General features: G+C 46.0%; 4 protein-coding genes across 4 annotated transcripts in view; 3 read left to right on the top strand and 1 right to left on the bottom strand.

Moving 5' to 3' along the window:
- The window catches only part of LOC124679453 (putative cysteine-rich receptor-like protein kinase 20), a 6,718-nt gene extending 598 nt beyond the window's left edge, over nucleotides 1–6,120 (bottom strand). The window contains exons 1-9 of the mRNA XM_047215207.1: nucleotides 6,033–6,120; nucleotides 5,791–5,891; nucleotides 5,087–5,584; nucleotides 4,263–4,321; nucleotides 3,728–3,810; nucleotides 1,446–1,642; nucleotides 778–1,024; nucleotides 444–681; nucleotides 197–347 (exon numbers count right to left, since the gene is read on the bottom strand). Of these exons, the coding sequence (XP_047071163.1) occupies nucleotides 197–347; nucleotides 444–681; nucleotides 778–1,024; nucleotides 1,446–1,642; nucleotides 3,728–3,810; nucleotides 4,263–4,321; nucleotides 5,087–5,533 (1,422 nt within the window). The 5' untranslated portion in view covers nucleotides 5,534–5,584; nucleotides 5,791–5,891; nucleotides 6,033–6,120. The remainder of the gene's footprint in view (nucleotides 1–196; nucleotides 348–443; nucleotides 682–777; nucleotides 1,025–1,445; nucleotides 1,643–3,727; nucleotides 3,811–4,262; nucleotides 4,322–5,086; nucleotides 5,585–5,790; nucleotides 5,892–6,032) is intronic.
- A 2,969-nt stretch (nucleotides 6,121–9,089) lies between these two features.
- LOC124679390 (tuliposide A-converting enzyme 1, chloroplastic-like) lies at nucleotides 9,090–10,043 on the top strand. The gene has a single exon (XM_047215159.1). The coding sequence runs from the start codon at nucleotides 9,090–9,092 to the stop codon at nucleotides 10,041–10,043; it is 954 nt and encodes a 317-aa protein (XP_047071115.1).
- A 25,263-nt stretch (nucleotides 10,044–35,306) lies between these two features.
- Nucleotides 35,307–40,691, top strand: LOC124670363 (polyadenylate-binding protein RBP47-like). Its single transcript, XM_047206874.1, has 6 exons — nucleotides 35,307–35,705; nucleotides 36,575–37,025; nucleotides 37,691–37,746; nucleotides 37,819–37,949; nucleotides 38,035–38,131; nucleotides 40,217–40,691. The coding sequence occupies exons 1-6, from the start codon at nucleotides 35,322–35,324 to the stop codon at nucleotides 40,367–40,369; spliced, it is 1,272 nt and encodes a 423-aa protein (XP_047062830.1). The 5' UTR covers nucleotides 35,307–35,321; the 3' UTR covers nucleotides 40,370–40,691.
- A 3,903-nt stretch (nucleotides 40,692–44,594) lies between these two features.
- Nucleotides 44,595–46,104, top strand: LOC124677334 (mucin-1-like). Its single transcript, XM_047213331.1, has 2 exons — nucleotides 44,595–44,974; nucleotides 45,088–46,104. Exons 1-2 carry the CDS (start codon nucleotides 44,850–44,852, stop codon nucleotides 46,097–46,099), a joined length of 1,137 nt encoding a protein of 378 aa, XP_047069287.1. The 5' UTR covers nucleotides 44,595–44,849; the 3' UTR covers nucleotides 46,100–46,104.
- Nucleotides 46,105–71,544: the final 25,440 nt, after the last annotated feature.

Genomic DNA, 71,544 nt, shown 5'->3' with positions numbered 1-71,544 from the left:
GCACCGAAAACTATATGGCATTTTATTTTATTTTCTATCTTACTCTAGTTTTTCTTTATTTACCAATATTAGTGACATGGTTTCCAAAATTCCAAGACTAGAAGAGAGAGCACTGACCAGCAACAGGAATGCTTTTAGAGTTTTAAAAACAGAAGAAAAGATATATTTTTAGCAAAGGGTAAAAGACTGCACTCACATGTGTTGGTAGATTCATCATATCTCCATTGGGTGATAACGAAATGCGCCTCTTTCGACTTACGATCTCAAGGATCAGGATGCCGAAGCTATAAACATCAGACTTCACTGAGAATTTCCCATACCTGATATATTCAGGATCCATATAACCACTGCAAAATTAAAACGAAAATCACATTTTAGCACATAAATAAAGGAGCAAAGGAGCTTCATGTCATAAAAGGCTGGTTTATTTGGTTAGCTCTTACTTTGTGCCCTTAACAGTATCTGAGGTCTCTTCAGTCCCACTAGAAGGCAATATTCTAGCCATCCCAAAATCAGAAATCTTAGGGTTCATGTCATAATCTAACAATATATTATTTGCTTTCAAATCCATGTGGACAACACATTGATGAGATAGATCATGCAGGTAAACAAGACCCTGAGCTATCCCTTCAATTATACGGAGGCGCTTAGACCAATTAAGTGATTCTCTTGTCTTTGTATCTGAAAATGATCAACGGAATGAAGCTTTCATAAAAAATTACGAGATTTTGCTTTCAAGCTCCAAAGAATAATGGAAACTGAAGTCTCAGTGAATACAGCTGTAGAGAAAAGAAGCCAGGCTCTTGTTTGGCATGTATTCGTAGACAAGAATCATCTCTTCTTGCTGAATATGAAATCCAAGAAAGCCCTTTTCTCTTTGAATGCAAAACCCAAGTAGCCTAATTACATTTCTATGTTGAAGATTTGCAATTGTTTCAATCTCAGCAGTGAATTCTTCTAAACCTTGAGTTGATGATGCTGCAAATCTTTTGACCGCAATCTCAGTTCCACTAGGCAGTTTTCCCTGAAAAACAGGGTATCAACAGTAAGGAACCAACTTTTTTAGAATGGATCTCAAGACTCATATCTATAGCAATATATACTCGTATTATGGTGTAGTATATATATAATAATTATTCGTAGGTTCATATACTTACACTAAGATACTCCAAGGGGAGCTACGTGAACAAATTGCAAGTGAGCTGATAGTTTTTGGTATATTTTCAAAACACCTTCATATCAGTACATACTTCAACTACATTTAGGCTCGCGATCAGTGATAACATACTACGGAATTAAAGATGCATTCAATTAACTAGATTCCCTTGCATCATTTTGTTATGTATAATAGAATAATAGTGTCTATTATACTTGAACTCCCTAAAAAAAGAAATGATAGTAGAATAATAATGCTATTTCAGAAATAACATGTAAAAAAAATGTACCTTGTAAACATAACCAAAAGCACCACGTCCAACCACGTTATCCCATTTGAAATTTTCTGTAAACTTTACGACCTGAGAAAGATTAAACAGCAACAATCTTGAACATCTCTCAGCACGTAATAGGTTTACAAGTATGTCCTTGTCCACAGCTATTCGTTCAGCCTTCCTTTTTTGTGGTCCATTGGAGAAATGGTTCCCTGTCATTGATTATGAATTATAGTACAGATTAGGAAGTCCTTTAAAACAAAATACATGCGTATTACCATTTACCATTTTGTATTTCGCTGATAGCACAAAATAGTTACAGAATAATGGCCCAATACAAATAGAAGACATTGGGCATGTGGTCCAGGTGGAGAAATAGAATAAACCATGTCTACAGTTTTCAGGAAAGCATTCCAGTTCATGACCCCAAAGGTTGTAATCATCAGTTTTGGAACAGTTCCTGACAGTTTGTAGGGGAAATGCTATTTTTTCTAGAAAACTTGTAGGGGGGTACTGGTTCCTATCAAACCCATAAACATAGGAATCAGTTAAAACTTGTCAGTTTTCTGCAAAGGCGTGGCAAGAGATTGAGCTACCCAAGACTGATATAGACACATTAAATCAGGGTCATTCCCCTCTATTATTCTCTTGTATCATTTTTTATCTCCTTAACTAATGTTCCTTCTTGAAATGTGCGTTACGAACAGAAATGGCAAGAGTACCTTTCTATACACCCACTTTTTTATGACCTACAGGGAAACATAGAAGAACTAATGTACTAAAAGGTCAAAACACAAAATATGTTGGTATTTAAACGGGGATAACCTGATACCTAAGTTCAACATGAGCTATGATTTGTTTAGAGTGGAATAGACATGAGCAAGTATTCATTCTCTCGTGAAGTGTATAAGTGGTCTTTTTCATCAGTTCGGACTTTTGGTTGTGTTGGCTAGTGCATGAAGCTTGACATGGTATTAGCGCCCAGAGTCTCGAGTCAGATCGGCTTCTTTGTCGCCAATGTTGCCGATGAAGACGTGGATGTCGCCGATCGGAACGATCGTGCAGTGGATGGGGCTTCCCCTAGCCGGAACCCAGCACTCGTCGTTGGGGACAACGGGGACGTTGCTGGCGTAAAGGACACACCCGCCATGACACACCTGATGGTGACGGTGTCGCCGGTGCCGCGGATCCCGCCCGGATCCGTGCTCCAGGCGCCTCTTGCCCCAAGGTGGGCGCCAACTGCCGTTGTGTGATCGACGAGTACGCTATGTAAGGTAACCCACGGCGTGGAGGAGAGAGGTGGGCGAAAGGCAGAGAGGTACCAGGATGGTGAGACACGAGTTACCCAGCTTCAGATCTTGCAACGGTGGTGAGATCCTACATGTTGCTATAATTCACTATAAGGGCAACAAGTGTGTGATTACAATGAAAGGATTGGTTCTGTCTCAAGAGCTCCGAGCTCCCCAGATCCGGCTTATCAAGGCGCGAGGATCTAGGGTTTACAAAGAGTAGTCCAGGTCAGACTCTACTAGCACTATCCTAACTAGGTACATCTTCTCTACACGTAAGGATCTGGCTAACCTATATTGGTACGGACCCGGGCAACTAGGTCGGTGCAGATCCGGCTATCCTGGACTCTCCATCTTGGTCAATCAGTTGGGCCAGCTCTCCAGTTAGGCCATAGGCCCAACCACCATCTATGGGCCACCCGGGCTAGCCGGTATTGGACTATGTCGTTGGTAATACCCATGAAGTATATCCAAAACAGTACCCCCAGAGTTCTTCAAGATTCGCCTGTTCCTCCTCCTATCTCGGGTCACACCATTTCTTCGGGGCGGATCTAGACAAAATCTCTAAGGACTCCCAAAATCTAATAGTTTCCGCCTACTCACCTAGCCTCTTGGCGGAATCTCTTCTTTTTCTTCAAAGTGGTTTCCAACTATTAGATCCATGGAATATACTTCCAAGGTCACTTAGTGGAAATCTCGTATCTTCGAATGGAGGTTACCGCGAACTTTACCCAGAATCTGGGGCAAAATAACGAGCCGAGGAAAATGAGCTCAGGTCGGACTTTTGGTTGCATTGGCTAGTGCATGAAGCATGACACATTCAAAAAAATTCTAAATAAAAGCAGGTTCTTCAAATTTTTACCTACATAACCAAAACAAGATTATTTCAGTAGGTCTCACCCCTGCTCTTCCCATTTTAAAAATGCAAATTAACTGAACAAACTGTAAGAGTAGAATTATGTTGTGCAATATAGAGGCCTGAATGATCTAAGTAATGAATACAATTACCTGTTAACTTTTCTTTATTATTTGCCGAATTCTGATTTACTTCCTGGAGTCTTGATTCAACTGCCTCAGATGTAGCTTTAAACCTGAAAATGGTAACCCGGTGCACTAGCAAATAAGATGTAAGCTTCTAGATATAAACATTCAATTGTTTTGGGCGATTAATAAGTTGCAAGATTCCAACTAATATTTCCATTTGCTATTCTGCAGGAGAAAGACAGGTCCAACCAATGTTGTTGATAGTGAATATGGAAGGATGAGCAGCTTATTATGTATTCTGGAAAGGTCTTACATAAAAATTACCAGCTGGCCATACTGTCAAATCACCAAATATTTATTCTTAGTTGTGTTAGTAATCTCAAGGAGATACATGTCATGTAGTTAAGTACAACCTTGCTACCCCCAGCCAGATGTGTCACAATGAACCCGTTTAGTTTATCTAAACAATTGTTTTCTGATTTCAGTACAGAGTACATATGCATGGGCACATGAATGAGTATGAAATCAAAGAAGTGATCGCAGTTGATTTATACTGTACTTTGGTGAAGTTGCATGGCCTGAATCGTCTTTTAGTATCTGCGCCTCCTTGGCATACTCCTAGGAGAGAACAACGATAAATGATAAATAAGATCACATGAACCCTTAACTAGCGTGCCTCCGGCACTAGAGTTGAATTTTCCACCATGTTAAGAAAAATGCTATAGCACTGAGAATGAACCACCACATGAAACTTGTGTTTACTCTATACTGGATACTCCCTCCATTTATTTTTGAAGGGTGTATCTTGATTGGTTACAACAAGTTTTGACCAGCAATTTATGTATCATAAAAATGATGTCATTATATTTTTGTTAAAATTAATTATAATCACATAAGCATCATAATATCAGAATAATTGTTGATAAAAGTCATGTCTTAACTTAACCAATCAAAATATACCCTAAAGAAGAGGGAACAGTAAAGAGTAGAGACCTATTATCAGATCACTTTTGCGGTTGTGTCAATATGGTCATGGTAGAACTACCAATAGTATCAGACATCAGAATATTGTCTACTACATCAGTTCTCCATTAATTGGACTAGAACTGTAATTTTATATCCCCCCGCAAAAAAAAACTGTAATTTTATATCATAATGATTACATGACCATTATCAGTCTCGAACTAATGCCATAACATGTTTAGTTGGATCTATTGGCAGATAAAATATATAAGGAAGTGATCGATGAGATACATACTGTGAACTGAAAAGCATACATCGTATTATAGTTTATGAACCTCGTTCAAGAAAATATGAATAAAATTTCATTTTCAGAAATATCAAAATTCAATTAAACTAGGACTATATGTGCCTAGCAATTACCTCTGTATGTGAAGGTTGACGTCTGCTCAAATCCCGGACGAAAGTACGGGAAGTATCTACATGGCTCACGAGGGGGAATATCTGGAGGTAGAAGGCGATATCATTCTCCACCTCCTGTAACTGGCAAGCCTGATTACCTCCAGTAAAGCAATGATACATGAAGCTGCTGTCCTGGCAGGTTGTGATGAGCATAAATGCTCGCCAAAGTGTCTCCTCCAGCTGCTCCACTGGGTTCCTCGTATCTCGGTGTTGCATCAGTTGTGCCTCATGAAGCTCCTGCAGCAGGTCACCTATCATCTTCACACGCCTCGCGAGCTTCTGGCAGGTCTCTTTGTTCCTCTTGACCGTCTGCACTGCCTCCACAATCATCTTGATCAGCCCATATGCATCTATCCCTGCTAGCTGCGCAACGGTGGCCACTTGACCCACACCACTCAAAGTTGCCATCTCCTCACAGAGAACTGCGAAGAACAGCCCTTGCAAAGAAGGACCCAGTACCTAGCCAGCACATATATTATAACTTGGTCACAGACTGAGTTTGAAAATATTTTTTGGAAAAGCACTCCACTTTTGACTTGTAAGGGACTTCCTGCAGGTCCCGTCGATGAGAAAATTTCCAGCCTCAAGTATTGAACATCTGGCTTAGGATCATCCTAAGAAACTTCCAATGATGTGACGATTCAGAGAATGGGTAACCACCTAACCTAAGCACTAAAAGTGACGCAGTCACGAAATCTCCAGGAAGTTTCAACTGACCTTTCATCTTCACTGAATACATGGCAGAGGGAGTTTGCCAAGAAAGTTCCTGTGATGGGACACATCTTTCTCCACTGAGTGGACTACTCAATTGAAAGTAGAAATTTGAACTACAACAAGACAGACACGGCACAATTGTAATTATAGGCAGTTAGGCACTGCATTTCCACCCCGCCCAGATCGTACTCACCAGCAAAATTGTTGTTTTCCTCCTCCGTAGCCTACTCAGGCAGGCGGTGTAAACGCGCTGGACAGAGTCCCATGAGCCATGACCTTCTGAAATTGTGAAGGGCGGATTTCCTCCGGCAGCATTTCCTCAAACACCTGCGCTACAGAGAGTATTCCCGTTAATACAGCTCATAAAAAGGTTGCTTCATCGGAATATTATCTTGTCAAGGATCTCTTGGCACCATATGACGTATACATCACACATGAGAACATAAGCGAGCAGCCCGGAGATCGAGAACAGAGTTGCCATCGCCGGGTACCATCAGTGCGCTCTCGCTGGTGCGGCATTTCTATCAGAAAGGAGAGCGAGCCCATAGATATAAGTAGCGAATTTACCGTGCGGTCAGTAAGGGCACGTCTCCGTGCTCCGCGCCGCCGCGTGCCGGAGCTCCGGCGACCTCCTGCGGTGGAAACGCGCCTAGCACGGCCGGTGCCCATAAAGAAAACGCGATCTCCTCGTACCTGGGCCAAACCAGACCCCGTGTGCTCCCTTTGGGCTTTGGCAGACCACAAGCTTCCGTGCCCACGTCTCCTTGTGATCTGAACCAAAGTTTCAACGCGGAAAATGCGTCTGGGACCAGCACACCGGCCCGACGCAGGCTGTTGACATAAACCTGCTTCAAATTCGTCTTGGATGCGTCTTCACGAATGTTGCGCGGATGCGTTAAGTGTCCGCTCGTGTCTGGCGAACATTTTGTCAGGTTCGCCTGGTAGCGACCTTATTTCGATCTGTCTTCTCAGCCGCTGGCGACGAGGCATCGCTTCGGCAGTTTGCGCCACGTTAATGGCGATGACTCGCTTGCCAAACGGCCGCCGCCCACCTTTGACAACGAAGTTATGGCGATGCCACGCGTGCCGCACCCCTCGGCTGCCTCCTGCGTATATAAAAGAGGGCACGCTCGTCTTCCTCATCCTCTCATCCGCACAAATCCTAGCCGCAGCAACCCCCACTGTAGCGCCGTCTCGCTTTTCCTGCGACGCAACCATCCCCGCGAGGAACTCCATGGTGGGTCTAGGTGGCTGGCGAGGTGGTCGAGGCCGCGGGCGTGCCCGCCGCGGCCGGGGCCGTCGAGGTGGAGCAGCTACGTCCCCACGCTCGTCGTCGCATGCGCCATCGTCGTCTTCGCATGAGGTCCGGTGCTTCGAGTTTCTCCTCCGCATCGACCAGGACCCCCTCGGCATCAAGCGGCTGTCGGAAAAATTCACCGAGTTCGTCGACGGCGTCGAGTCAGCCGAGTTGCAGCTACGGGAGACTAGCTGCAACTTTTCGCGGTGGCATGTCAAGACAGGCAAGGCAAGATGTACCTGCACACCGGGTGGAACAAGTTCGTCCGCGACCTCGATCTCGAGCCCAGCTGCCTACTCACCTTCCTCTACAAGGGGGGGGTGGCGAGATGATTGTCAAGGTGTTCGACGACACATCCTGCCGCAGGCACTACCACGCGGACAAGTTCGGCGAGGACACCAACAGCTAGTGTTATCAGAGTATTTTTTCTTTGCAGCGAAAATGGCCACGGGCCAATTGAAGCCGCTAGTGGAGGTTTCTATATGTTCTCCTTTGGTAGGAACAACATGGCTATCATTGTCAGCTAGATTTTCCAGTTTAGGTGATTGAGACTGCCCGAGAGTGTTCTTTTTGTCAGCGAACATAAAAAACCTGGTTAGGTTTCCTCATTTTGCAATGATTTACCATGTTTCCAACTATGTATTAGTTTGTGTAATGTTTGCATCTATGCTAAATGAAAAAGAGAAAAAAGTAAAAAAAAAAATCGTCGGGCCACTGGAGACACTCCAAGCGCAATCGAACGCGCGGAAAAAATAACCATTTTCATGTCTGCGAAGTGACGCAAACGAACGCAAGCGGATACTTTAGCCTGTTTTGCGCCACCCGTTGGAGATGCCGTTAGCACTTAGCAGGCCACGGCCTCGTGGTTGTGCTGGACTCTCTCGGCTCGCTATTTCTTAATCTCAAAATGAAAAAATATTGTAAGTTCTCATCTTTTTTCCTAAAAATAAATCTTATGGTTGTGTGTCATATGTGAGCTTTTGATTTTGATTGTTTATTTTTGCTCAAAGCCCCTAAGGCCACCGGATATATGGCGGATCGGCTACATCGCTGATAAGGAAGACAAAATCCTTGCTTCTCCTTCCTTGGTCACAAGTGGCTGGCGTCTATATGTGTGTAACCGGTTGGTGGGGATTCTGGTGATTGTCCGTCGGTGACTCCCTTTGCTCTTCCTTTGTTCGAGACAAAGACTTCAAGTCTTTAAGTTTTATCTTTATTTATTGTAGTCTTGTTTTGGTTGTTGTTTTGCTTTGCTTTGTATTTGTATTGTAAGATGGTAACCCAGGCGTGTTCGGGTTATGCAATAATCCTAGTCAGTTGAGAGCTTTGTTGATTTAAAGTTGGGCTCTTTGAGCCCACTGCGTAAAAACTTTACTTGTATAACTGAAATTTCAGTTGAAACATCACTTGAAATTCATAAATGAACACTTGAATCGCGATGCAAACCTAACGGTTATGGAGTTGAATGGCCCTTAACTTAATTTTTCCATTGGACTGTAGAATTATCAAAACCAAAGGAAAATGGCAATGGCTTTGAATGATACAGTAGAAACCTAAAAAATTCGTGTGAACCAAACATGTCGCCGCGATTAATTCTGTCATTCACAAGAGAGGTCGCCCGGCCGGACGCCGATAGCCCACGCGTTCATACCATCTCCCGTGTATAATTCAGCAGCTTGCCACCTACCCGCCATTGAAGTCCTATCCTACCGCCACCACCCAGCGGCCCCTCGATCCCAGCCTGAGAAAGTAGGAATGCTCGTCAGTCGTGACTCACCTACGCGCCACCGGTCCAGCACAAGCTCCACCCTGCCACTTCCCACGCCGGTGAACGTACAAATACCCCAAGCCGGACGCGGACGACGCAAAACTGCACACGTACCTACCCGTGTCCGGACATCACGCGTCGCTGAACTTGCGCGCCGCCGCGCACCGAACAGATCGTCGACAACAATGTCGTCGGGCGCCGCGGCCGAAGCCGGCGACGAGGTCGTCCACGACTTCTCCCCGCTCCTCCTGGTCTACAAGAGCGGCCGGCTCGAGCGGCCGCTCGACATGCCGCCCGTCCCGCCGGGCCACGACGCCGCCACGGGGGTCGCGTCCAAGGACGTCCCACTCTCGCCCTCCTCCTTCGCGCGCCTCTACCTCCCGCCCGTCGCCGGCGCGGCCAAGACGAAGCTCCCCGTCCTCGTCTACTTCCACGGCGGCGGGTTCGTGATCGGGTCGGCCGCGACGCCCGCGTACCACCGCTGCCTCAACGACCTCGCCGCGGCCTGCGGCGCCCTCGCCGTCTCCGTCGACTACCGCCTCGCCCCGGAGCACCCGCTCCCCGCCGCGTACGACGACTCCCTGGCGGCCCTCGACTGGGCGCTCTCCGCCGCCGACCCGTGGATCGCCGAGCACGGCGACCTGTCCCGCGTCTTCCTCGCGGGCGACAGCGCCGGGGGCAACGTCTGCCACCACCTCGCCATGCGCCAGGAGTTCCAGGGGAAGCTCCGAGGCGTCGTCCTCATCCACCCGTGGTTCTGGGGCAAGGAGCCCATCGGCGAGGAGCCCCGGCCGGCCGGGAACAAGGGCGGCGTGGAGGAGAAGGGCCTGTGGGAGTTCGTGTGCCCCGACGCTGTGGACGGCGCGGACGACCCCCGGGTGAACCCGACTGCTGCGGGCGCGCCGGGGCTGGAGAAGCTGGCGTGCGGGAAGGTGATGGTGTGCGTGGCCGAGGGGGACTTTTTGCGGTGGCGCGGCAGGGCGTACGCGGAGGCGGTGGCGAAGGTGAGGGGTCCCGAGCCGGCGGTGGAGCTGTTCGAGTCGGAGGGCGTCGGCCACGTGTTCTACCTGTACGAGCCCGCGTCGGAGAAGGCCATGGAGCTGCTCCAGAAGATCGTGGCGTTCGTCAGAGCGGAGTGACCGAGTGAGAGGCTGACCTCATTGTGCGCCCTGGTGCAAGAAGATTGTGAAGCCACGTGGAAATGTGAAAATAAAATAATTGGATGTTTACAAGATTGTGTGTCTGCAGTATTTTGTGAGATTTGAAGATAGCTGAGCATATAAAATTTGGGTGTGACTAGTTCAATGCCGCCGCCGGCAGCTCGGTGAGGTCACAAATTATTGCTTCCATGATCGATGCATATGGAGTGTCGTGTTGGTATGCAGACATGGATTGAGCTTCAGTGACTTGGCCAGCCCACAAAATCATTGACTTTGTGTCATTTACAAGTGGGATCAAGTGGAACTTTTTATTATGTGTATCCTACATGGTCTCATTTGTAAGTGACACAAAGTCAGTGACTTTGTGGGCTGACAAAGTCACTGAAACTCAATCCTGCAGACATGGCCTGCCCTTTGAATCCTCGATACACTAAATTGAACTTGTACATACCTGTCTCACAATTGAATTCTCGTTTTCATTTTTTCTGGTCTTGCAAAGATGTAATCCGTGTGATATTTTTCTATGTCCAAGGTTTCTTTCACGCGTATTTGTATTGTATGTCTAAGTTGACCGAGGCATCCTATTCTTGTGTCTTTCTCCACGTATGCTACGAAGCTCGCCCCCGATATGGATTTCATGGTGGCATAATCTTGGTTGTCCACGTCTTATGATTGAATTGGCTAGAACATGTAATTTCACATGGTATGAAGCTCCTCTTTTCCCTCCTAGTCGTCGTTGCCGGTGGCTCTCCCACCGTCGTCGCCAGGACCTCCGATCGCTACACACCACGACGCAGCTCCTTTGATCTCCTCTCGATTCTCGGGGTTCGATCGCTCCCACACCAAAACCCATATCCACCGCCGGTGTCCTTCCCACCAACGTCGCAAGGACCAGCGATCATCCGATCGCCCCACACCACGCTACTGATCCGTCTCTCCCCTCTCAATTCCCAGGCTTCGATCGACCCTACATCCCCACAAAACCTCTTGAACAACTCCTCCCAGGACATGTCGACTATCGACCAAACAACCCTCAGTCGCACCTTCCCTCCCGACGACATGACTGATGCCATCTTCCTCGAATGACTACCTCTAGTGCAGCCACCATCGGTGAGCCGCCGGCCAGGAAGATCACTCGCGAAAACTATCTGTATTGGCAGGCCCAAGTGCTGCCACGTTGTGCGGTGCAAGGGTCATGGGTCTCCTTAAGGGATTCGATCCGACTCCGCTTGAGTTCCTTGACGCTGAAGACGATAACAAGAAGAAGGTTATTGTCCTGAATTCAGCCTATGACACTTGGATCACCGGGGTCTCAGCGGGTGGTCAGCTTCCTCGTGATTTTCCTCTCCGAGGATGTTCTCCCTCATGTTTTTGGACTCGCACATGTTATTCAGGTTTGGCATGCCCTCCAAGAGCTCTACTCTTCACAGTCCAAATTGCAGGGCTCTACCATCCGTGGTTCCCTTACCAACACGAAGAAACTCGACTTGACTGCCCAACAGTACATCTCCAAGCTGAAAGGCTACTCTTCTGAACTTGCTCCTGATGGGAAACCGGTCGATGATGATGGGTTGAAGGACTATATTCTGAATGGCCTAGATGGTACCTTCAACCCCCTCGTTGATGCTATAAACGCCGTCCCCTCTACAACCCTCAATGATATGTGCTCTCCGCTTTTGTTGTGTGAGACTCGTGACAACATGCTGCAATCTACCGGCCAAGCTCCTGGACCATTCACTTCGTTGGTCAACGTGGCTTCTCGGCGTCCAAACCCACCTCCTGGGGGTGGACATATTCGACCAACGCCTCCTCTATCGTCCTATGGGTACCAGCCGCCGCTACCCTCCTATGTTCCTGTGTACCCACAACATTCATACACCTACTCCCTCCATCCACAAATAAGTGTACACGCGGGTTTTTCAACAAAAAATATGAAGTGGAGTGAAAGATGCATTGGGAAGATGCATCTCTCATCTTTAATACTTTCACCCCCAATGAGCTAAGTGCATGTAGAAAACAAGGAGAACATATGCTCAATATTGGTTTTGATTTTCCGTGCGATGAGAGAGAATCAATTAAAATGCATTGGAAAGATAGGAGTACACTCTTTTGTGGACAAAGTTTAGAGCTAGATGTCCACTTATTTGAGGACGGAGGGAGTACATGTATCAACAGTATCCGTTATACGCGTCGCAGCCGATCCACCTCAAGTCCTCCGCCGGTTGAGGGTGACTTCGCGGAGTGGTGGTCGCTGGTGGTGCGGACCGCCCGTCGCTAGTTGTGCAAGGGCACTTCGTCGATAATCATGCTTACCGCATGGTGGATATGGAAACACCGGAACGCGGAGGTCTTCGACAACGTTCGACATTCGGTGACATCCATGTTCAACGACATCATGGCCGAGGTGCGGCAATGGGCGGATGCGGGAGCCCGGGGTGTTCGCCAACTACTGCCCTAGACTAGTTTTCTTTTTGGGTGGTGATACGTCTCCAACGTATCGATAATTTCTTGTGTTCCATGCCACATTATTGATGTTATCTACATGTTTTATGCACACTTTATGTCATATTCGTGCATTTTCTGGAACTAACCTATTAACAAGATGCCGAAGTGCCGGTTCTCGTTTTCTGCTGTTTTTGGTTTCAGAAATCCTAGTAACGAAATATTCTCGGAATCGGACGAAATCAACGCCAAAGTTCCTATTTTCATCGGAAGCATCCGGAACACCCGGGAAGGACCGGAGGGGGGCACAGGGCCACCAAACCCTAGGCCGGCGCGGCCGGAGGGGGCCGCGCCGCCCTATGGTGTGGCCCCCCTGTCAGCCCTCTCGCGCCGCCTCTTCGCCTATATAAAGCCCCGGATCAGAAAACGCAGTACCAATTGACGAAACTCCGGAAAAGTTACCGTGGCGCCGCCGCCATCGCGAAACTCCAATTCGGGGGACAGAAGTCTCTCGTTCCGGCACCCTGCCGGACGGGGAATTGCCCCGGAGCCATCTCCACCGCCGTCTTCACCGCCATCTTCACCGCCATCGCTGCCCCCATGATGAGGAGGGAGTAATTCACCCCCGAGGGCCGAGGGCTTCGCTGTAGCTATGTGGTTCATCTCTCTCCCATGTACCTCAATACAATAATCTCATGAGCTGCTTTACATGATTGAGATTCATATGAGTTTGTATCACTACTATCTATGTGCTACTCTAGTGATGTGTTATTAAAGTAGTTTATTCCTCCTGCATGTGTGCAAAGGTGACGATGCGTGCACCGTGTTAGTACTTGGTTTATGCTATGATTATGATCTCTTGTAGATTATGAAGTTAACTATTGCTATGATAATATTGATGTGATCTATTCCTCCTACATATGCATGAAGGTGACGAGTGTGCATGCTATGCTAGTACTTGGTTTAGTCCGTTGATCTATCTTACACTTAAGGTTACTAAAACATGAGCATTATTGTGGAGCTTGTTAACTCCGGCATTGAGGGTTCGTGTAATCCTACGCAATGTGTTCATCATCCAACAAAAGTGTAGAGTATGCATTTATACGTTCTGTTATGTGATCAATGTTGAGAGTGTCCACTAGTGAAAGTGTAATCCCTAGGCCTTGTTCCTAAATACTCGCTGAGTTACTACTGCTTGTTTACTACTCGCTGCGTTACTACTCGCTGAGTTACTACTGCTCGTTTACTTGTTTCTACTGCGTTACTACTCGCTGCAATACCACCACCATCAACTACACGCCAAGCACTTTTCTGGCACCGTTGCTACTGCTCATACTTATTTATACCACCTGTATTTCACTATCTCTTCGCCGAACTAGTGCACCTATTTGGTGTGTTGGGGACACAAGAGACTTCTTGCTTTGTGGTTGCGGGGTTGCATGAGAGGGATATCTTTGACCTCTTCCTCCCCGAGTTCGATAAACCTTGGGTATCCACTTAAGGGAAACTTGCCTGCTGTTCTACAAACCTCTGCTCTTGGAGGCCCAACACCGTCTACGGGAAAGGAGGGGAACGTAGACATCAAGCACTTTTACGGCGCCGTTGCCGGGGAGGAAAGGTAAAAAGGCTCTCATACTACGGTCTCAGGTAAAGTATTTTTCTGGCGCCGTTGTGTGAGTGCTCAAAGCTATTTCCTTTAGATCCTGCAGTTGCATCTTTTTGTTTCTTGTTTACACTAGTTTGGCATAATGTACAAGAGTGAGCTTCTTATTCTATTTCCTGATTTAAAACATGGATTGTTTGATGCGAAAATTAAAAAACCTATGAAATCTTCTTTGCATGCTGGTAGTAATATTAGTATGAACGTTTCGAACACCATTGTTGATAACGATATAGAAAGTTCTAAGCTTGGGGAAGCTGGTTTTCATGATCTTTTTAGTCCCCCAAGCATTGAGGAGAAAATTTTCTTTGATGATACTTTGCCTCCTATTTCTGATGATTATAATGATAGTGGTCTTTTGATGCCACTTACTGCTGAGAGTAAATTTTGTTGTGATTATACTATGCCTCCTACACTTGATGAGAATAATAATGATAGCTACTTTGTTGAATTTGCTCCCACTACAACTAATAAAATTGATTATGCTTATGTGGAGAGTAATAATTTTATGCATGAGACTCATGATAAGAATGCTTTATGTGATAGTTATATTGTTGAGTTTGCTCATGTTGCTACTGAAAGTTATTATGAGAGAGGAAAATATGGTTGTAGGAATTTTCATGTTACTAAAACACCTCTCTATGTGCTGAAATTTTTGAAGCTACACTTGTTTTATCTTCCTATGCTTGTTACTTTGCTCTTCAAGAACTTGTTTATTTACAAGATTCCTATGCATAGGAAGCATGTTAGACTTAAATGTGTTCTGAATTTGCCTCTGGATGCTCTCTTTTGCTTCACATACTATCTCTTGCGAGTGCATCATTAAAACTGCTGAGCCCATCTTAATGGCTAAAAAGAAAGAACTTCTTGGGAGATAACACATGTGTTATTTTGCTACAGTATTTTGTTTTTATTTTGTGTCTTGGAAGTTGTTTACTACTGTAGCAACCTCTCCTTATCTTAGTTTTGAGTTTTGTTGTGCCAAGTTAAGCCGTTGATAGAAAAGTAAGTACTATATTTGGATTACTGCGCAGTTCCAGATTTCTTTACTGTCACGAATCTGAGCCCACTGCCCTGCAGGAAGCTCAGAAAATTATGCCAATTTACGTGCATGATCCTCAGATATGTACGCAACTTTCATTCAATTTGAGCATTTTCATTTGAGCAGGTCTGGTGGCCTAATAAAATCCATCTTTACGGACTGTTCTGTTTTGACAGATTCTGCCTTTTATTTCGCATTGCCTCTTTTGCTATGTTGGATGAATTTCTTTGATCCATTAATGTCCAGTAGCTTTATGCAATGTCCAGAAGTGTTAAGAATGATTGTGTCACCTCTGAACATGTTAATTTTTATTGTCCACTAACCCTCTAATGAGTTGTTTCGAGTTTGGTGTGGAGGAAGTTTTCAAGGGTCAAGAGAGGAGGATGATATACTACGATCAAGAAGAGTGAAAGCTCTAAGCTTGGGGATGCACCCGGTGGTTCATCCCTGCATATATCAAGAAGACTCAAGCGTCTAAGCTTGGGGATGCCCAAGGCATCCCCTTCTTCATCGACAACATTATCAGGTTCCTCCCCGAAACTATATTTTTATTCCATCACATCTTATGTGCTTTTTCTTGGAGCGTCTGTGTGCTTTTGTTTTTGTTTTTGTTTGAATAAATTGGATTACATCATGCTTGTGTGGGAGAGAGACACGCTCCGTTGGTTCGAATGAACACATGTGTTCTTAGCTCATAATATTCATGGCGAAGTTTCCTCTTCGTTAAATTGTTATATGGTTGGAATTGGAAAATGATACATGTAGTAATTGCTATAATGTCTTGGGTAATGTGATACTTGGCAATTGTTGTGCTCATGTTTAAGCTCTTGCATCATATACTTTGCACCCATTAGTGAAGAAATACATAGAGCATGCTAAAATTTGGTTTGCATAATTGGTCTCTCTAAGGTCTAGATAATTTCTAGTATTGAGTTTGAACAACAAGGAAGACGGTGTAGAGTCTTATAATGTTTACAATATGTCTTTTATGTGAGTTTTGCTGTACCGTTCATCCTTGTGTTTGTTTCAAATAGCCTTGCTAGCCTAAACCTTGTATCGAGAGGGAATACTTCTCATGCATCCAAAATACTTGAGCCAACACTATGCCATTTGTGTCCACCATACCTACCTACTACATGGTATTTCCTGCCATTCCAAAGTAAATTGCTTGAGTGCTACCTTTAAATAATTCAAAATTTATTACCTCTTATTTGTGTCAATGTTTTATAGCTCATGAGGAAGTATGTGGTGTTTATCTTTCAATCTTGTTGGGCAACTTTCACCAATGGACTAGTGGCTTCATCCGCTTATCCAATAATTTTGCAAAAAGAGCTGGCAATGGGATTCCCGAGTCCCAAATTAATTAACAAAAATAGACACTCCTCCATGGTATGTGATTGTTGGACGGCACCCGAAGGATTCGGTTAGCCATGGCTTGTGTAAGCAAAGGTTGGGAGGAGTGTCATCATAATAAAACTAAAATAAAAAGGCACTCCTTCATGGTATGAGATTGTTGGCGAGGCACCCGAGGATTCGGTTAGCCATGGTTTGTGAAAGAAAGGTTGGAAGGAGTGCCATCCAAAAATAAAATAAAATGGGAGCCGCTCTTTGAAGGTTTGTCCGGCAAGGGGGTTAGAGTACCCGCTACCATTCGTTGACAACAACATACACCTCTCAAAACTTTATTTTTATGCTCTCTTTATGTTTTCAAAATCAAAGCTCTAGCACAAATATAGCAATCGATGCTTTTCCTCTATGGAGGACCATTCTTTTACTTTCATTGTTGAGTCAGTTCACCTATTTCTCTCCATCTTAAGAAGCAAACACTTGTGTGAACTGTGCATTGATTCTTACATATTTGCATATTGCATTTGTTATATTGCTTTGCATTGACAATTATCCATGAGATATACATGTTACAAGTTGAAAGCAACCGCTGAAACTTAATCTTCTTTTGTGTTGCTTCAATACCTTTACTTTGAATTATTGCTTTATGAGTTAACTCTTATGCAAGACTTACCGATGCTTGTCTTGAAGTGCTATTCATGAAAAGTCTTTGCTATATGATTCACTTGTTTACTCATGTCATATCCATTGTTTTGATCGCTGCATTCACTACATATGCTTGTACAAATAGTATGATCAAGTTTATGATGGCATGTCACTCCGGAAATTATCTTTGTTATCGTTTTACCTGCTCGGGACGAGCAGAACTAAGCTTGGGGATGCTGATACGTCTCCAACGTATCGATAATTTCTTGTGTTCCATGCCACATTATTGATGTTATCTACATGTTTTATGCACACTTTATGTCATATTCGTGCATTTTTTGGAACTAACCTATTAACAAGATGCCGAAGTGCCGGTTCTCGTTTTACTCGTTTTTGGTTTCAGAAATCCTAGTAACGAAATATTCTCGGAATCGGACGAAATCAACGCCAAAGTTCCTATTTTCATCGGAAGCATCCGGAACACCGGGAAGGACCGGAGGGGGCCACGGGGCCACCAAACCCTAGGCTGGCGCGGCCGGAGGGGGCCGCGCCGCCCTATGGTGTGGCCCCCCGTCAGCCCTCCTGCGCCGCCTCTTCGCCTATATAAAGCCCCCGGATCAGAAAACGCGGTACCAATTGACGAAACTCCGGAAAAGTTACTCGTGGCGCCGCCGCCATCGCGAAACTCCAATTCGGGGGACGAAGTCTCTGTTCCGGCACCCTGCCGGACGGGGAATTGCCCCGGAGCCATCTCCACCGCCGTCTTCACCGCCATCTTCACCGCCATCGCTGCCCCCATGATGAGGAGGGAGTAATTCACCCACGAGGCTGAGGGCTTCGCTGTAGCTATGTGGTTCATCTCTCTCCCATGTACCTCAATACAATAATCTCATGAGCTGCTTTACATGATTGAGATTCATATGAGTTTGTATCACTACTATCTATGTGCTACTCTAGTGATGTGTTATTAAAGTAGTTTATTCCTCCCGCATGTGTGCAAAGGTGACGAGTGCGTGCACCGTGTTAGTACTTGGTTTATGCTATGATTATGATCTCTTGTAGATTATGAAGTTAACTATTGCTATGATAATATTGATGTGATCTATTCCTCCTACATATGCATGAAGGTGAGAGTGTGCATGCTATGCTAGTACTTGGTTTAGTCTGTTGATCTATCTTACACTTAAGGTTACTAAAACATGAGCATTATTGTGGAGCTTGTTAACTCCGGCATTGAGGGTTCGTGTAATCCTACGCAATGTGTTCATCATCCAACAAAAGTGTAGAGTATGCATTTATCACGTTCGTTATGTGATCAATGTTGAGAGTGTCCACTAGTGAAAGTGTAATCCCTAGGCCTTGTTCCTAAATACTGCTGAGTTACTACTTGCTTGTTTACTACTCGCTGCGTTACTACTGCTGAGTTACTACTGCTCTGTTTCTTGTTTTACTTGCGTTACTCATCTGCTGCAATACCACCACCATCAACTACACGCCAAGCACTTTTACGGCACCGTTGCTACTTGCTCATACTTATTTATACCACCTGTATTTCACTATCTCTTCGCCGAACTAGTGCACCTATTTGGTGTGTTGGGGACACAAGAGACTTCTTGCTTTGTGGTTGCGGGGTTGCATGAGAGGGATATCTTTGACCTCTTCCTCCCTGAGTTCGATAAACCTTGGGTATCCACTTAAGGGAAACTTGCTGCTGTTCTACAAACCTCTGCTCTTGGAGGCCCAACACTGTCTACAGGAAAGGAGGGGGAACGTAGACATCAGGTGGCGTGGTCTTAGTCCTTTCTGGGACTTGTACATATAACCTTCTTATCTATCAATGCATCGAAACGCAAGGCTTTTGCATTTTCGTGAAAAAAGTATGCAAGATAGAAATAATGGTGTGCTTCTGTATCTCAGCATAGCTAAACATTTTTTTTTTGAACAGGGATAGGGTCCGAAGACCCTAGATGCTGCTAGTATTATCAAAGCGGTGCGTACACATTGCAGAAAAACCCCTACAGAACAGGGGAATTCTGGACAAGGACAGTATTTTTACAGGAAAGACCCTAGAAAGATTATGAAAAAAGCAATCAGGTCCTTCCAACTGAGCACCGCATCCGATGGAGGTTACCGTCGACACGCTTCGCCACAAAACTGACACCGGCGCCGGGGACGAACCACTTGGTCTGGCGTCGTGGCTGGAGGAGTTGGTCTTCCCCTCGGACTTCTTGGTCTCTGGGAAGAAGATGTTGAGGAGGGTCGCCTTTCGACCAAAGGATGCAGAGGCAGGGCGGCGGAAGCCGCCGACTTCGGTCCTCCGCTGAAGAGCTCCTGAGACGAGAGCACAAAGGCTCTCAGGCGCAGCACCATCATCCCATCTCCACCGCCTCTCTTCTAACGAGATGCAGCGGCCTCTCAACTCTCCCTCGCCGCCACGGCCGGCTGAGAGAACAGAGACATCATCAGCAACAGGGGGAAGGCGTCGTGGACGACGCTTATTGAGGGGATTCACCATCAGAACGCCATCCATCCCCTTCCACCTTGGAAGCGGGAGCATGGCCTCACGAGCGACCATCCCGGGCCGCACCAAGGCATTAGGAGGGAGAAGCATCCCCGCCCACCTCCAGATCTCGCCGCCCCGGAGCTGCCCTTCTCATCCCCCTCGCATCCACGCCCGGCCAGGAGAAGAAGAAGCAGCACCGAAAGACAGCAGATCGAGAGGCAGCAGCAGCATGCCTTATTTGCGGAGATCCTCGAAGTAGACAGCTCCACCGCCCACTCCGATCGCCGGAGCAGAACAAAAGTGGAGCCACACCTCGAGTTGCTCGGGATCTGGCCAGAAGAACCCGAATCCCTACTCCAAACTACCAGCATATAGCCAAAAACTAAAAACCTGCACCTACTATCTACTCCGGCACCCCTCCCTCGCCATCTCCGGCCGGCAAAGCCGCCGGAGAAGGCTCGGGAGCGGCCCGGTCTCTCTCTAGGAGCTGTCAAGGAAAGGGAGAGGAGAGAGAGGAAAGGGGAAAGTGAGCCCTCTTCAGATAGCTTGACATATAACATCAACTCTCATAGGCTATTGCATGCCAATAGAGGTCTTCCATGCCAGTAACTCGAGACATTTTAGCTCCTTCAATGTCGATGTTTGGAGAAACAATGTCTGCCATCACATTCACCAATGTCCAACATGAAAATTCTAGACTAAGGGTATGAAACAAATAAATAACTCCTAAAAAGGAGTTGTTATCGACATGCATCTAAAAAGCATCAAAACTTAAGGAAACAAAATCATTTCCATCGACCACTTCAAAAACTAGAAGTCACTGAATTTTCCCTCAACATGAGAAAGGATTTCCAAGCGTAGAAGCTAATCACACATCATATCTTGTGACACGCTGTCTCCACCGATATTGACAAAGAGCAAACTACTTATAAGACATACATCCTTGATATCAAAGACGTGTACCCGACTCGACCGCATACATCGTAATGTAATTGTCGAGTCTCGAACATAAAGCGGGACAGCTCAAGGCAAGACCCAAGGTGAGAAATTATCAACTATAGGGTACTCCAAGCTTGTAGTACCCCATATGCACCCGTCCCTTTTGGCATGTCTAGAAGTCACAAAAAGAATACGAACAAAAATAACAACACTAACAATACATGCAACTATTATCATGTCAAAAAATTGAAATCTAAAGTCAATTTGTAGCTCAAGAAACAAAAGACAAATCTGACGTTGATATAATTGACGCGCCCCAAATTCAAAGCCTAGTTTAGATTAATTACAATTCATAACTACATTATCTTTCTGGTTTCTTGGTATGTGCTTCAAATTCATTCAGGTTTAAAATTTCAGGACTTTGTGGGTAATTCCATACAATGTGGATGCCAATTTTTTCCCCATTTCTTCACGGTACTTTATGACGATGTATACGGGCCTTGAGAGCCCTGAGTGTATTCCAAATCTACGAGCGGGCCAAGGCCCACCGTCGTAAAACATTAGCCCACTGTAGAAAGGACGAACGGATTGATTGATTTTTATTAGCCCCGGAAGACGTCAGGAATATGTAGCTGAAGAAAAATAAGAAAGTGCGAGTTGGGATCGAGTAGCATCGGTTTTGACGACAGTGACGGAATCAATCGCTTGCTGAGAACGTTCCAGATTGCCACGGCGTCGCACCGCCGTGGGCCATCGTGCAGGCTCGCGCTGAATCTGATCGATAAGATATTCTGCCTGCCTGCTGCCCTGATTCGAAGCAGTGGCATCACCTCACCAAAAGGTTCGTGTCTACTCGTGCCTGGAGGTGCACGTACAGGCAAGCATGTTAGCCAGCCGGAAACAGCGGAGCAACCGAGCCCTAGAAACGTTCACGATGCCTTCTATACTCCGTAGCTGAACATCATGGAACTGTAGGTAAAATGAGTTAGCCCCTGCCGCTTAAACCACGAAATGAGTGGGCTACGTGAATTGCATTTTGGGACGTTTGGTTAGGTTTATTCTGGCGTCCGTTTTTTTTTTTTTTTGCTTATATAAACTACTCGCTCCGATCCAAATTAATTGATTTAAATTTATCTAGATACAAATGTAGCTAGACACGTTTATTGAATAGACACATTCATATCTAGATAGGTTGAGTCAATTAATATAAATTAGAGGAAGTACGGTATTACATGCAACATTTTAGTTTTTTAAAAGCCAAAAATCCAAAGCATGAAGTATATATTTAGATGCTTTTATGGCTTATAAGCTAAACCCCAAAAAGGCTAGAACCTCCAAATCGTACAGCGTGGTCAACTCTCGATGACGTTAGATTGTTTGTGTGCGTATGTGCCTTCCTGCCCACAAAATGGTTAGATTCCGAGCTTGTTCCACTTGCACGTGTTGGGTTGGGGGAATGGCAACCAGAAGGTATGGTGAAAAGCAGAGCGTGCCCCTAACGCGGACTTTTGGCTCATGGGTGCTACGCCCCCCCATGGATCCACCACGTACGTCTGCCTGTAGATTCGTGCGAGAGTAGTAAGTGAAATTCTGACGCACCATTTATCTATCAGCAATACACATGAATACGATAGTTGTGACCTGACAGCACGCAGAGCTACAGTGCTGGCGAGTAGATGTCCGTGCGGCAGCACTTCTTAGTCTGCTCGGTACATGTCAGTACAGGAATCCAAAGTCGAAATCTGGAGGAAGTGAGACGCCATTTAATCTGCTATGGAGTACCCTTTCTGTGCTCGTCACCATTAGAACAACCTTCTCCAAACTCGGAGCTCCGGCAAACAGTACCTAGATCTCCGGTGAACAGTGATTTTCTGTACAGATAATGGACTTGTAAACTTGTAATTACTAGGTTTTTACACAAACATGCACCTATCCATGGAATTTGTGTACAAACATTGGGAACAGTACATTCACGACGAAAATAGTTTACTTACCACTAATTAATATATTGGTTCATATGTGTGAACAATTGGTAGAAGAGTTTTACATGTGCTACAGTATTACTAGGTTTTTATAAGATCTCTAAACTTGTAATTAATCTGGAAAAATAATTTGTTGTCATGTATGTCATGTACAGATAATGGACTTGTAAACTTGTAATTATTCTGCAAAAAATATTTGTTGTCATTTAGCCTAAGCAGCCATTGAATAATTTTTTCTAATGCACTGTTTACCATCTAGGCACCGTCGTACTTAGCGATTACAGATACGGCATGATTGGAAGGAACTGGCTGAACAATTCCAGATTAACTAGTTTGCAATACTGAAGGTGTTCTTCTCGCCCCCCCATCACATGTACTTGTGAACAGTGAAGAGCAGAGCAGCAAAGTTTGCGAATGCAAGGAAGAACAGCTTCATGTCAGGTTCATGCTTTCCGTGGTTGGTCCTTTTCTTGAGCTTCTCAATAATGAAGAGCCTGGGCCATTTTGCCCGGACATACTGGATGTATTCTTCTTCCCAGTGCCAGAAGTTGCAAGTCTTGGACTAAACAAGGATGAGGAACAGTGATGTCAGTGCATTATCTGCAACTCGGTACATGTCAGTATAGGTGCGGTGGAAATCAACTTACCCACTCGTGCTGCACTTGTAAAAATGCTTGCCTGGATTGTATTTAGTCTTGGACACCCACCACTCGACGTCGCCGTCGCCACAGTAGGGGCAACGCATCAAAGGGAGTGGAGCAAAGTGGACTGCGGAGTTGATGCTACGGCCAACAGAGTTGCTGGATGGGGACATGTTGATACAGAAAAGGATCGTGGGAAGGAAATGTGGAGCATGGAAGGAGATGAAGCAAGGAGGAAGATGAAGGAAGGAAGAAGATGAAGCAAGGAAGAAGAAGACGTAATGGAGCAGATGGAGTAGTTGCGCGCGGCTGCTTGTGGTACAGGCAGCACTTATTGGGCTGGCTCTGCCAAACGGCTCTCTTTGACTCTGCGGGACGAAGCTCCTGCCACAGCTCTGTACAGGTGGGCCAATCTGGTACGGAAATGAGTGATGATACATCAATACAACTAAGCAATACACTGCATTATACCTGCATATTTCATAGTGTACAACATGGGCCAGGTGCAGGTGTCAGCAAAAGCCATGGGGGGGTGTGGCACCCATGTGCTCCTTTGTAATTCTCAGCGTGCCCCCCTTTAGTTTAAAACCTTGGGAATGGCGTGGTAAGGAAAAGGTCTCCATGGTAAAAATAAATTGGCAATAAACATTTTACGTAGCTGTCATGAGAAAAGATAAATATGAACGTTCAATTTACTAAATCAGGTGGTTAGTTCGGCCACTCTTCAAGGCAACAAGTGTTATACTACTCCCTCCATCTTATGGATGTTGTTTGAGATTTATCCAAATTTAGATGTATCTAGATGTTATTTAGTGTCTAGATACATCTAATTTTTCACAAATATCAGACAACCTTCGTGGGATGGAGGGAGTAATATATATGTTTTTTTCCAAACCAACTAGTGAACACATAAATCTTGTTTGGTTTCCCGTGGGGTTGAAAAAGTGAAAATCGATATTATGTAATAAAATTACATATCGGCCACTAGATCTTAAAATGTTACGACGACAGCTGAAAAGTGAAAATCTATCGTCGGATTTTGGCAACTTCATAGTCGTAGGCACAATCATCTCATTCAAGTTCCCCAAACCTAGTCAATTCGATGTTCCAGATTTCTCAAGTGATACTCCATTAACCCGAGGACAAACCAGTAAATGTAATAGGGGTTAGTTCATTTTTAAGTCATCCTAGATCTGCTTGGACCAAAGTACATCTCCATATAAGACCTTTATCAAATTAACATATTAATAGGCCATCCTTCAGTATAAGCAAAATATTGTGAGGTTGATTCTAGATGGAAATAAATTATAGCAAGGCTTTACTGAAAACTAAATACTTAACACCAACACTCTTTGGTAATGCGTAAAAATATACTTCTGTCAGCTAAGTAGAAGTGTAATGGGAAGTTCACAAACTATATAATTTTGTTGTTGGTACAATCCAATTGTAAAAAACAATATCCATAAAGAGCGCATTAGAGATGAGAAAATTAAGCCACTAATAGGACATTTCATTGTCTAATATTATAGGTGTGTTGCTAGACTTGCCCTCTAATGTTTTTGAATAACAGACTCATCTAACGGGTTAGATGAATAATCTACTAAAAATAGCATATCTAACTTACATCATTTGGCTAAAAGAAGTTATAGCGTATCATATTATCTAAATATAGATAAGTAAGAACACCATGAATAGTAGTAGCAAAATTACCATCACTCCTTTTTTTCAGAACATGCTTTATATGTATATGCTAGGTATCAGACTGGGAAGCAACAAAAACCAACAAGCCAGGACAGACAAAATTCAGAGTATTTTGCACCACATCCCGATTGAGTCTAGATTATATCCATTTTATGTCGTGAGGAAAGGACTTTTTTGTTACTTAATATGAACTACAACTAGGAAATATATGAGGTGCTCTATGCACAGCCTAAAGAATCGATAGTGCAATAAAAGTAGGCTCACACAACCAAAACATGTGTACAAATTGACTTTATTGAGCATGCCTCATAATTCACATGTTAATTCAATCACTAAGATGCGTTTTGTGTTTATGTATAGGACTAAGCCATAGTTGTATGTACATTATGTACATAGTTGTATGTGGAGGAGGTTAGTTCGCTTAAGATTGTAATGATTAACCTTTATTGCAAAGCAAACTTTCGCTTCAAGAGGTCGATATCAATTCCATTAAGATATCCTTGCTATGAGGAATGCATCATTGTTGGAGATGCACAACCATACTAAGTGAGAGACCCCACTAATGTGAGAGACCCCCTTTCTTCGCTCTCCCTTCTCTCTATGGGGAAAGGGCGACTGATACGTCTCCGACGTATCGATAATTTCTTATGTTCTATGCCATATTATTGATGATACCTACATGTTTTATGCACACTTTATGTCATATTCGTGCATTTTCTGGAACTAACCTATTAACAAGATGCCGAAGTGCCGGTTCCGTTTTCTGCATGTTTTGGTTTCGAAATCCTAGTAACGAAATATTCTCGGAATTGGACGAAACGAAGACCCAGGGGCCTATTTTTCCACGGAGCTTCCGGAAGACCGAAGAACATACGAAGTGGGGCCACGAGGTGGCGACACCACAAGGCGGCGCGGCCAAGGGGGCCCGCGCCGCCCTATGGTGTGGCCCCCTCGTCGGGCCCCGACTTCTGCCCTTCCGCCTACTTAAAGCCTCCGTCGCGAAACCCCGAGGCGAAAAAACCACGATACGGAAAACCTTACCGAGACGCCGCCGCCGCCGATCCCATCTCGGGGGATTCCGGAGATCTCCTCCGGCACCCTGCCGGAGAGGGGATTCATCTCCCGGAGGACTCTACACCGCCATGGTCGCCTCCGGAGTGATGAGTGAGTAGTTCACCCCTGGACTATGGGTCCATAGCAGTAGCTAGATGGTTGTCTTCTCCTCATTGTGCTTCATTGTTGGATCTTGTGAGCTGCCTAACATGATCAAGATCATCTATCTGTAATTCTATATGTTGTGTTTGTCGGGATCCGATGGATAGAGAATACCATGTCATGTTAATTATCAAGTTATTACATATGTGTTGTTTATGATCTTGCATGCTCTTCGTTACTAGTAGAGGCTCGGCCAAGTTTTTACTTTTAACTCTAAGAGGGAGTATTTATGCTCGATAGTGGGTTCATGCCCGCATTGACACCGGGACAGTGATGAGAAAGTTCTAAGGTTGTGTTGTCGTCGTTGCCACTAGGGATAAAACATTGGCGCCATGTCCGAGGATGTAGTTGTTGATTACATTACGCACCATACTTAATGCAATTGTCTGTTGTTAGCAACTTAATACTGGAGGGGGTTCGGACGATAACCCGAAGGTGGACTTTTTAGGCATAGATGCAGTTGGATGGCGGTCTATGTACTTTGTCGTAATGCCCAATTAAATCTCACTATACTTATATGTCATGTATGTGCATTGTTATGCCCTCTCTATTTGTCAATTGCCCGACTGTAATTTGTTCACCCAACATGCTTTTATCTTATGGGAGAGACACCTCTAGTGAACCGTGGACCCCGGTCCATTCTTTTAATACTGAAATACAAATCTGCTGCAATACTTGTTTTTACTATTTTCTCTGCAAACAATCATCTTCCACACAATACGGTTAATCCTTTGTTACATGCAAGCCGGTGAGATTGACAACCTCACTCGTTTCGTTGGGGCAAAGTACTTTGGTTGTGTTGTGCAGGTTCCACGTTGGCGCCGGAATCTCCGGTGTTGCGCCGCACTACATCCCGCCGCCATCAACCTTCAACGTGCTTCTTGACTCCTACTGGTTCGATTAAACCTTGGTTTCTAACCGAGGGAAACTTGCCGCTGTGCGCATCACACCTTCCTCTTGGGGTTCCCAACGGACGTGTCAACTACACGCATCAAGCAAATTTCCGGCGCCGTTGCGGTGAGATCAAGACACGCCGCAAGGGGAGTCTCCACTTCCCAATCTCTTTACTTTGTTTTTGTCTTGCTTTATTTTATTTACTACTTTGTTTGCTGCATTATATCAAAACACAAAAAAATTAGTTGCTAGCTTTACTTTATTTACTGTCTTGTTTGCTATATCAAAAACACAAAAAAATTAGTTTACTTGCATTTACTTTATCTAGTTTGCTTTATTTACTACTGCTAAAATGGCCAACCTTGAAAATACTAAGTTGTGTGACTTCACTAGCACAAATAATAATGATTTCCTATGCACACCTATTGCTCCACCTCGCTACTACAGCAGAATTCTTTGAAATTAAACCTGCTTTACTTAATCTTGTTATGCGAGAGCAATTTTCCAGTGTGAGTTCGATGATGCTGCTGCCCATCTCAATAATTTTGTTGAACTATGTGAAATGCAAAAGTATAAAGATGTAGATGGTGACATTATAAAATTAAAATTGTTCCCTTTCTCATTAAGAGGAAGAGCTAAAGATTGGTTGCTATCTCTGCCTAAGAATAGTATTGATTCCTGGACTAAATGCAAGGATGCTTTTATTGGTAGATATTATCCCCCTGCTAAAATTATATCTTTGAGGAGTAGCATAATGAATTTTAAACAATTAGATAATGAACATGTTGCTCAAGCTTGGGAAAGAATGAAATCTCTCGGTTAAAAATTGCCCAACCCATGGATCGACTACTTGGATGATCATCCAAACCTTCTATGCGAGGACTAAATTTTTCTTCGCGGAATTTATTGGATTCAGCTGCTGGAGGTACCTTTATGTCCATCACTCTTGGTGAAGCAACAAAGCTTCTTGATAATATGATGGTTAATTACTCTGAATGGCACACGGAAAGAGCTCCACAAGGTAAGAAGGTAAATTCTGTTGAAGAATCCTCTTCCTTGAATGATAAGGTTGATGCTATTATGTCTATGCTTGCGAATGATAGGACTAATGTTGATCCTAATAATGTTCCATTAGCTTCATTGGTTGCCCAAGAAGAACATGTTGATGTAAACTTCATTAAAAATAATAATTTCAACAACAATGCTTATCGGAACAATTCTAGTAATAACTATAGGCCATACCCTTATAATAATGGTAACGGTTATGCTAATTCTTATGGGAATTCTTACAACAATAATAGGAATACACCCCCTGGACTTGAAGCTATGCTTAAAGAATTTATTAGTACACAAACTGCCTTTAACAAATCTGTTGAGGAAAAGCTCAATAAAATTGATATTCTTGTTTCTAGAGTTGATAGTCTTGCCTCGGATGTTGATCTTTTGAAATCGAAAGTTATGCCTAATAGTGATATTGAAAATAAAATTGTTACTACAGCAAATGCCATCCAAGTTAGAATTAATGAGAATATAAGATTAATGGCTGAACTGCGTGCTAGGTGGGATAGAGAAGAAAATGAAAAACTAGCTAAAAAGGAAAATGTAGCTAAAGTTTGGACTATTACCACCACTAGCAATGCTAATTCTTCACATGTTGCTGCACCTCCTACTATCAATGGTAAAATAATTGGTGTTGGCAATGTTTCTACTCCTAGTGCAAAGCGCGCAAAATTACCTGAAACTGCTAAAACTGCTGAAACTGGCTTGTGATAAAGCTCGCTGAAATTTTTTCCAACCTTGGGGATGATAATCCCATTGCTTTAGATTGTAATGATTTAGATTTTGATGATTGCCACATCTCTGAAGTTATAAATTTCTTGCAAAAACTTGCTAAGAGTCCCAATGCTAGCGCTATAAATTTGGCTTTCACAAAACATATTACAAATGCTCTCATAAAAGCTAGAGAAGAGAAACTAAAACTTGAAACTTCTATTTCTAGAAAGCTAGAGGATAGTTGGGAGCCCATCATTAAAATGAGATTCAAAGATTTTGATTGTAATGCCTTATGTGATCTTGGTGCAAGTATTTCTGTTATGCCTAAAAAAGTCTATGATATGCTTGACTTGCCACCATTGAAAAACTCGTTATTTGGATGTTAATCTCGCTGATAATGCTAAAAAGAAACCTTTGAGGAAAGTTGATAATGTTCATATTATGGTTAACAATAACCTTGTCCCCGTTGATTTTGTTGTCTTGGATATTGAATGCAATGTATCTTGCCCCATTATATTGGGAAGACCTTTTCTTCGAACCGTTGGTGCTACTATTGATATGAAGGAAGGTAATATTAAATATCAATTCCCTCTCAAGAAAGGTATGGAACACTTCCCTAGAAAGAGAATGAAGTTACCTTATGATTCTATTATTAGAACAAATTATGATGTTGATGCTTCATCTTTTGATGTTACTTGAGTTACACTTTACGCGCCTAGCCGAAAGGCGTTAAAGAAAAGCGCTTATGGGAGACAACCCATGTTTTTACTACAGTATTTTTGTTTTATATTTGTGTCTTGGAAGTTGTTTACTACTGTAGCAACCTCTCCTTATCTTAGTTTTATGTTTTGTTGTGCCAAGTAAAGTCTTTGATAGAAAAGTAAGTACTAGATTTGGATTACTCGCGTAGTTCCAGATTTCTTTCGTTGTCACGAATCCGGGTCTATCTCCCTGTAGGTAGCTCAGAAAATTAAGCCAATTTACGAGCATGATCCCCGGATATGTACGCAACTTTCATTCAATTTGAGCATTTTCGTTTGAGCAAGTCTGGTGGCCTAATAAAATCCATCTTTACGGATCTGTTCTGTTTTGACAGATTCTGTCTTTTATTTCGCATTGCCTCTTTTGCTATGTTGGATGAATTTCTTTGATCCACTAATGTCCAAGTAGCTTTATGCAATGTCCAGAAGTGTTAAGAATGATTGTGTCACCTCTGAACATGTGAATTTTTATTATGCACTAACCCTCTAATGAGTTGTTTCGAGTTTGGTGTGGAGGAAGTTTTCAAGGATCAAGAGAGGAGTATGATGCAATATGATCAAGGAGAGTGAAAGCTCTAAGCTTTGGGATGCCCCGGTGGTTCACCCCTGCATATTATAAGAAGACTCAAGCGTCTAAGCTTGGGGATGCCCAAGGCATCCCCTTCTTCATCGACAACATTATCGAGTTCCTCCCCTGAAACTATATTTTTATTCCGTCACATTTTATGCACTTTGCTTGGAGCGTCGGTTTGTTTTTGTTTTTTGTTTTGTTTGAATAAAATGGATCCTAGCATTCACTTTATGGGAGAGAGACACGCTCCGCTGTAGCATATGGACAAATATGTCCTTAGGCTCTACTCATAGTATTCATGGCGAAGTTTCATCTTCGTTAAATTGTTATATGGTTGGAATTGGAAAATGCTACATGTAGTAACTATAAAATGTCTTGGATAATTTGATACTTGGCAATTGTTGTGCTCATGTTTAAGCTCTTGCATCATATACTTTGCACCCATTAATGAAGAAATACTTAGAGCTTGCTAATTTGGTTTGCATATTTGGTTTCTCTAGAGTCTAGATAACATCTAGTATTGAGTTTTGAACAACAAGGAAGACGGTATGGAGTCTTATAATGTTTACCATATGTCTTTTATTTGAGTTTTGTCTGTACCGTTCATCCTTGTGTTTGTTTCAAATAACCTTGCTAGCCTAAACCTTGTATCGAGAGGGAATACTTCTCATGCATCCCAAATACTTGAGCCAACCACTACGCCATTTGTGTCCACCATACCTACCTACTACATGGTATTTCTCCGCCATTCCAAAGTAAATTGCTTGAGTGCTACCTTTAAAATTCCATCATTCACCTTTGCAATATATAGCTCATGGGACAAATAGCTTAAAAACTATTGTGGTATTGAATATGTACTTATGCACTTTATCTCTTATTAAGTTGCTTGTTGTGCGATAACCATGTTTACGGGGACGCCATCAACTATTCTTTGTTGGATATCATGTGAGTTGCTATGCATGTCCGTCTTGTCCGAAGCAAGAGAGATCTACCACCTTCATGGTTGGAGCATGCATGTTGTTAGAGAAGAACTTTGGGCCGCTAACTAAAGCCATGATTCATGGTGGAAGTTTCAGTTTGGACATATATCCTCAATCTCATATGAGAATAATAATTGTTGCCACATGCTTATGCATTAAAGAGGAGTCCATTATCTGTTGTCCATGTTGTCCCGGTATGGATGTCTAAGTTGAGAATAATCAAAAGCGAGAAATCCAAAATGCGAGCTTTCTCCTTGACCTTTGTACAGGCGGCATGGAGGTACCCCATTGTGACACTTGGTCAAAACATGTGCATTGCAAAGATCCGGTAGTCCAAGTTAATTAGGACAAGGTGCGGGTACTATTAGTATACTATGCATGAGACTTGCAACTTGTAAGATATAATGTACATAACTCATATGCTTTATTACTACCGTTGACAAAATTGTTTCATGTTTTCAAAATAAAAGCTCTAGCACAAATATAGCAATCGATGCTTTCCTCTTTGAAGGACCATTCTCTTTACTTTTATGTTGAGTCAGTTCACCTATCTCTCTCCACCTCAAGAAGCAAACACTTGTGTGAACTGTGCATTGATTCCTACATACTTGCATATTGTACTTGTTATATTACTCTATGTTGACTATTATCCATGAGATATACATGTTACAAGTTGAAAGCAACCGCTGAAACTTAATCTTCCTTTGTGTTGCTTCAATACCTTTACTTTGATTTATTGCTTTATGAGTTAACTCTTATGCAAGACTTATTAATACTTGTTTTGGAGTACTATTCATGAAAAGTCTTTGCTTTATGATTCACTTGTTTACTCATGTCATTACCATTGTTTTGATCGCTGCATTCACTACATATGTTTACAAATAGTATGATCAAGGTTATGATGGCATATCACTTCGAAATTATCTTTGTTATCGTTTTACTCGCTCGGGACGAGCGTAACTAAGCTTGGGGATGCTTGATACGTCTCCGACGTATCGATAATTTCTTATGTTCTATGCCATATTATTGATGATACCTACATGTTTTATGCACACTTTATGTCATATTCGTGCATTTTCCGGAACTAACCTATTAACAAGATGCCGAAGTGCCGCTTCTCGTTTTCTCGCTGTTTTTGGTTTCAGTAAATCCTAGTAACGAAATATTCTCGAATTGGACGAAACGAAGACTCGTGGGCCTATTTTTCCACGGAGCTTCCGGAAGACCGAAGAACATACGAAGTGGGGCCACGAGGTGGCGACACCACAAGGCGGCGCGGCCAAGGGGGCCCGCGCCGCCCTATGGTGTGGCCCCTCGTCGGGCCCCGACTCCGCCCTTCCGCCTACTTAAAGCCTCCGTCGCGAAACCCCCGAGGCGAAAAAAACCACGATACGGAAAACCTACCGAGACGCCGCCGCCGCCGATCCCATCTCGGGGGATTCTGGAGATCTCCTCCGCACCTCGCCGGAGAGGGGATTCATCTCCCGGAGGACTCTACACCGCCATGGTCGCCTCCGGAGTGATGAGTGAGTAGTTCACCCCCGGACTATGGGTCCATAGCAGTAGCTAGATGGTTGTCTTCTCCTCATTGTGCTTCATTGTTGGATCTTGTGAGCTGCCTAACATGATCAAGATCATCTATCCGTAATTCTATATGTTGTGTTTGTCGGGATCCGATGGATAGAGAATACCATGTCATGTTAATTATCAAGTTATTACATATGTGTTGTTTATGATCTTGCATGCTCTCCGTTACTAGTAGAGGCTCTGGCCAAGTTTTTACTTTTAACTCCAAGAGGGAGTATTTATGCTCGATAGTGGGTTCATGCCCGCATTGACACCGGGACAAGTGACGTAAAGTTCTAAGGTTGTGTTGTGTCTGTTGCCACTAGGGATAAAACATTGGCGCTATGTCCGAGGATGTAGTTGTTGATTACATTACGCACCATACTTAATGCAATTGTCTCGTTGTTAGCAACTTAATACCGGAGGGGTTCGGACGATAACCTCGAAGGTGGACTTTTTAGGCATAGATGCAGTTGGATGGCGGTCTATGTACTTTGTCGTAATGCCCAATTAAATCTCACTATACTTATCATGTCATGTATGTGCATTGTTATGCCCTCTCTATTTGTCAATTGCCCGACCGTAATTTGTTCACCCAACATGCTTTTATCTTATGGGAGAGACACCTCTAGTGAACTGTGGACCCCGGTCCATTCTTTTAATACTCGAAATACAAATCTGCCTGCAATACTTGTTTTTACTATTTTCTCTCGCAAACAATCATCTTCCACACAATACGGTTAATCCTTTGTTACAAGCAAGCCGGTGAGATTGACAACCTCACTCGTTTCGTTGGGGCAAAGTACTTTGGTTGTGTTGTGCAGGTTCCACGTTGGCGCCGGAATCTCCGGTGTTGCGCCGCACTACATCCCGCCGCCATCAACCTTCAACGTGCTTCTTGACTCCTACTGGTTCGATTAAACCTTGGTTTCTAACTGAGGGAAACTTGCCGCTGTGCGCATCACACCTTCCTCTTGGGGTTCCCCAACGGACGTGTCAACTACACGCATCAGCTACCAGGTGAGCGTCAAGTTTTTTTGGCAGCGGGAGAGTAGCCAGATCCGCTGCAGGGATGTGTACAATTGTAGGATAGTAGTAGTCTATGTAGCTAGGGTCTGGCCTACCTTTTCTTCATCTCTGATTTTGGAGATTGTGGTCTCCAATAAAGATACTCCAAATCCCTCACCGGTGTGGACCTCTGCTTCTTGGTCAACGATAGATCTTGGTGCTTTCCCTTCCCGTCGAGTATGATGCGGCGGCCGTGGCATACTCGTCTTGGAATTTTGTTCTCGAGCTTCGTCGTCGCGGCGACGCTTGCTCTGGCGCTGCTGTGGATCTATGGAGTCTATTTAGGAGCTGGTTCTAGATGGTAGCGCCGATGGAGGACTAGGGGATGGCGAGATTTGCTCTGGTTGGCTTGGTACGAGGCTGGCAAATATGGTTCTACTCCGCAACATCGTCGATGGTGTGCTCCAGATCTAGAGCTCGGTGGATGGCTTGGGGCGAGGCCACGATCGACATGCCCTAGCGGCGAAGGTGTCATCTTTGACAACCAACTACAGAGGTTCACAAAACTCTCTCAGCAATGGAGCTGCATCGAGCTCGGGTGTGTTGGTTTACGCCCTTCTTCTCTCTGACGGGCGCTGCAGCGGTGCCGGAGATTGGCGGCGCTATGTAGTTGTGACGCAGGGACCTCCAAGGGCTTCAATGTAATTATTTGTTTCCTAGGGTCTTTTTTGCATTCGTGTGGGTCATCGAGTGTGTTCTAGTCCCCTTCTGTTTGTGTGCGTACGTGTCCTGTATTCCAGCCATATGAAATGTATTGAACATGTATCCTCCTAAAAACCCATATTAATGTCGGTTTGAACATCCACCGAAAGTGTGCCCCCTCCATGGTTCGGTGGAGGCCATGGTTTATAAGATGCATCTAGATTAAAGGGTCCATAACTCACCATAGGAGCAACACCAATGGTTGCTTCCATTTACATCATGTCTTAGGAATCTCCCATTTCCATCTTATTACAGTACATCCGTTTCAAAATATAGAACTTTTTAGAAGAAGAAAATGTTTATACTTCGAAACGGGGTGTAGTAGGTGATACGGTTTGCTCTCTCTTTGCGAGCTATTCACTCCATTCCTAAATAAAAAAATGTGAACTTTAAGAACGTCTTATACTATTAATAGCCAATATACTCCAGTAGGTATAGTTTTGTCACACACCATAGGTCACGTCGTAGTTGCCAAAACCCTCATAACAGAATGCCATTTCCCAACATTATTACCGGCTTAAGACAAGTATAAGCTGATTTAAGATGTGGAGTAAATTCCAAAACAGCACAGCACGCTCGCACCACACTCCCAAACAGACAGCACAGCCTCCCACCGGCCCTACACGTAGCCTCCGTGGGTCCCTGCCCCATCCAATCGACGGCCAGCACGATAACGAACTCCTAGATCGGACGGCCCAGATTCGTCGCCAGCCCGCTATAAATGCAGTCTCACCTCACCCACGCGCTCCCTCTCTTTCCGCCCTCCACACCTCGCGAGCCCCCAACCCCAGGCGACCCTTCCTCCTCGGCGGCGGCGCGGCGGCGATGCAGATGGCGGCGACAACCACGGACTCGCAGCTCGCCGTACCGCTCCACCACCCCCACCCGCACCCGCACGCGCATCCGCACCCACCTCCGCAGCACGCGCACCCGCACCACCACATGCCGCAGCCGCGGTGGGTCGTCATCCCCTACCCGCCGCCGTCCATGGTGGGCGCCCCGCCGCCACCGCCGCCGCAGTTCGCCAAGCACTACCCGGCGGGGCCGCCGCCGCCGCCCCCCGCGGCCGCCGGGCGGCGCACGCCGACACCACCCGCCGCCGGATCCGGCGGGAACGGCTGCGAGGACAACAAGACGATCTGGGTCGGCGACCTCCAGTACTGGATGGACGAGAACTACCTCCACAACTGCTTCGGCCCCAGCGGCGAGGTTCGTTTGCCTTCTCCCCCGATCCGTACTAGATCTCGCGCATACAGCGAGATTTGTCCCATTTATGCGTGTTGATTCATCTCAAACTGCCATACAAGCGTAAATTCGTGCTTAGTTTGTCGCTTAATGCAAATAAAAGTGCGGTATTTCTAAAATTAGCCGTGCTCCAGGCGGCAACTTTAAGGCCGTTCACTGCAGTACGGACGGAATGCTCTTGTCTGTTTGGTTATTAGTGTACTGCCATAAATGTCCGCAAGCCACTTTTTTTTTCCTTTCTGAAATTGTGGTTTGTACTATTATGTCGTAAGGGGTAATTGCCCCCTGGGCGACGTGAGCTGCCAAACGTGCTAACTATGTCATGGGATTTATGGTATTGGTGTGTAATGGGTTAATGAACTGTCTGAATGATCCGGTTGGTTATTGCATTTTGGCAATTACGGAATAAGTAAAAGAACAGTTGGAGGAGGGAAAGGAAGCAATAACTGAAGCCTTTGCCAGTTATCTTCTTAGGGGTGTGCTCACTGATGTTGACAGCAAGAGTAAAGATGGCAACTTATATGGTGCTCGGTCAGGAAGATGGTTAATTGAAGAAGCAAGTTGCGCGAGCGTTCTTGTTTATTGTACAGTTTGAGAGGAACTATCTTTCAGACCTTCGCAAGCAGCAACTATAATATGTTTCTTGTTTATTGTACAGTTTGAGAGACTATCTTTCAGACCTTCGCAAGCAGCAACTATAATATGTTTATCAAATTGTGGAACGAATGTTAACCATTCATCATTTCATCTCTTTTGCTTCCCGCCAATCATTTGGTATTTGTTCTTGTGTTCAAGTCTGATTTTCTAACCTTTTCAGTTCATCTACTTCGTAGGTGGTAACCATAAAAGTTATCCGCAATAGGCAAACTGGGCAGTCGGAGGGATATGGTTTTGTAGAGTTCTTTTCCCATGCATCTGCAGACAAAGCTCTTCAGAATTTTACTGGGCACGTGATGCCTAACACCGATCGAGCCTTCAAGTTAAACTGGGCATCATATAGCATGGGTGAAAAGCGATCCGAAGTTGTCTCTGATCACTCGATATTTGTTGGTGATTTAGCTGCTGATGTTACTGATGAAATGTTGATGGAGCTTTTTGCTGGCAAGTACCGCTCCGTCAAAGGAGCTAAAGTTATTATTGATGCAAACACAGGACGTTCTAGGGGCTATGGATTTGTTAGATTCGCAGATGATAATGACAAATCTCATGCAATGACTGAAATGAATGGTATATATTGCTCTACTAGGCCGATCCGGATAGGACCTGCAACGCCTAGAAGAACTGGTATGTCCATCTATTGTGATTGTTCTGCAGACTGAAGTTGTACAGCCTCCTTTTTGTTACTTCATTGAATTGCTGATTCTTTTCCACGCAAGTGCTTTAAGTTTTACAAAATTTGAATAGTTTTACGGCTCATGTAGGTAACAATAAATCGTTATTACTCCCTCTGGAAAATATTGTCTACATACATCCAACTTTAGACAAATCTAGGACATCCTTTTATGGACGGAGGGAGTATATAATTCTGGAAAATCTTCTTAAATTTTTACCTTGTATGATCATGATGTTGCCATAGTGTTCTTCCATCTAGGATTTTGGAACACATCTGACGTTTTAACAAAAGAAGTGGCGATTTCTTCTGTTATTTATTGTCTAATTTGTATTCCTGTGTGTTTGAGGACCACATTTGTAACCAATACTCCAATAGAAATTAGAATAGTATGTACTTCACCAGAACTCTTATGGACCACTGTGGAGGTAGCATTCCTATATTAATGGTGCCAATTACATTACAATACTTCAATTGCTTTATGTCCTTATCTTCATAACTGGAGGATGCATGCCTCTTCCTTGTTTATAGAGGACAATACGTACTTGGTTTCTTTCTCATATGAAATTAGTATAGAATTAATCCATTCTTTACCCGACTTCTTCACTATTAACTTCAGGTGATTCTGGTTCCTCAACACCTGGGCATTCAGACGGTGATTCTACTAACAGAACGGTGTGTTTCTGGTTTCCTCATATGTTAACCTTGTAGGCTGTCTTCTAATTTGAAGTTGCCAACCTGCTTTAGGTTTATGTTGGTGGGCTCGACCCAAATGTTAGTGAAGATGAACTGAGGAAAGCATTTGCCAAATATGGCGATGTTGCCTCTGTTAAAATTCCTCTTGGGAAGCAATGTGGCTTTGTTCAGTATGTCAACAGGTACATGTCTGAAGCTGTAACATGCTTTACTATTTGTCTTTCTACAACCTGCTGGGAGTTATAATTTATGCATGCCTGTTTTCAGAACCGATGCGGAAGAAGCACTGCAAGGATTGAATGGTTCTGTCATTGGAAAGCAGGCAGTTCGCCTTTCATGGGGCCGCAGCCCATCCCACAAACAGGTTGGTCATGTGAGACAGCTATTTTTCTATTTTTTGTCATTCCTTGCTATATTATCAATTTTCATCACACCAATCATCTTGCTAAAACTGTATCAAGTTTGGAAAAATTTGGAAACAAGTTACTGCCTTCCTTAATCGGATATTCACTTTGGCTCGTATGTGCAAATGCACCCATTGTCCAAACAACATATTTCAAAATGTCTAAAAATTTGGAAAAAATATTTGGGTGTACATGCAGATATTCTATGTTCTCACACAAATTATCGTGGAATATTTTTGTGGCTTGGATAAAAAAGACAATTTTTGGTGCTCTAAAATAGCTTTTCACGAGTCATTTTTTGTCTTTTTACACAGGCCAGAAAAATATTTGTTCTCCACAAAATTTTATGTGCAAACATAGAATGTTCTGATGTCCACCCAGAATTGTTTTTCATAATTTTTTAACATTTTGAAATACATTTGAAGTGCATGTTCCATAATAGGTGCATCTAGTCCTATGAGCCAAAACACCATGTCCTATCTTAATTTGCTTTTCAACATAGTCTCATACATGTATGATCTTTCCCATTTCCTGCTTCGATGAATCTGTGCTACCTTGTCTTATATGCTATTAATGATCTTTCCCATTTCCTGCTTCGATGAATCTAAGCTACCTCGTCTTATACGCTATTAATGATCTTTCCCATTTCCTGCTTCGATGGATCTGTGCTACCTCGTCCTATATGCTATTGATTATTAGAACAAGATTATTTTGTTCCATTCCGGCCTTATGGTTTGTAGTTGTTTCTAGTAGTCACAAAATAAACAATTCAAGTACACACCCTTTATCTGTTATAAGCCTTATTTTATTTACCTCAGTCGAGACTCCAACCATCCGCCTTATCCTCTCACTTAGCTTGTAAATGATGTCTGTCTATATACTTTGTGTCGTTTGGCTATGCAAAATGGCTAATGCAACCATAGTGTAGTAAATCCCGTGGCTGATCTATGGGTACGCGTCATCATGTTTGATTCCATGTTTTCATTGACGCTGTTTAATGTAGCAAACACAAAAAAATCAGTTGCAGAGTTAATATTGGATGGTCGTGAAATGGAATATTACTAGGTTGCCATAGTTATTCACCGAATAACAGAAATTTTCTTGTTCTTGTTCTTCACAATAATTTCTTTCACATTTTCTGGTTTTATTTATTGTTCATCCATAATTATGGCACTGTGCAAAGCATTCAAAGTTCTATATTTCCTGCTAGTACATACCCATTGTGCTGTAGACCCTATTCAAATATGTTTTAGGCTATGCATTTTGAGGATGACTGTTGACTGCATTCAAAGTTCTATATTTCCCGCTAGTACATACCCATTGTTCATCCATAATTATGGACGGTGACGGAAACACCCACACCCATGCGTGGGTGTACAAAAGTATTTCCGTTGACTGCATGCCACATCTTTATGGAGGCATTAGAGCTCAAGATAAGTAGAAAACAGTGGACTAGATGGTGGCAGAACAAATCACTCAACTGTTGCTCTTTCCTATCATCACTTATAAAAGAAGGGACCAGCCAGGATGAACCCTTGGTGGTATTTTGTTATAAAGGTAGGACCCTAGCTCCTATCACTAGGACTCAAACACCGGTGGGTACTGTGCGACGCTTGCGCAGCTAGCCCAATTGAGTAATGCTCATTTCTCTCTTAATAGTTAAATCAGGTAATATGTTCATAGTGGCATAGGCTGGTTTTGGGAGCCACTAGGGGGTGTACTCAATACTGAGAACTTTGAACTAGTGATTACTACTCCATTTATGCTTTTCATACAACTATCTCATTTGGCACATTTTTAGATAAGTAAATATTGTCATGACGCATCTGAGTTTCCTAAATCTGCTGTTCTTTGAATTTCAAACTATTCCATGCAAATTATTATCATCTTGCCGCTGAGAGGGTTTGTTTTGTTGCACCCAGCATGACTTGTTAAATCTTTACTTTATATCAGCTGCATATAACTTGTTGATTTTAAAGTATGTTTCTTGTGGAATTGGTTATCCATTCCCTTCTATCACTCTTGACTCGCTGTTTTCTTTCCAGTCAAGGGGTGATTCCGGTAACAGGAGGAACATGTACTATGGCTCGCCGTTCTACGGTGGATATGGCTACGCCTCCCCCATCCCGCACCCGAACATGTACGCCCCAGCATATGGAGCATACCCCTTCTATGGTAATCAGCAGCTAGTTAGCTAGAGAGAGAGAGATAGGTTCCACTCCCTCCAATGGGAAACAAGGTTTTGGTCTGATGAGAGCATAGCAAGGTAAGAGAGAGAAGAGAGAGAGAGAGAGAGAGAGAAAGACAGAAAGTGAGAGAGAGGGAGGTTATAGGTCGTCCTAAAAGTGGGTGAGACAGGTGAAAGTGAAAAAAAGAGTGGTGTCTGTATTCTGTAGTGTCTGTTGTGTGTATGTGTCGCAAGATCTAGTGCTCTAGGCTTGTAGACGCTGAGAGTCATGGATGGTGATTCTTTCAAGAAATTTTGACTTGCTAATAAGTGAAACCACTGTTTGTGCCGCACATTCATCTCCGTTTCGGAGTCTGTCTGCACTTGGACCATCTTGTAGAGATGGCTGGTTTGGCCTTTTTTGCTAGGTATTTGTTCGTTCTTTTGTATTGCTGAGTTTCTTTTTTGGATCATTTATGTGTTGTGCTTGTTTGTTCTTGGACAGCAGAGTTTCTTTTTGCATCATTTATGTCTTGGCTTGCTCGTTCTGGGACAGTTTATCTGAAGATGGTATTGAGATGTCGATTTCAGCTTTAGGTTGGCCTTACACGTGATTTTAAGATACGGAGTACAACATAAACCTATGTTCATGTTTATTTTTTGATAACTCTGAAAGCAAAATCCTTCATCGCTGAGCTCATTGACATCATTTACGTGCTCTGGGACAGTTGTCTATTGGTTTTGTATCTTTAGGAGGAAGTACCATCTACGGTGGAGTCTGGTAATGTCTTGTCTCATTCCGACTGGAACTGAAACATAGATCGTTTTATGTAGGATAGTAAGAGCATCTCCAGTTGTTTGGGGCTCCCAGGTCGCGCTATTTAGCGATGTATGGATGTAAACGCTATTTAGCGCCGTATGGATGTAAAATTTGGTAAGGGGGCTCATTTTCCCGCGGTGAGCCTAGAGGAAAGACATAATATATTTGAATTCAAACATAAATAGACGAAAAATTCAAACTTAGGCGAAATTTAGAGATATTTAATATCTATAAGCGAGTTTTTACATATATAGGCTGAATTCGTAATATATTTAAATTCTCTAGAGAGAAACTTAAACTAAACTTAAACACGGTGTCGATCTCGACGTCGAGGGCATCGCTTCTCACTGGCGGCGGCGGGATCGGGACGCCCCCACGCTCAGGCGCCAGCCTCCGGGCGCGCGAAAGTCCGGCGGCGCCGGGTAGCCATCCATGTGCAGCAGTCGTGCCTCCCATTGGTGCAGCGACCGTCGGCCGAATCCGTTGTTCGCCGCACCGTCGTCGTAGCCCACCATTGCTCGCTCGAGGAGGATTGGGGAGAGAAGATTGGGGAGAGAAGGGAGACGGCGGTGGTGAATGCGGCCAAACGCGGTAGGTCCGGCGATAAATAGAGGGAGCCGCGCGTGAATTTGAGGTCCGACGAAGACCGATCGCGGGTTTTTATAGCGCGTGGAAGACGATGCGATGAGAACGACGGCCGGCCTTTCTTGCCATGCGCGCGGGAACTTTCCTCGACGTTTTCTCCGGAATCCCTAGCGCGCGTCCGGAGGGCCGGGGATGACATGGGCTCGCCGGATGGATGAAAACTCAAATCCGGATAAAAGCGAGGATCTAGAAGCGTGGCTGGACTATTTTTCGCTGTCCGGATAAAAAAAGGTTGCCAAGAGCCTGCGTCGGGGAGACGGCTGAAAGTTTCGTAGGAGTTCCCATATCCTGTGGTTGGGATTCACAGCATTCTCACCGTGGCGTACACATAAGCTTCTTCTCCCTTTTGTTTCTTGTGCGGGAATGCCAGGCAAAGAGAGGGGGCACTAAACGATGTGATTTGACCAATTGGTTTTAGCATATGTGAAGGATTTTCTTTCAGTGGATCTAGGGGTTGCAGGATGCAAATGGGGCCACGTACAGTGCTCTGTGCGTATGCATCCAGGCTTGCACATCCACCAGCTTCGTGCTCGTCTTGCCATCGTTCCGCCATGATTTCCGAGATGGTGAATTTACTAATATGATGGAGCACTGATTAGTTTAAGTAGGAACACACGCTTTTGATAGGGTTGGTAGACTTGGGCGTGATATCATGAGCTCACCTCCCGACGCGGATCAGATGAACAGATAAACCAGTTCACACTGTTTCTAGTATTGATAAGACGACGACGCCGACTGGTGGTGGTGACAAATATGGCTATGTCTTCCATCGTCCCTTAGTGCCCAAGGAAGACCTGAAGGAGTAAACAAGTCAAGGTCTTCAAGTCTTGGTTGTGTACGTGACTCTCTTGCCATGTCTTGTACGGCGCATCATCAAACACGCCTTTGCCACACACAAAAGTCATCAAACATGCTCATGCAGGAAAAGCTGAATAATTCTTTGTGTTCTACGTTTAAAGTAATACTAGGTTTTATATGTTTTCCTTGCCTTGTTAGTTGCTTTCAGTATCGGAAATCTACTTACGATGATCTTGGGTGCATATGCTTATGCCACCGAAAAGAACATTTTAAAATATCAAGAAAATTTCGAACAAAAATTCCACGCGTACGCCTCGATATCTTATGTGAAGACGCCAAGTTTCGGTCAAAACCAGCATTTTTTTGTGTGTCATGTGTTAAAAAGACGAGGAAGAGTTTTTTTAGCATCAAATTTATCTTTTTCACCCACGATATAAAAATATAGAACATTGAGATGTACGCCCCACATTTTTCTATCAGAATATTTAATATTTTAAAATGAGTTTAAAACTCATTTCAAATATGATGAGCATATTCTCCTGTGTGTAAAAACTCCTTGTCCAGCCTTTCAAATCTTTCTTTCAGAAATAATTTCACATAGTGTTTTGGTTCCTAGGAGCATATGCTCCCGATTAGCATATGCTTCCGAATAAATAGTAAATTCGTCAAAAATATTTAAAATAATAAAAAAACTAAATTACTTGGCGTTGTAGATGTTCGTGTCTTTACATGTCTACAAACATTCGTGAAGAAAATTCATATATGTCATCCTAGGCAAAAATACCAAAATGTAGTGATGTAAACAAGCGTTATTGAAGCACGAATTTTATCCTTTTTACACAAGTCATTAAAAATGTTCTTTTTAGCTGAAATTTTATGAGTAAGCATGGGATATGGATATGTCAATGTGCTATTTTTCAAAGATTTTTTTGTATTTTGAAATGTTACTTTCCATTAGGCAGGTGCATATACTTCTGGGATCAGTTTTGGATTTTCGTGAAGAATTCTGGTACAGAGTGAATGTTGAAGATCTTGAGCCGCTTTGTAAGCAAGACAGACGCGAAGAGAACCTGCAAGCGACAAGTTGATCTGCACATAGTTATCCTTCATTGTTAAGTTGCTTCTACGATGTGCTGAAACCTTGTACCACAGTAGGTCAAAGTACGTTGGTTCTATTAATGGTAACCAGAGAAAATGCTTCTTTCCCTAAAGAAAAAGAAGATAGCCGATCGAAGGAGGCGTCGATCGTGCGTGCCAGCTTCGGTTTATGCGCACTCATCCCAGAATAGCTTCCTCCACAAACGAACAAAAAAGCCCTCGATCCCTAGCTAGCTCGAGGTTTAATATTCCGCCTGGAGATTTTATTCGAGGAACAAGATATCCTGCCTATCTATCGTGTCAACTCAGCCGCCATTGATTGATCGATGCACCCATCTCCATCTGATCGAAATGCAAGAGAGAAATTGGGATGGGTGAATGGAATGGATCGCTGCTAGCTTCCACGTAAGAAAGAGAGTACATGGATTAGATCTCCAAACCTTAAAACATTGTAAACTTCCAAAAGGATATTGTCGTGTCCTTTAATCTCAGACATCCTACCTTTAATCTCGAATATGTAATGTATGGTTTAATCTCAGTCGTCTGTTTCACTCAGGAAAAAAAACGTTTCAAACTTAGAGATCTAATAGAAACACAAGCCTTAACTAAATTATAAGCCGCTCCATCGTTTTCTTCATTTTCGCTGCGGGTGTGCGGTGTGCGGTGTGCTGGAGATCTAATGAGGAATCATGAAGCGTCTTTATCTGTTTCTGAATTGTCAATGTCGCCGGTTGTCTAGTGTCTCCAACGCGCCATCGGGATCACGATCACCTCACACGGCAGGGACAGAGGAGAGAGGACGGATGCATGGGTCCCTTCTTCATAAGAAAATGAAGTAAGTATAAATTGAACCCTTAATTGCAAGTCTTGTCCTCAGCCAGCCATTCACATCTCATCCCAAAGTCCTTGAGGGAGTATATAAATAGCGGAGCTATCCCCGTACCTCACGAAACCTGCCCTGGTACACCCTAGCTGCAACCATAAACGCGACCCAGAGAAGATGTGACGCGTTAATGCCTTGGCTTGTACGCGCATCCAACTGATATACTCCACAAGCAAGCACACTCCCCTACCTTGCTCTCGGCCCGGCCGTCTCTCACTCCCTCCCGCCCATCCACCTGCCGCGTGATCGATCCTAAGTGAAGCTCCCATGGAGGTGGAGCCGCCGCTTTCTCCGGTGGCCGGCGCCGGCGCCGTCTGCTGCATGTGCGGCGACCGCGGCCTGCCGCACGAGCTGCTCCGCTGCAAGCTCTGCCGCGTCCGGATGCAGCACAGGTTCGTACCGTGCGCGCAGTCCCGCGCACAGGCATATCGATCGACGCGCGCGTTCTTGTATCGATCGGTCAGACGTCCATGGAACCTGATGTGGGCGTCTATGTGTATTGCAGATACTGCAGCGATCTCTACCCGAGGGCGACGGCGTACAGGCGGTGCAACTGGTGCCTGAGGGAGCCGGCCCAAGGCGGAGGAGGCCAGGGACTCGCCGACGCGCTGGCTGGCAAGACCACGGATAAACGGAAGGCCGCGGCATCAGTGGACGCGTCGACCTCCGAGGAGGAGGAGGGGGAGGGGGTGTGTCGGCAGAGTGACGAGGCCGGATGCGCCATTACGAGGTCGACGAGATCGGCCGCGGAGGTCGGCCAGCCCATCAAGAAGCACAAGGGCGGTGACAGGGCAACGTTACCGCCGCCGTCGCCGGGCGCAACGGCGAAGGGAAGCAGCGGCAAGAAGCAGAAGACCGATGACAGGGCAGCGCCGCCGACGTCCCCGGGCGCGTCGAACGGGACCAATGGAAACAGTAAGCAGATGGCTGACGAGAGGGCAGCGCTGCGGCCATCATCAGGCGCGTTGAAGGGTAACACCGGCAACAAGAAGCACAAGGACGACGAGAGGGACGAGAGGGCAGCGTTACCGCCGTCGCCAGGCGCGTCGAAGGGTAACAACGGCAACAATAAGCACAAGGCCGACGAGAGAGCAGCGCTGCCGCCGTCGCCGGGCGCAAAGGGTAGCAACGGCTACAAGAAGCAGAAGGCCGACGAGAGGGCAGCGTTACCGCCGTCGCCAGGAGCGTCGAAGGGTAACAACGGAAACAAGAAGCAGAAGACCGATGAGAGGGCAACGCCGCCGACGTCCCCAGGCGCGTCGAACGGGACCAACGGAAACAGTAAGCAGAAGGCCGTCGAGAGGGCAGCGCTGCCACCGTCGCCGGGCGCAACGGCGAAGGGTAACAACGGCAACAATAAGCAGAAGGCCGACGACAGCGCAACCCTGCCGCCGTCGCCGGGCGCAGCGGCGAAGGGGAATGCCAACAAGAAGTCGATGCAGGCTGGGAAGTTGACGCGGCCGGGTAGGGTCAAGGTGAGGAGGTATAAGCTCCTTGCCGAGGTGATTAGCTGCTAGGATTAACACGAAATAAAAAAGTAGCTAGGCTCGATCGACATTGGTGTCGATGTCTGTACATAGATCGTGTATCCGCCGTGTACGGTGCTAGTGCTGTGCAAATCTGAGAGTTTTCAATCAATTTAGCCGTTCCACTACGCAATCGCGAATCAATCGCGCATGAATACTTCGTGTGCAAATACATCTAACTCTTTACAAATCTAAGATCGAGACGGAGGGAGTATAAACATAACCTTCATGGATTACCTGACTTCTTTTACTTGTTAAAATAAAAAAAATCACTTGTCTACTGTTCTAAGTTCAAAAGTCTAGTAAAGTGAAAAAAAACTCATTTATGTATCCTTAAATGGATAAATGGTGGGTTTCAACGTCCCATAAAAGTTGTTTGTTAAGTCAGAATCTAAAGAAATTAATTCTTCATGGGAAATAAAATAGGATATTGCTACAGAGTGACCTAGTACCGGTTAGTTTTAGGGAGTGCCCCACCCAAAATAGAAATAAAGTAGTTCTCACATCCTCCTGTTCTAAAAGTAGAAAGTTTTAATCCCACACGTTCCTTGTTTCCGCGTGGTATGGCCGGCACACTTATCATTTCGCAGCTCCGTCCCAAGTTCAACTAGAAACAAGATATAAGATTTTTTTTTTTAGATTCTCAGGGAGACATTCTCCCCGGTTCCATTTCATGCCGAAAAGAAACCAGTGTCATCAGTTTTACAGAAATAAAAACGCACTCAGAGAAAACCCTGCTACACTTTGTAGCCTAAACAGCAGCCTAGTTCAGAAACAAACGACATCAACTCCTCCAGGAGCAACCGAACCGACCAAGAACCAGCTCAGCGCAAACAAAAGCGCACCCACAAAAGCTACCAACTAGTTTCTTACAAACAGGAAACAGCTAAACCAGCAAGAAAAACACAAACTACTGCAACACAAAAGCAGCATTCTCCTGCTCTTTTCCTGGCGTTTTGCTCGCAGCACCACATGCACCGAGGCTTCCTCTTCCGGATGTTCCTTCAGGAAGTCAAGCGAAGCTCTCCCACCATGAGACATCTTGGAAGCAGGAGCCCAGGAAGTGATCCAGTCGAAAGAGGAACACTTCAGCCATGAACAAATCCACCTCCTTCCACACCTGATCCTTGAAAGGAACTTTCCAATTCCTTAGGTATGACAAGATCACACTCCACACCTGCTTTAAATTCAACCAAGTAAGTCTATTAAACACTAAACTATTCCTAGAATTCCAAATCCCCCAAAGAACAGCAGAGGAAATGAAATTAAACTGCAGGAATTTCTTATTACAAAGCCACCTACTAGCTATGTCCAAGTATTTATCTACCTTATATCTAAACACCTCCTCCACCAGACTCCATATTTGTTTTGCCACAAGACAATCAAAAAAGAGATGATGAACACTTTCAAACTCTTTACAGAAAGAGCATTCCATAGGTTTTGGAATACCTCTCCTCCTCATATTATCCCTAGTCATGATTTTATTTTGTGACAACAGCCACAGGAAGATCTGGATTCTTGGAGGGATTTTTAGATCCCAAACAGCAGGTAAGTAAATTGGAGTCACACCTCTAAAATTAACTATAGCATACATAGTTTTTGAAGAATAAACTCCATTTGTTTCATAGGACCAGATCAACTGATCCTCATCTTCACTAAAAACTATAGTTTCAGCAATAGCTAACACTTCTTGCCATTGAGACATCATGTCATCCGAGAAGGTTCTCCTAAAATCACATCTCAAATTTGCACCATCCCAAATATCCCTAACAGTTTTAGTTTGCTGATTACACACAAAGTAAATGTCCCAAAATTGAGTAGCTAGATTAGAATTACCAAACCAAATGTCCTCCCAAAACCTCACACTCCTACCATTCCCTATTTTCCACTTATAGCCAAACCTAACAGCCTCTGCAGCTCCCATTACCCCTTTCCAGAAGGTAGAAGGGTGAGCATCATGGCAGCAGAGGATGTTTGGGTCCCTAGTATTATACTTACTGTCAATAATTTTCCTCCATAAAGTTCCTTCCCCTTGTATGTATCTTTTAATCCAAGACTCTAGAAGGCACAAGTTTAAATCTTGCAGGTTGGGAATACCCATGCCACCAAACTCTTTTTTCATACACACGGATCGCCAATTAGCTAAATGAATTTTATTATTTCCATCCTCATCATTCCACATACAATTAGCCAATTGAGTATTAATCAATTTTAGAGCCCATTTAGGGAACTTAAAGAAAGAAAGCAAATAAATAGGAATACTAGCTAATACTGATCTAACTAGTTCCCTTTTGGCTGCAGAGGACAACAACTTCCCCCTCCAACCAGCTAATCTACTCAAGAGAGAATCAATTAAAGGTTGTAAATCCTCCCTTTTTAACTTGTCATAGTGCAAAGGAATTCCTAAGTACTTGATTGGGAAAGATCCCAAAACACACCCAAAAGTTTCCAGGAAAGTAGTACATTCCTCTACCTCCACATTAATAGGAATCAACTCACTCTTATGATAGTTAATACGCATACCAGATATTTGTTCAAAACAAGTTAAGATCCACTTCAAATTAGTTGCAATCCTATTACTTTTCTCTAAGAAAAGCAAAGTATCATCAGCATATTGTAGGCAAACTACTCCACCCGGAACAAACTCAGGACACAGACCCCTAACCAAACCCTCATTGCCCCCTTTGAGGAGCATTTTTGAGAACACATCTACTACAAAATTAAAAAGACCAGGAGACAAGGGATCTCCCTGTCTTAAGCCTTTACCAGTAAGGAAAAAATCACTTTCAACCTCATTAATTTTCACACCCACTGATCCACCAGAAGTTAGCTGTTTAATCAACCTAATCCAGAAAGGACTAAAACCCCTAAGGTGCAAGATCTCATAAAGGAAATCTAAATTAACCCTGTCATATGCCTTTTCATAATCAATTTTAAAGACAAACCCTTCTTTCTTCCTCCTATGAACCTCATGCACAATTTCATGTGCAGTAACCACACTTTCTAAAATATATCTGCCTTTGATAAAAGCAGATTGATTATAAGAGATTAACCTCCCTATTATTTTAGCCAATCTATTTGTTAAGACTTTACAGAAAATCTTGAAGCTACAATTCAAGAGACTTATAGGCCTAAACTTCCTCATAGTCCTAGCATCATTTTCCTTTGGAATCAAAGTAATCATAGCAAAATTTAGCCTAAAGATATCCAACTTATCTTCAAACCAAGCATCAAATAAATTCATCAAATCCTGTGCAATAACATCCCAGTACTTCTGGTAAAAGAAAAAAGATAAGCCATCAGGTCCAGGTGCACCATCAGCATAAGAACCAAAAACAGCCTCTTTCACCTCATCTAAAGTAAAACGACTCCCTAACATCTCATTTTCCTCTATAGTTACTTTTTCTTCAGGAAGGAAAAAATTATCTAACAACCTAATGTCAGGTCTATCTTCAGCACCAAATAAATCCTTATAATAGTGTTTAGCTATCTCTAACATATCTTTAGTTTCAGTAACAGGACCATCAGGCCCATCTAACACAGCAATCATTTTCTTCCTTCTCCTTTGATTAGCTAAAGCATGAAAATAAGCAGTATTCCTATCTCCTTCACATATATCTTTATCTCTGGAACGCTGCTTAGCTTTAATCTCCTCAATGAGCCAAAAAGAACTTAGCTCTTCAAGGATTAGATTAAATCTTTCAGCTTCCCCATCTGACAACTCTTGAGATTCAGCTTTAATATCTAGTCTATCATACTCCTCCATAAGGTTTTTCTTTTTCTTCCTAATTTCAGCATCAATATTTGCACTCCACCCTTTAGCAGAACACCTAAAGCACCTAACCTTAGATTGCCAAATATCCAAAGGGTTGTTACTAAAAACCTGGGTAGACCAAGCTTTAATAACCACCTCTCTAAAATCTACTCTAGTGCTCCACCATTTCTCAAATTTAAAGCTACTCTTCCTAGGCACCACATTTTCCCCAGAATCCCGTAAAATGGGAGTATGATCACTACCTAATCTAGGTAAAGCTCTTGCATTTCCTAAAGGAAACAAAGCCTCAAAACCAAGTAGTACAAAAAATCCTATCAATTCTACTCATAATTCTATTACTTTGGTTATTACTCCAAGTAAAGGATCTACCAGCTAGACCAATTTCCACTAGGGCCCACAAATCAATCCAAGCATTGAATTTATCAGCCCATTTAAAATCTATCACTCCATTACTTTTATCACACTCGTGACCTCGACCAGATTGAAGTCACCTCCAATCATAGCAGGCCCATCCCAACACAAACACAACTCATGCAACTCTGAAATAAAAGCATCTTTACCCTCTTCATAAGGAGAGCCATACACTGTGGTAAGCCTAATTACCACACCAGAACTTTTAACCCTAACAAATGTGCTCACAGAAAAGGTTCTAATGTCCCAAGAAATTATCTCAAAGACATCACTATTAACCCCAACTAAGATCCCACCAGCTGAACCAACTGCAGGACTGAAATTCCACTCAAAATTTCTATTTCCTAGAAGGTTTTTCAAGAAGGATCTAGAGAACTTCTCTTTTTTTGTTTCCGAAAGCCAATGTAATCAACTTTCGGAGGTATGACGAGTGTCCTCTAAACACTTCTTCCTACCAGGAGCAGTGATCCCTCTAATGTTAAAAAAGGAAATTAACATTGCACTCTCTTCCTAGGGTGCTTGCCCCGTGATTTCCTAATGACCTCTATCCATTTTTCACCTTCATCCTCATAATCATCTACATCTTGCCTATTATAGTTAACAGGAGTTGTTACACCTCTTCTCACCCTAGAAGCTAGAGAAGAACCATTGCAACTTTTTCCATTTATGATCTCTAAATCTACCCTATCAATGGAAGCTAAAGGAGACCCATGAGTGTTATTCTCACTAAGGATCTCAGTATCTACTACCACATTCCTATTATCAACCACCTTGCTAACTGGACACCTAGACTGAAGAGACCCATGAGTGTTATTCTCCCTAGGGATCTCAAAATCTATTACCACATTCTTATTATGAACCACACTACTCACTGGACACCTAGACTGATCAGCCTGAACTTCTTCTTTTTCACAACTACCACTAACAGCAGATATATCCACACCTACATTTCTAGCTAGAGATTCAAGATAATCAACATCTAAGGACTGAAAAGCATTAGAATGCATTATACCTTTCATCTTTTTGTTTGGCTCTTCTAGGTTATTCTTCTTCTTGTACTCAATAGCCTTCTTCATCACATTCATCGATCTATCCACCCTGGAACTCTGTCTTGTAGCCTGAACAGGACCCCAGGTTTTCTTCTTCCTTGTCTTCTTCTGTTGGTCAGTATCCACCACTCCTATTATATCAGGCCTCTCAAAGCTAGGCAGAATATCCTCTGGAAGAGTAAACTCCAAGCCTTCATTCATCTCTCCACTGCCTAGATCAATCCCATTCTTGCAAGTTAAGCTTCCCTGATCTTCCAAAAGGAAGTTTTGTATTTCTTCACACACCTCCTTATCATTCTTGCTAGGCCCACTCCTCCAGATGAATCTTCCTTCCTCATCTACCTCACCATTCTTGAGCAGCAAATCATACACTTCTTCCCCACTAACATACTCTTTCACCTCTCCACCATCAGTAACCAGCCTCCTTCCTACAGAACCAGAACTAGTTGCATTAGTATTCACCACCCCAGAATTTGTAGAATTCCCTGCAGCACTGCCTCTGTCTGTATCCATCCCATCCTGTCTTTCACTGTTTTGCTCCTCATTCTTATGCTCATCATTCCCATCAGAAGGTGGAGGTGGTGGTGGGACAGGTGGATCATCTGCTACCCCAGCAGCAGGTTCACCCTCAGCCTCAAACAGCAACTGATGGAATTTCCCTTGGAAATGAAAGAGCCTGCCAAACAGGAATCTTGGTAGCATCCCCGCACTTTATCTTCACCCTTACCACCTCAAGCACAATCCTTGAACACACTCATCCAGTCAACTTCTTCAAGGATACCACACACAGATACAGCTTGAGCTATTATATTCCACTCACACCATGGAGGTTGCAGACCATGTATCTTCATCCATGTCACCTGCATCACTGCCACAGGGTCTGGATCATCATCCCAAGCCTCAACTTTGACCCACACTCCAGGCTTTGTCAGCCCAAACCTAGGGTACCCAATCACCTGGTCCACTGGAAGATGAGGAGGGAACTTCACCAGGTAAGACCATTGGGTAAGTTCTCTGATCTGCCATGGCCAGTTTGTCCTATAGATCCCTGCAAACTCCTTGGCTAGCTCAGCTTTAGATATATTCCCCTCTTCTATCAGCACCAGCCCACAATTCTTTGTGGTGGTCACAGGATTTACAACTACCTCAGGAATCTCAATATGGAAGAAACCTAAACCATTAGCTGCACTCCCTATGTATTTGGCCACTTGAGGAGGCCTTTTGATTACAGGGCAACCTTCCACACCATGATTAGTAGCCTTGCAAATGAAGCAAAAGGCTTTCTTGTCACAAGATTGCTTGAAGTGTCCAGGCTCACCACACCCAAGACAGATAGTGTCTACATAAGACATCTGATTTGGGATCACCTGTACTTCACCTCCTCCACCATTCTTCTTCTTCTGCATCTGCTTTGCCATCCCACTCTTAGCTTTAGCACCATTTTCTTCCACATGACCTTGAGAACTCTGTGGATTTTCTTCAGCACTTGGAGCAATCCATTGGTTGGACTGAAATCCAAACTGCTGAGGGTTGAACTGGGGATAGGGACCTTGAAAGGCCCAGGGAGGAGGTAGGCCACCAGGAACAAATCCATAGGACTGTGGAGGGAATTGAGGATATGGACCTTGTGTTGACTGCCAAAACCCACCGGCGGGCAGCGACTGTCAACACGGTAGAGCCGGGAAGAGCCTAGAGCTGCGGCTGGCTGAGACCCCTCCGAGCGACGGCCCGCAAAGCTCTTCTGGTCACACGTCCGATGCGAAGTGCAAGGGCGTGCCACCTGACCTATACCTGGTCGGGAAGGTGATGGGGATGCCTCGCTTAGTTTCCCGCATGGCATACACGTAAACATTAAATACGAGCCTCGATCGGCTCTCAAGTTATCCCGTGAATCGGCTCAGTGGAGCCGATCCACCCATGATTCGTACGGGTGCACGAATATATGGTGGTCCCGCTTGATCAAGATAAAGCTAATTAGATCTACGACGATTTAGGGTTTTCACCGCATAATCGGATCATCCTACTCCAGGTTGGGCCTCGCGGCCACGCACGGTGATCGTAAGCCGATCCTAAACAAGGCCTAAAAACCAACACGAAGTTGATCCTCGGAACATCCTGTTTAGGACTTGCGAACGACACCCTACGTGCCGCTGGATCCTCCCCCCCTTTGTAAGGCCTAACTATTGCAGATATTAAACTAATCCTTGATGAACAAGGAGCAACCGTAACGGATCAGATCTACTAAATAATGATCAAGCGGGGTGCCGCCCCCACACCTGAGATAGGTGCGAGGGCGGCTAGACATGCAAGGGTTGCACTACGTTAGCATGTTTAAACGAAGAACAATGCTAACCCTAACACATCTATGATAACTACGTTGCTCGCCATCAAAAACGCTTCGAGACGAGCAACGCATGAACAACGTGGAGCTTGTGCCGCCTAGATCGCAAGATGCGATCTAGGCAGCATGTCGCTACCGGATAGAAACCCTCGAGACGAAGGAGTTGGCGATGCGCCGAGATTGGTTTGTTTGGGTTGAACGTGAGTTGTTGTTTATTCCATAAACCCTAGATACATATTTATAGTCCAAGGGACTTTCTAACGTGGGAATATCCCCACCGTGTACGAGACAAACTCTAACTTTTAATCTAAGATACAATCTACTATAATTAAAGATATACGGGCAATCCAGCCCAAATTCTCCGTGCAAGGCCGCTTCAGAGATCCACCACGTGTAATCTTTCAAGCCCATCTCTCTTACGGCCCACCTCCTGATTTGACCAAAATCTGGTGATAACACATGCCCCCCTGGTTTTGGCAATGATAATTCCAAAACCACTCTGTTTTTTCTTCGAAGGGTCATGTCGTGGCAGAGCAGTGGCTGTTGCGTATCCGTTATCATTATGCCCCGTCTTCTCGCCTTCCCCGTAAAATTCGATAGCTCGCGGCTCATCTCCTCGGAAACTATAATGGCATTAAATTTCCACCAGGCTTCTCATTATTTAACTGTGCCGATTGATTAGCTCTCTTCATCCCCTTCCTCTGTTCCAGCCATCGGCACCAAAAAACCCTCTTCTTCTGTAGCAATGTCTTCCTCTTCCTCCTCCCTCTCAGGCCTCCCCTTCCAATCCTCGCCGAAGAGGAAGAACGAGGACCACCTTCACTCCGAGGTGAACCCTCTCTCCTCCGACAAGGAGAAGAAAGAAGGAGAAGCAGCGAAGGCCAAGGCCTCCCCCTCCGCCAAGCTCCCGCCGAAGAAGCGCTCCCGTATGTGGGCGGACAGCGAGGACGAAGATGATGACGAGGAGGAAGAGGAGGAGGATGAATCCTCCTCCTCCATCGGGTATCCGCCGACCAAGCGCTTCCGCTCCTGGGCGGACAGCCGAGGATGATGATGATGACGAGGAGGACGAGGCTCCGGCCAAGGGCTGGGGCAGCAGCGACGAGGAGCTTCCTGGGAGCAGCGCCGACGACATCGACGGTGGTGATGACGAGGACAGCGACGACTAGTAGAATAGGACTAGTAGTAGTAGTGCACTAGGCACCCAATCCCCCTTTTGAGAGCCATCGGCTCTTTCTTGTAAAGCCGCTCCTTTGAATCAATGAAATTGTTCTTTCAATTCATCCTTCAATTACTCCAATTTCATTCCTTCCGCCCGTCATGCCAGGACCGATAGCAACGTATCGGATTTCTTTTCTTTCGGACGCCCGTGAAGCCGGACTCACACGCTGATTAGCCCGTCGGTCAAACACTTCTCAATTTCAGACTGCGATTCGATATCTGACCATAATTTTTCGCAATCCCTTAGCCGATGACTACTCATCGGCTATTTTGAGAATCCAGTCCCTTTCCTTCTCTTGCAGCGACAGGACGGTCCAAAACCTGTAAAAGCCGACGGCCTCCTTTCTCGATTCCTCTCCATAGCTTTAGTAGTCTTCTCTTGCAACACATTACTATTTCAGAGGAGATCACAATGCAGGGCCAGTCGATGCGACTCTAATCGGCTTTCAAAAAACAGAGCATTCACCAGGCCAGCTGCCCCCCGAGTCTCAGTCGAGGCGAGAACGGTAATGGATCAGCCAAATGTGCCGCCTATGTGCGAGCTAGCCGATTTCAACAAAATCGGCTCCCCAAAGCAGAGAACCTTCAGGGCGAGCTGCCCCCCAAGCCTTAATCAAGGCGAGAATACAGGCGAGGATGCACAGGTCGCTGATCGGCTTTCCTGCACTGAACGTCGATGTCGACGTGAACTTTGAGCATATAGCCAGCAGGTCTTGGCCTTGTGTGACTGTACTAGAGTCGATGGCTGCGCATCGGCTTCGCTTCTTGCGCAATTTTTTTTTTATTTAGCCGATTTTTCTTAATCGGCCCCCAATGTTTCACTGCACGGATGTTTACACATGTTTATCTGCACATGTTCATCCGACTATATGCCCCCCGAGCCGATATCTGCCAGATGACTGCAGATATCGGCTTGTATGGTCAGCCAGGGCACTGCACTTGCACGTCGGCTCCGCAAAGATTCGTGCTGACTTTCATCTGCCGACGTGGCCACTGCTCAGTAGGTCGATGCTGAACACAAGCAGAACATGTGGTGAAGGTAATTTTGGCCGATTGCTGGAATCGGCCTCCATATCCATTGGAGCGCTGACTGAAGGTTCCGTAATGTTCCTTCATAATTTATGGGGCCGATCACAAGGATCAGCCTCGCCCGGTTTGCTCATTGGTTTAATCTTGCTACTAGGTCAGGCTGGATAAAACCAACCCAACCTCTGACTTCATGCGCTTGCTATCGTTCACCTTGAGTGCATCGTAGAATCGTGGAGCACTAAGCTCTGTCGGAAGAACGAGCACCATGTTTGTACCAGCCGATGTTTCATCATTGGCTTTCCTTTGCTTGGGGCGCCACTCCATTTTCCATGGACGACCCTCTTCATCCAGGGTTCGCTGAACTTTTGCAGCCAGATCAGGTCGTGCCTTCCTTAGCGTATGCAAGTATAACCTTTCAGCTTCCTCCAGGCCGCGCAATCGCTGAACCCTGCGCTTTTGGGAACGACTGAGTCCGTCAGGGCACCACCTTGGCCGGTGGTACCTATCTTCTTCTTCTTCTTGTCCCTCGTCTTCAGAATCCTCGAGATCCGCCCAACGAGGTGACTCAGCGCGTTTACTTTGTGGCGGGAGAGGCCCTAGGCGCTTAAACACAGACACGTTGGCTGCCTCCTTCTTCTTCTGGTTGCATTCTGGGCAATTGCCGATTGTGGGCAATCGGCTCATTCCTGAATCCCAGCAGTGTCTGAAGAAGGGGCAGTCCCAGTGCCTGGCGTTGTCATCTTGCTCCCTTGATTCTTCCGTGGCACGGCGCTCATGCTCCTCCTCATCGCGATCATGCCGACGATGTCTTCTGGCTTCTCTAGCCAGACGATCTCTCTCATCATCATAGTTGGACCGTCGGCGTTGGTCATACTGACTCACATACTTGTTGAGGAGGTGATCAGAGAGGGGTCGCTGATATCTTATGTTCTTCACTTCTCCCTCTGTGACGTAGCGCTTGCCATCGTGATGGAGCCGATCGCGTGGAGCGGCCTCCTCTCGTGTCCTTGCTATGAGAGCAGCTGCCCTCGTCTCCATCTTTGCCGAGTGTTTCCCAGTGTCCTACCATGTTGATGCCGAACGAGGATCCTAGCCGGCAACCTTCGGTGTAGGTGCACTCTACCATGTTAACGGCGGGGAAGGGCCGGGTGTCGACCTTCATGGCGTACCGGTTGAAAATTAGACGCCCCTTCTCTATCGCCACTTGGATGTGCTGACGCCACACCCTGCAGTCGTTGGTAGCATGGGAGAGCGAGTTGTGCCATTTGCAGTATGGCTTTCCATTCAGCTCTTGCGCCGTGGGGAATTTGAGACCTTCAGGTATCTTCAACTGCTTTTCCTTCAGTAGGAGGTCGAAGATTTGCTCAGTCTTGGTCACGTCAAAATCAAACCCCCTGGGCGGGCCTGGCGGCTTTACCCATTTGCATGACACGGGGGTACCTCCCCGAGTCCATTCAGCCGCTGCTACCTCTTGGTCTCCCACAGGAACTTCGTCTTTCTCTGCATCGACCAGGACTACTGCACGCTTGAACTTGTCTTGGTACAGGTCCGGGTGGCGCTGTTCATATGCCGGCAGCTTTCGAACCATGTGCGCCAATGAGGGATAATCTGCTTGGGAGGCCATGTCCTTGAGCTGTGTTGCAAGGCCCGCTATCGCCAACTCGATCGCTTCTTTTTCGATTATACGAACCGAATAACATCGGTTCCTAAGATTCCTGAAGCGCCGGATGTATTCCGTCACGCGTTCTCCGCGCTTCGACGTAGTTGTGCTAGATCGGCAATGCCGGACTCGGAAGCCTTCGAATGATACCGCATATGGAACTGCTCTTCCAACTGCTTCCAAGTCCGGATGGAGTCTGCTGGCAAAGAGGTGTACCATCCAAAAGCCGATCCCGTGAGGGACTGCGAAAAGAGCCTCACGCGTAGTTGGTCCGACCCTGAAGCCGGTCCTAGCTGTGCCAAATATCGGCCGACGTGCTCGATGGAGCTGGAGCCATCTGATCCACTGAATTTGGAGAAATCAGGGAGCCGATATTTAGGTGGCAGCGGGATCATCTCGTACTCGTCGGGGTACGGCTTGGAATAGCCGATTGCCCTTCTTTTCGGCACCATGCCGAACTGGTCTCTCGGTATGGTACCGATTTGATCCGTCGTGCTGTGCCGGCAGGAGTTGCACTCTGAAGATTCGCCGGGGTGGCGTACTTAGCCAGCCATGCTTGCTTTTCCAGCTCTGAGCCAACTGCAGGAGCTGGGCTCTGGAGGTTCGTCGGGGTGGCGTACTTGGCTAGCCACGTCTGCTTCTCAAGCTCTGTCGATGACGTCCCTCCTGTTTTCGCCGGAGTCCCTGATGTTGTGGCCTGGTTCGTGAGAGCCCAGTTGCCGCAATCTGGCACATAAGTGCACGCGTATCCGTGAGGGATCTCCTTAGGCGCCTCAGGCAAGAACTGGTAGTCACTAGGGTCACCACCAATCTTGTAGACGACGAATGCCGGTGTAGCCGGCACCTCTGGTGCTGCCAACGCATATGGCAGCGGTGGACGGGACTGGAGTGGCAACTCTCCCTGATGCGTCCCGAGAGCTGGTCCCGACGGCGAGTGCCGGTGCCTCATGATCTCCTCGGATCACGCGAAGAGCGACACGCTCCAACGTGTTGACCAGGTTCTCGAGTGGCGGTGTAGCGAATGAGCCACCAAGTAGTTGATCTCCTACCGCGGGGACCCGGTGCGTTCCTCCGACGGGCGTAGAGGTCTATCCCATCGAGTGCACCTTGAGGCGAGAACCCTTTCCATCCGATGCCATGGGAACGGGTCCTCGTGAAAAGAGCCGATGAGGTCGGCTTCGAGGATGACTTTGATCTCGTCATACTTCTTCTTGAGCTCCTCCGTCAGATCCTCGTACGTGACTGGCGTGCCGTCCGCCATCTCAGATGTAGATGGCGATGTGGGTGATGTAGACGATGGTCCCACCGAGCGTGCCAGAATGTGTTGACTGCCAAAACCCACCGGCGGGCAGCGACTGTCAACACGGTAGAGCCGGGAAGAGCCTAGAGCTGCGGCTGGCTGAGACCCCTCCGAGCGACGGCCCGCAAAGCTCTTCTGGTCACACGTCCAATGCGAAGTGCAGGGCGTGCCACTCCGACCTATACCCGGTCGAGAAGGTGATGGGGATGCCTCGCTTAGTTTCTCGCATGGCATACACGTAAACATTAAATACGAGCCTCGATCGGCTCTCAAGTTATCTCGTGAATCGGCTCGGGGAGCCGATCCACCCATGATTCGTACGGGGTGCACGAATATATGGTGGTCCTGCTTGATCAAGATAAAGCTAATTAGATCTACGACGATTTAGGGTTTTCACCGCATAATCGGATCATCCTACCCGAGTTGGGCCTCGCGGCTACGCACGGTGATCGTAAGCCGATCCTAAACAAGGCCTAAAAACCAACACGAAGTTGATCCTCGGAACATCCTCGTTTAGGACTTGCGAACGACACCCTACGTGCCGCCGGATCCTCCCCCTTTGTAAGGCCTAACTATTGCGGATATTAAACTAATCCTTGATGAACAAGGAGCAACCGTAACGGATCAGATCTACTAAATAATGATCAAGCGGGTGCCGCCCCCACACCCGAGATAGGTGCGAGGGCGGCTAGACATGCAAGGGTTGCACTACGTTAGCATGTTTAAACGAAGAACAATGCTAACCCTAACACATCTATGATAACTACGTTGCTCGCCATCAAAAACGCTTCAAGTACGAGCAACGCATGAACAACGTGGAGCTTAGTGCTGCCTAGATCGCAAGATGCGATCTAGGCAGCATGTCGCTTACCGGATAGAAACCCTCGAGACGAAGGAGTTGGCGATGCGCCGAGATTGGTTTGTTTGGGTTGAACGTGAGTTGTTGTTTATTCCATAAACCCTAGATACATATTTATAGTCCAAGGGACTTTCTAACGTGGGAATATCCCCACCGTGTACGAGACAAACTCTAACTTTTAATCTAAGATACAATCTACTATAATTAAAGATATACGGGCAATCCAGCCCAAATTCTCCGTGCAAGGCCGCTTCAGAGATCCTCCACGTGTAATCTTTCAAGCCCATCTCTCTTACGGCCCACCTCCTGATTTGACCAAAATCTGGTGATAACACCTTGATTCTGCTGAAAGGGTTGCTGTTGTTGCTGAGGACCTTGCTGAAATTGATTGCTGTTGAATTGCTGTCGATTCCAATTGTCACCTCTTCCCCCTCCAGATCCCCTTCCTCTGTTTCTTCCTCCACGCCCTCGGTCAGCCATGATCACCACCTCAGACTCCGAGTCAATGAATTCAACCTCTTCAACCCCCGAGTAGCATAAGCTTGGTCTCTCCGGTGGCAATGGCGGCGGAGGAGGGAGCTCCGAACCCTAGAGCGTGGCGGGCTTATATATGGAGCCACCCTTGTGGGAGGGTTGTCTAGATGCTTGGGAATATCCCACAGCCTGTCCAAAAGCGCTTCTAGCTCCTTATCCTCCATGTCTACGACCGGCACATGGTCTCCACCATCTTTTGACCTGGTCCACGACGCCATGGACGAGCTCCTGGAACCCACCAACACCTCCTTCGCCTTTCCGCTCCCGCCAAAACCAAGCACAGCTGCACCAATCAAGTCTCTGTACTTTCTAGCACCTCTGGCGTCTTGTTCAGCAACCGATTGTGTTGCCGCAGAATCATCAGAGCCAACGCCGCCTTCAGCTCCGGTACAGCAAGCCCCAGCGGAAATGGCCTCCTGTTCCACCTCGGAGGAAGCAGCGCAAAAGCTTTCTCCCTCGCCAAAACGAACAGCGAAGGATGATCGCTCACCTCTAAACTCTGTTCCGACCTCCAATTCTCCTATGCTCGCAGACTCTGAGCGGTGTCCTGCAACTCTAGATCTCGCTGGAAGACCTCCTGCACCTGCACAGCTCTCGGACCAGGCTTCCGCCCCTGAACTGGCGCCTGGAGCGCCATTACCGCTCCGAAGACGAACTTGGTCTCCGGCTCCACTTGGTCCCTCGAACTCCGCTGCCGCGCCGAGGGAGGTGATCTCGGGACCAACGGCGATTGGCCCAAACGAGCCCACGCAGAAGCTGAAGCCGCTGCTCCCAGGTGAAGTAGTTCGGTCCTCCGCTGAATCCCTGAGCGCCGACCTCGACCCCGCCATTGCCGATCCAGCTTCCTCACTCGCAACGCCTTCGCGATCTCCCATCTCCCCTTCCTCGCCTCCCGCACTGCACCGCCACCGAGCACGACCGCTCCCCCGCCTCCGCTCCGTCCTCATCCGTGCGGATCGCAGCGCCGGCCTTCGATTCGCCTTGGATTGCGGTAGGAACCTAGCTAAGGGCGGCGAGCTCGGTGTGAGTGACTGTGGAGTTTGGGGGAAGGCAAGTGGCAAGGGCAGGCTCTCGCGCGACGCGTGGAGAGGCATACGCCGCGCCCCTGGCCCGCCATGGACGCAGATCGAGGAGATCCCGCCATGAACAGGACCTTGGGTCGGACTCGTGGTGGAATCGCCGAGGAGTCGCGAGAGCAACGTCATCCACAAGATATAAGATCGATCGTGTAAAAATAAAAACAAAGCGTATGCCATCTACTTCTTGTCTACCTCGAGTTCAGAACAAGTATTCACATGTAAAAAAATTGCAGTTTAAATGACAAAATTACATCCTAGAAAATATACTAGTGTTTTTTATTCAAATCCAGAATGTAAAAAATAGCAACGGATGTAGAAAAAAAGAAAGAAATTACATCCAACAAATATGGGGGAACCTAGTATTATACATCCAGATCAATCAGGGGAACTGCTATTCAAGATCTTGGATGTAAAAAAAATCGAAAAATACATCCAGAGATGGAAGAAACCTAATTTTGTTACATCCTTCAATGTTTTCTAGCTACCCAGTTTTATATCTAGAACTCGCGCAGAGGACCGCTGCCCCTAAGACCGGCGCTCCTGCGGAGTCCCTCGCCGGCGTCGCTGGAGCAGGAGTGGAAGCTGGCGGCCCGGGCCCGATCTGGGCTTGCGGGCCCGATCTGGGTCTGACGGGCTGGGATGCTGTGATGGACGTCTCGCCTGGCGTGGGCGACGTCCGTGACTTGCTACCCCAGCTCAAGCCGGAGGAGCGGGAGTGGTGGCTGCAGTGCTTCGTGCCGGCAGGTGTGAAGGCTGCGGTGCCTCGCCAGGATGGAGTTGGAGATGGAGTCTTCACCTAGCCTTCAGCCATGCGGTGGGTGTTTTGGAGCTCTGCAGTTTTTGCGACTTCATCGACGAGGGGCTGCGACAGCAGCGGTGCGAGGCCTCACGGACGGTATGCCCCAGTTCCGGGTGTTGTGGAGGCTTGCGATGATTCGGACGAAAGTCTAGCTTGGCTCAGTCGGGCCGGCGGCAACGGCGCCCGCGGGTGTCGTTCCCCTCCTTGGAGGCGCCGCCGAGGAGTGTCGGAATCTCCCTAACCTGCTTGGAGCTGGTTGTTGTCTTCGGGCGAAAGCCTCGATTCGTGGATCGGCACGATGGCGGCGTCATTGACGTCGTAACTCTGTTGGGAGCATCGAGCATGAAGACACGGTGCAGAGGTCCTTGGCGGCTTTAATCCGGTGACGCAACGGTCCACGGCAGTTCTTCAAGGCGCTATGCACGCCACTGCTGGCATGTTCTGGAGGACAGCTTCTGGGATCCGACCAAGTCCCGCCATTGATCTCCTTCGGATGGTGCGTTGGCAAGGAAGATCCTTTTGGATCTGTTCCTCTTCGGAGGTGTTTGGCGTCGGTCGAGACGTGGCTTGGTTTTTGCTTAGGGAAGGTTCTTTGTGTTGTGGTTGTTTGGTCTGTAGCCAGTGTTGTGTGGGGTTACGCTCGTTGCTTGTAGTGAGTGGTGCTGTTCTTGTACTCAAACCTCTGCCTTCTATAAAGATATGGTACGCCTTTGGCGTACTCTCGAAAAAAAGAATCCATGGGAGAGAGGGCCCTGGCATGCGACGGGTCAAGGCCCTCCCCGGCGGCTCGCTACGGAGGCGGGGCCTTCAACACGCGTGGTGGAGGTGGGCTTCCGCCGCTCTTCCCTTAGCCTCGAGAGCGCGGGGGACGTGCTTCCGCCTCGCCCCACACCCCCGAGCCGCCACCAACTCCATAGCCGCCTCCCCTTTGCCATGGGAGCGCGAGCGTCTCCCCAACCACCATGACCGCCGCCCCTCGACACCGGAGCGCGGTCGTTGTAGGATCCACACCACTGACGCCTCCCGTTTCTCCTGCGCCGGCGCCGGGATCCTCTCGATGGGGGCTGGTCGTGGACGAGTACTATTTCATGGGGAGGATAAGAAATGAGTGGAGGAGAGGAGCTTGCAGGGAAGAGACAGAGTATACGAGGATTCTGGAAAGGGGAGGATATTCCCCTAACGAACCGCAAGCCATCTAACGGCGAGGAGAGGGGGGCACTCCGGAAGGCACGACGGTGCTCTGGCACCTAATAGAAATTGGGAACAAAATATCTCTCGTTTCCAACGGATGTAGGTTTGGTTTTTGAAATTCAAAATAAAGGTTCTTGTCTTATGGGAAACAAAGGAAAAATATTTGGAATCCATTACCAACAGGTATAATCTTTCCAGAGCTACGTTTTCTTTCAACCCTTTCAACCAAGGCGACCTCATAGGCTTTAGATATGAAGCTTTGGGTAAGATTATTGTGTTGTGCAGGCCTATTTACAGTTTGTTTCAGTTCATCGTTCATGAATTATATCGTAACCAATTAGGGCTCACTTGAAACCATAGTTTGTTACTTCCCGAGCATTAACCTTCTACTCCGTTTTTTTGGTGAAGTGGATGATGCTACGTGGGTGACGCTTTGGTACCCTTGTTTTAAGGATTGTTGCAACAACTAGCTTAAAGTATATGGGGGTGATCTTCCATTTATAGATTTTCTTTTCACCTTCTTTTGTACATTTTGGGATGCCTCATGCCAACTGCTTCCTTCCTACCCTGAAAATTGTTTCGAAGATACAGACGGGTGTCCCTCTCCAGAAACTCCAAATGGAGGCCAAGCTCTAGGTTGCCTTTCAATTTTAAAAATTCAAAAATTATTTGATAGTTCCAAACATTTATGAAAAAAATCTGGATACAGTTAATTAAGCATGGGAACTTTCATGTGAATGCTAGGCTACACTAAAATGACAAAGGCTTAGACCTAAGTATAGTGAATAGTGTGTAGTTCAAAGTTATGAAATTTGTAAGATTTTGTCATCTTTGTGAAGCCATAATACGAAGTATTTATGAAGGTTAGGTTTTCTCTTGTGTCTGAAGCAAACGTTAGGGTCATCACTAGTCTTCAAACCGACGCCTCCAACAGGAAATACTAGTCACATCATAATACAAAGACCTTGATTTTCATTCGGTCACCATGTATATTTGCAGCACAAAAATGGCTTTGCAAAGGAAACAACACCGCATGACGATGTCGTCGCCAGGTCCAGAGTAGCATGAATTTGGTTTTCACCCCAGATAACGCGATTGAGCCTTCGAGATCACCATCGTCAGAGCCACTATGTGTGCATGCATATGGTGAGGTGTTTGAGGCGACTTCTCCAAAGTTCCTAGGTAGCTGACGAGATGAGGATCCGATCGGCCATCGATGCCGCGTACGGTTGCAAGGCCAAAAAAAAAAGGTTTGGTTGCGGGTTGCCATCCGCCAGGGTGCAGCATGACAGTGTGCGTCCGCGATGGACCAAGCTAGCTAGCCCTAGCCGTAGGTAGTTAGGTTTCGGCGAGGTGGCCCACGCGGCGAAAGGAATGGGCTCGGCGTCTTCGGTTGCGCCGCCCGGCGAGGCGGGGCGAGGTGGCCGTGCGCTTCTCCGATCTTTCCATTCCAATCATTCCGGTTGGCGGCCGATCGTTCGAATCGAATCGAATCATCCCGTTTGCTTCCTCCGTCGATCGTTCGGCCGGTTGTTCGCGTGCTGATAAATCCCTTTTCTTCTGTAGCACGGCCATCTCGATCGCCAGAGCTTTACACTCACCTTCCCTCACAAGTGAAAATATCCAGTGTTTAGCGGAAGTTAGGCTGCTACCGTACGGGAGATGGGCTAGACGATCCAATCTGTAAGAGAATCTCCAACAGGCGCTGGAAAAATCGGCGCGCTATACGTAGGTTCCAGCGCGCTGTAAACACATAGCGCGCGCAGCGGTGAAAGGTGCCCCGCCGGAAGCGGCATTTTGCCGCGCGTGCTCGGGCGGAAAATGTGCTCCTCCGCCGGGCGCGCCATTTTGCAGCGCGCGGCGCGAGCGGCTACTATGACCGTTCTCGATTCAAAATAAATCAAACAATTCAAATAAAACACGAAATTTTAATTGAAAATACGAAATATACTAAAAGTTCAACGATACATCGCGACATTTTATTTTAAACTAGTCTAATCCTACTCCGATTCCCAGTCGTAGTCCGACGAGTGGCTGCTTGGAGTAGTCTCCGACACCGGCGTCGAAGTCCACTCGAAGAAGGAGGAGGAGAGGATGATGGTGGACGGCCCTACGCCGTTTTTCTTCTCCTCCTCCTTCCTCGCCGCCTTCTCGGCCCTCGCCGCCTTCCTCGCCGCGGACTCCGCCCGGCGCTTCTCGCGGCTCGCCTTTTTCTTCGCCTTCGCCGCCGCCTTCTCCTCCTCCTTCTGCGCATAGAAGGCTTCCGTGACGGCGACGTCTTCGGGGAATTGGCGCGCCCACTCGAGACGGAGGGCCTCGTCGCGCTCGGCGATGAGGAGGCGCTGCTCGAGCTCCCGTTGGCGGCGCTGCTGCTCGCGCGTGATGACCGGCGACGGCGGCGCGAGCTGCTCCGCCTGCTCCCGCGTCCAGATGTCGTGAAAATTCATCGTCCGGCGGGAGTGTCCGAGGCGCCAAGCGACGGCGTCGTACGCCCGCGCCGCCTCGTGCACTGTGTCGACTGTCCCGAGGCGGATCCGCTCGTCGCCGGAGCGGATCTCCGCGTCGAAGCGGCCGCTCGGCCGCGCCCGAATGCCGTGGTAGCCGGAGGCGGAGCGGCGGCGCGGAGGCATCTTCAGACGGAGGCGCGGAGGTGGAGCGTCGGCGGGAGGGAGAGCGGTGGGGGGGGGGGAGAGAGAGACGGAGCGCCGCGTGGAATCTTCAGACGGTTGGCGCGTTCGCGCGTGTCGCGTTTATAGCGCGTGCGGCAGCGCACGCGGCAACTTTCGCGCGCAGGATAGCGCAAACGCGCGGGCGCGGCAAAGTTTTTAGCGCGCACGCCTTTTTCCGCGTCCGCTGGAGCTTCGCACGGAAGCCCACGCGCCAAACCAACAGTTTTTGTACCGCGTGGCCATTTTAGCGCGTCTGTTGGAGATGCTCCGAGATTTTGGTAACAACGAAACAATTAGGGTAGACGATCCGCGAGTGCATGCTGAGAAAATGATGCCAAGATTGGTCATGGGGATTTGGGCCTGTCATGGGCGAAGATCAGTGGAGCAGTGGGCTAATCGCACAACCGCAATCGAATGGGCTATCTTTGCCAGGAAACAAATTACAGTGGCCACATGGCCGCATGCAGCGGAACAAGGCTAAGAAGCATCATTTTTGTGCCTTGAAGCTAGATATGAGGAAGGTTTATGACCATATTGAGTGGTGCTATCTGGAGGCCATTATGCTGAAACTTGGATTCAGCTGGGCATGGGTGACACTGGTGATGCGATTTGTGTCTGCAGTATCTTTCTCAGTGTTGTTTAATGGAGCACCACAGGGGGAGTTTCTCAGTGTTGTTCTTTCTCAGTGTTGTTTAAATCCTATTTCTTCATATTTGTTTTTGTTAGCGGTAGAGGGCCTCTCATGTCTTTTAAAATCTCATAATCGATCATCAGCTCTCAGTGGTATTATGGCGGCGCTCACGGCTCCGGTAGTGAACCACCTACTCTTTGCAGATGATAGCCTATTGTTTTTCACAGTGAATGCGGAGGGAGCGGGGGAAGTGAAGGAAGTTTTGACAAAATACTGAATGGCGTTAGGGCAACAAATTAAGATGGACAAGTCCTCTATTTTCTTTAGCAAGGGATGTCCAGCGGCGGTCAGGGAGGGGGTCAAAGCTGAACTTGATGTGTAGAAGGAGACCCTGAATGATAAATATCTTGGTATGCCATCAGATGTGGGTAGATTCAAGAGTGGAGCTTTTAAATATTTGAAGGATCAGGTATGAAAGAAAGTTCTGGGTTGGTTCGAACAATTGCTATATGTGGGAGGGAAACAGGTTCTTATTAAATCCGTAGCACAAGCAGTACCAACCTTCTCAATGTCATGTTTCAAACTACCTCGGGGGTTTATGTGATCATATAAACTCAATGCTTCGGAACTTGTGGTGGGGCAGCAAATATGGGAAACGGCGTACATGCTGGTTCTCATGGGACACGATGATTCAGCTGAAATATGTTGGTGGTATGGGTTTTCGCGACATTGAATTGTTCAATCTTGCGCTGCTCGCTAGACAAGCATGGAGACCGTTACAAGATCCGACTTCGTTGAGTGCTCGGATTCTTAAATCAGTTTACTATCCGGAGGTGGACCTGCTGAGTGATGAACTAGATTCACATCCGTCTCAAGTATGATGTGCCATCCTCGAGGGAAGAGAGACGCTGCAGCTTGGTCTCATCAGGAGGATCGGTGATGGGCAGACAACGGATGCGTGGAGGCATAACTGGCTACCGCGCGATGAGTGACTCTGACCGGTTTCCCATCTTAAAAGAGACCCTTCGAAAAAAGTAAGCAATTTCATTGATAGTACACCGGCAACATCGAATTCGCCTAAGCTAGAGGAGCATTTCATTCCGATGAATGTGGAGGTCATGCAAGGGATTCCGTTGTGTATACGGATTCAGGCCGATTTTTGGGCTTGGCATTTTGAAAAGAACGGCATATTCACGGTCAGGTCAGCATATAGAGTTTTGGTGTCGACGAAAAAGACTCGCGAAGACTGGCTCGATGGACGTGCTGGATCATCAAATGCAGTTGATGAGGCGAAATCATGGACGAGACTATGGAAATGTAGCGTCCCATCAAAGGTTAGGGTTTTTCTTTGGAGACTAACACGACACTCCCTTCCTACGGGAGATGTTCGGCATCACAGAAGCATGTCGCCCATGAGTGTATGCTCGATATGTGGAAACGAAAGACTCTTGGCGCCATTCGCTGTTGGAATTTACTATGTCCCGATGTGTTTGGGCTTTGCGTGATCCAACTATTGCGGAACATATTAGTTTGTCGACTGAGCCATCCGCGAAGCATTGGTTATTCTCCATGTTTGAAGCTATAGAGAAGGTTGATCTGACAAGATTGGTGGTCACGATGTGGGCTATTTGGCATGCTCGTCGCAAGGTGATACATGAGGAGATGTACCAGAGTCCTATGGCAACACATCGATTCATTGAGATTTTTGTTCAAGAACTAGGCATTGTGGAGAAGTAATCGATGGGGAAGAGCACTGGCATTCAGAAGAGCCAAACACCACGATTCACCCCCCCGCGGACCACGTGCAGCAAGCTAAATGTTGATGGCGCTGTGGCAAAGTCAGGAAACCGAGGGGTGGTTGGAGCTATCTTCCGGTCACCAGACGGACAATACCTCGGGCATCAGCGGTGGTTTTAGACGGTGTTACTCATTCGGGAAGGCTTGAGGCTCTAGCGTGCAGAGAGGCTTTGGTGCTAGCTGCGGATCCGAATGTTGGTGAGATTCTGATTGCGTATGACTGCTTGGAGGTGGTGCATGGGCTCCAAGACGAGAACCTGGACGTTTTCAGTCATATCCTGATGGAAATCAAGACAATGTCGAGTTTGCGAGGGGGGGGGGGTCACCTTACAGCATGAGAGCCGAAACTCGAACATGGAGGCTGGTCAGCTAGCGCACTATGCTACTTAATTCGTTGGAAATAGGGCGCCATCTAGCTAACCCACCTGAGGGGTTATTGTTCCCTGTAAACATTCTTGCTAATGATGAATGAATAAATGAGTGGAACTTTCTCAAAAAAAAAATGGCCGCATGCAGCGGAATCTCTATGTCGGGTCTACCAGTGTTCTTCGGGTACCTCAAGTTAAAGACCAACCTTCGCGAGGAAGACATTTTTCTTATTCTTTTTATTTTTATTTTTCTTGTCTAGATAAAGTTTTTTTTGGATTTTTTTTTTGCTAATTGGTAAAAGTGCTTTTGTGTTTTTGGATTTAATCAATGCAGAAAATATAAATGGTGACAGAAATCTTGAAAAATTGTTTCTTATAATTTAAAAATGGATCGGGTTGTTGGGTTTATTTGACTATTCTCTTATATGGTGTACTGAACGTAAAATAATTCACAAGCAATATAATATTAATGAAACTTCATTGTGTGTATGATAAGTATATGTATGGGCATCACGTCCTATTTTATAGATGATGCAACACTTCTCTCTTATACTTCTCTACAAAGAGAAAATTCCATGCAATCTAGAGTTAAGAATAAACATAGTATTTCGTTTGGTACTTTGACATGATGTTTTGATGACAAATGCGCTACCTTGAGCAAACAAGATTATGTCAGCTGTCACTAGATAATTTATAATTATAACACATGCATTCATTTTATCCCTACTCCCTAGTGAGGTAACAAAAGAAAGGTAAAAACTATAGTGGATCTCGAATTTGTTGTCACTATCCAATCACCACCACCATGTTACTCTAAGTAATACACACGTTGCCCTACACACGCCCTCTCATACATGTTGGATCAAAACAAGTATTTTAGAACAGTGCATATAATATGCATTTACTAATACATCTTCCACATAATAGAATTCCAATCTCAAATATCAACTCAAAGAATAAATATCCACAATATAGGAATTACATAGATGACCATAATCATGTTGGACAACTGTTGACTGCCAAAACCCACCGGCGGGCAGCGGCCTTGTCAACACTGTAGAGCCGGGGGGAGCCTAGAGCTGCGGCTGGCTGAGACCCCTCCGAGCGACGGCCCGCAATGCTCTTCTGGTCACACGCGGCGTTGCGAAGTGCAAGGGCGTGCCACCTGACCTATACCTGGTCAGGAAGGTGATGAGGATGCCTCGCTTAGTTTCCCGCAGGGCATACATGTAAACGTTAAATACGAGCCTCGATCGGCTCTCAGGTTATCCTGTGAATCGGCTCAAAGAGCCGATCCACCCATGATCCGTACGGGGTGCACGAATACTTGGTGGTCCTGCTTGATCAAGATGAAGCTAATGAGATCTACGACGATTTAGGGTTTTCACCGCATAACCGGATCATCCTACTCCAGGTTGGGCCTTGCGGCCACGCACGGTGCTCGTAAGCCGATCCTAAACAAGGCCGTAAAACCAACATGAAGTTGATCCTAGGAACATCCCGTTTAGGACTTGCGAACGCCACCCTACGTGCCACCGGAACCTCCCCCATTGTAAGGCCAAACTATTGCAGATATTAAACTAATCCTTGTAGAACAAGGAGCAATCGTAACGGATCAGATCTACTAAATAATGATCAAGCGGGTGCCGCCCCCACACCTGAGATAGGCGTGAGGGCGGCTAGATATGCAAGGGTTGCACTACGTAAGCATGCTTAAACGAAGAACAATGCTAACCCTAACACATCTAATGATAACTACGTTGCTCGCCATCAAAAACGCTTCGATGACGAGCAACGCATGAACAACGTGGGCTTGTGCTGCCTAGATCGCAAGATGCGATCTAGGCAGCATGTCGCTACCCGATAGAAACCCTCGAGACGAAGGAGTTGGCGATGCGCCGAGATTGGTTTGTTTTTGGGGTTGAACGTGAGTTGTTGTTTATTCCATAAACCCTAGGTACATATTTATAGTCCAGCGGACTTTCTAATGTGGGCATGCACTAAACCGTGCACGACTAAGATTCTATCTCTAAACTAAAATAGATCTAATATGTTACAGATACACGGGCAATTAAGCCCAACAGGCCGATTCACATAATTCTCCACGTATATTTCCTTAAGCACAACTTGACTGCGGCCCACCTCTGACTCGGTCAAATCTTGGTGATAACACATGCCCCCCTGGTTTTGGAAATAACATTTCCAAAATCATTATGCTTTCCCTTCGAAGGGTCATGTCGTGGCAGAGCAGAGCCGTTACAGCATCCGTCATCATTATGCCCTGTCTTCTCACCTTCTCTAAAAATTCGACAGCTTTAGCATCGATCCCTCGGAAGCCGTAATGGCATTAAACCTTCACCAGATTCCTCATTATTTAACCGTGCCGATCTGGTTAGCTCTCTCTATCCTCTCGCTCCATCCCAGCTATCGGCACCAAAAACCCTCTCCTCCTCGTAGCAATGTCTTCCTCTTCCTCTTCCTTCTCAAAACTCTTCCCCCAATCTTCGCCGAAGAAGAAGAACGAGGACAGCCTCCATCCCGCAGTGAATCCCTTCTCCTCCGACAAGGAGGAGAAAGAAGGAGAGGCAGCAAAGACCAAGACCTCCCCTTCCGCCCAGCTTCCGCCGAAGAAGCGCCCCTGCATGTGGGCGGACAGCGAGGACGAAGATGATGACGAAGAGGAAGAGGAAGAGGATGACTCCTCCTCCTCCATCGGGTATCCG

This window comes from Lolium rigidum, chromosome 7 (genome assembly GCF_022539505.1).
Source record: "Lolium rigidum isolate FL_2022 chromosome 7, APGP_CSIRO_Lrig_0.1, whole genome shotgun sequence".
Classification (NCBI taxonomy): domain Eukaryota; kingdom Viridiplantae; phylum Streptophyta; class Magnoliopsida; order Poales; family Poaceae; genus Lolium; species Lolium rigidum.
This window is presented reverse-complemented; position numbering and strand designations above follow the sequence as displayed.

Bases quoted from the DNA above. Each gene is read 5' to 3' on its own strand.
- LOC124679390 (XM_047215159.1), top strand. From the start codon at position 9,090: ATGTCGTCGGGCGCCGCGGCCGAAGCCGGCGACGAGGTCGTCCACGAC.
- LOC124670363 (XM_047206874.1), top strand. From the start codon at position 35,322: ATGCAGATGGCGGCGACAACCACGGACTCGCAGCTCGCCGTACCGCTC. The intron at 35,706-36,574 runs GTTCGTTTGCCT...TCTACTTCGTAG, and splicing joins GCTTCGGCCCCAGCGGCGAG to GTGGTAACCATAAAAGTTAT. The intron at 37,747-37,818 runs GTGTGTTTCTGG...AACCTGCTTTAG, and splicing joins GTGATTCTACTAACAGAACG to GTTTATGTTGGTGGGCTCGA.
- LOC124677334 (XM_047213331.1), top strand. From the start codon at position 44,850: ATGGAGGTGGAGCCGCCGCTTTCTCCGGTGGCCGGCGCCGGCGCCGTC. The intron at 44,975-45,087 runs GTTCGTACCGTG...TGTGTATTGCAG, and splicing joins CGCGTCCGGATGCAGCACAG to ATACTGCAGCGATCTCTACC.